This window comes from Spermophilus citellus, assembly GCF_964194105.1.
Source record: "Spermophilus citellus genome assembly, chromosome: 4".
NCBI classification, from domain to species: domain Eukaryota; kingdom Metazoa; phylum Chordata; class Mammalia; order Rodentia; family Sciuridae; genus Spermophilus; species Spermophilus citellus.
The window spans coordinates 60741767-60813855 of record NC_138185.1 but is presented as its reverse complement, the minus strand read 5'-3'; the positions used below and the strand labels follow the sequence as shown (position 1 = coordinate 60813855).

Below are 72089 nucleotides of genomic sequence, written 5' to 3'. Positions count from 1 at the left end.
CCCAGCAACCCGCTGGCATGGTATCACTTCACCCCAACTGCGGTGGGGGCTGAGCAGAGCTGCCGCCCGAGCCCGCAAGGTAGGCAGACCACCGGCTGATTGGCGGAACGGGCCCAGCGGCCTGCCAGTGTGGTAGACACGTCACACCAATGGGAGTAGGGGCAGAGCAGGGCAGCCACCCGCGCCCGGAACAGGCCTAGCGACCCGCAGGCGTGGTATCACTTCACCCCAACTACAGTAGGGGCCGAGCAGAGTCGCCGCCTGAGCCCGCAAGGTAGGCAGACCTGCGACCGACCAGTGGGACAGGCCCAGCGGCCTGCCGGCGTGGTAGACACGTCATACCAATTGGAGTAGGGGCAGAGCAGAGCCGCCGCCCGCGCCTGGAACAGGCCTAGCGACCTGCCGGCGTGCTAGACACATCCCACCAATTGGAGTAGGGGCAGAGCAGAGCCGCTGCCCGCGCCCGGAACAGGCCTAGTGACCCGCCGGCGTGGTATCGCTTCACCCCAACTGCAGTGGGGGCCGAGCAGAGCTGCCACCCGAGCCCGCAAGGTAGGCAGACCTGCGACCGACCGGCAGGACAGGCCCAGCGGCCTGCCGGTGTGGTAGACACGTCACACCAATTGGAGTAGGGGCAGAGTAGAGCCGCCGCCCGCATCCGGAACAGACCCAACGACCCGCGGGCGTGGTAGTCACGTCACCCCAATTGGAGAAGGGGCAGAGAAGAGCCGCCACCCACGCCCGCAAGGTAGGCAGACCTGCGACCGACTGGCACAACAGGCCCAGCGTTCCGCAGGCGTGGTAGACACGTCACACCAATTGGAGGAGGGGCAGAGGAGAGCCACCGCCCACGCCCGGGACAGTCCCAGAGGCCCGCCGGCGTGGTAGTCACGTCACCCCAATTGGAGTAGGGGCAGAGCAGAGCCACTGCCGGCACCCTGAACAGACCCAGTGGCCCGCCAGCATGGTAGTTATGTCACACCAATTGGAGTAGGGGTAGAGCAGAGCTGCCGCTCATGCCCGGAACAGGCCCAGCGACCCGCCGGAGTGGTAGACACGTCACACCGATTGGAGTAGGGGCAGAGCAGAGCCGCCTCCCGCGCCCGGAACAGGCCCAGCGACCCCCCAGCGTGGTAGACACGTCACCCCAATTGGTGTAAGGGCAAAGCAGAGCCGCCACCCGCGCCTGCAAGGTAGGCAGACCTGCGACCGACCGGCAGAACAGCTCCAGGGGTCCGCGGGCATGGTAGACACGTCACACCAACTGGAGGAGGAGCACAGCCGCTGCCCGCCCTGCAAGGGAGACTTTTCAACTATACAAGAGTAATATAAATATATAAGGGGAAAATTTCAAAAACACAACAGTTTAACCAAGCAGAAAGAAACACAAGCAGTATGAAAGGACAAGGAAAGAAAGGACCACAAGCAATGCAGGTCAACTCAACTTTAGAAGAGGTAATAGCTGCAGCAGATGGAATGTCAGATAAAGAATTCAGGATGTACACCCTTCAGATGATGTGGAGTCTCAAGGAAGACATTAGACAGCAAAATCAGTCAATGAAAGATCACTTTGACAATGAATTACATAAACAAATCCAAGAAGCAAAAGATCAACTATACAGGGAGATAGAGGTAATAAAAAAACAAACAAACAGAAATCCTAGAAATGCAGGAAGCAATAAACCAACTTAAAAACTCAATTGAGAATACTACCAGCAGAGTAGAACACTTAGAAGATAGAACATCAGACAATGAAGACAAAGTATTTCAACTTGAAAAGAACATAGACAGCTCAGCAAGACTGTTAAGGAACCATGAGCAGAACATTCAAGAAATATGGGACAACATAAAGAGACCAAACTTAAGAGTCATTGGGATACAGGAAGGTATACAGGTCCAAACCAAAGGAATGAGCAATCTATTCAATGAAATAATACGAGAAAACTTCCCAGACTTGAAGAATGAGACAGAATCCCAAATCCTAGAAGCCTACAGGACGCTGAATGTGCAAAATCATAAGAGATCCACACCTAGACACATTATAATGAAGATGCCCAACATACAGAATAAGGAGAGAATTTTAAAAGCTACAAGAGAAAGGAAGCAGATTACATTTAGGGGTAAACCAATCAGGATAACAGCTGATCTTCAACACCGACTCTGAAAGCTAGAAGATCCTGGAGTAACATATTTCAAACTCTGAAAGAAAACGGGTTCCAACCAAGAATCGTGTATCCAGCGAAATTAAGCGTCAGGATGGAAGATGAAATTAAAACCTTCCACGATAAACAAAAGTTAAAAGAATTTGCAGCTAGAAAACCATCTCTTCAAAACATCCTTGGCAAAACATTTCAGGAAGAGGAAATGGAAAACAACAATGAAAACCAACAGTGGGAGGTAGGACAGTAAAGGGGGGAAAATAATCAAAGAGGAAAACAAATCAGGTTCAGTAACATTAATAAACAAATATGGCTGAAAGAACAAACCATATCTCAATAATAACCCTAAATGTTAATGGCTTAAACTCACCAATTAAGAGACACAGGCTAGTTGAATGGATCACAAAACAAGACCCAACAATATGCTGCCTACAAAGAGACGCATTTGATAGGAAAAGATATACATAGACTGAAGGTGAAAGGTTGGGAAAAATCATTCCACTCATATGGACTGCGGAAACAAGCAGGAGTGTCCATACGCATATCAAATAAAATAGATTTCAAGCCAAAGTTAATCAAAAGGGATAAAGAGGGACACTGCATACTGCTCAAGGGAACCATACACCAACAAGACATAACAATCATAAATATATATGCCCCAAACAATGGTGCAGCTATGTTCATCAAGCAAACTCTTCTCAAGTTCAAGAGTCTAATAGACCACCATACAATAATCATGGGAGACTTCAACACACCTCTCTCACCACTGGACAGATCTTCCAAACAAAAGTTGAATAAGGAAACTATAGAACTCAATAACACAATTAATAACCTAGACTTAATTGACATATATAGAATATACCACCCAACATCAAGCAGATACACTTTTTTCTCAGCAGCACATGGATACTTCTCAAAATTAGATCATATATTATGTCACAGGGCAACTCTTAGACAATATAAAGGAGTAGAGATAATACCATGCATCTTATCTGATCATAATGGAATGAAACTGAAAATCAACGATAAAAGAAGGAAGGAAAAATCATGCATCACTTGGAGAATGAACAATAGGTTACTGAATGATCAATGTGTTATAGAAGACATCAAGGAGGAAATTAAAAAAATTCTTAGAGATAAATGAAAACACAGACACAACATATTGGAATCTATGGGACACATTGAAAGCAGTTCTAAGAGGAAAATTCATTGCTTGGAGCTCATTCCTTAAAAAAAAGAAAAAAACAACAAATAAATGATCTCATACTTCATCTCAAAATCCTAGAAAAAGAAGAGCAAAACAACAGCAAAAGAAGTAGAAGGCAAGAAATAATTAAAATCAGAGCTGAAATTAATGAAATCGAAACAAAAGAAACAATTGAAAAAATTGACAAAACTAAAAGTTGGTTCTTTGAAAAAATAAATAAGATCGACAGACCCTTAGCCATGCTAACAAAGAGAAGAAGAGAGAGAACTCAAATTACTAGCATACGGGATGAAAAAGGCAACATCACAACAGACACTTCAGAAATACAGAAGATAATCAGAAATTATTTTGAATCCTTATACTCCAATAAAATAGAAGATAGTGAAGGCATCGATAAATTTCTTAAGTCATATGATCTGCCCAGATTGAGTCAGGAAGATATAGACAACCTAAACAGACCAATATCAATTGAAGAAATAGAAGAAACCATCAAAAGACTACCAACTAAGAAAAGCCCAGGACCGGATGGGTATACAGCAGAGTTTTACAAAACCTTTAAAGAGGAACTAATACCAATACTTTTCAAGCTATTTCATGAAATAGAAAAAGAGGGAGAACTTCCAAATTCATTCTACGAGGCCAACATCACCCTGATTCCTAAACCAGACAAAGACACTTCAAAGAAAGAAAACTACAGACCAATATCTCTAATGAACCTAGATGCAAAAATCCTCAATAAAATTCTGGCGAATCGGATTCAAAAACATATCAAAAAAATTGTGCATCATGATCAAGTAGGATTCATCCCTGGGATGCAAGGCCAGTTCAATATACGGAAATCAATAAATGTTATTCACCACATCAATAGACTTGAAATTAAGAACCATATGATCATCTCGATAGATGCAGAAAAAGCATTCGACAAAGTACAGCATTCCTTTATGTTCAAAACTCTAGAAAAACTAGGGATAACAGGAACATACCTCAACATTGTAAAAGCAATCTATGCTAAGCCTCAGGCTAGCATCATTCTGAATGGAGAAAAATTGAAGGCATTCCCTCTAAAATCTGGAACAAGACAGGGATGCCCTCTATCACCACTTCTGTTCAACATAGTTCTCGAAACACTGGCCAGAGCAATTAGACAGACGAAAGAAATTAAAGGCATAAAAATAGGAAAAGAAGAACTTAAATTATCATTATTTGCAGATGACATGATTCTATACCTAGCAGACCCAAAAGGGTCTACAAAGAATCTATTAGAGCTAATAAATGAATTTAGGAAAGTGGCAGGATATAAAATCAACACGCATAAATCAAAGGCATTCCTATATATCAGCGACAAATCCTCTGAAATGGAAATGAGGAAAAACACTCCATTCACAATATCCTCAAAAAAAAATAAAATACTTGGGAATCAACCTAACAAAAGAGGTGAAAGACTTATACAATGAAAACTACAGAACCCTAAAGAGAGAAATAGAAGAAGATCTTAGAAGATGGAAAAATATACCCTGTTCATTGATAGGCAGAACTAACATCACCAAAATGGTGATATTACCAAAAGTTCTCTATAGGTTTAATGCAATGCCAATCAAAATCCCAATGGCATTTCTTGTAGAAATAGATAAAGCAATCATGAAATTCATATGGAAAAACAAAAGACCCAGAATAGCAAAAACAATGCTAAGTAGGAAGTGTGTATCAGACGGTATAGCAATACCAGACTTCAAACTATACTACAGAGCAATAGTAACAAAAACAGCATGGTACTGGTACCAAAACAGGCAGGTGGACCAATGGTACAGAATAGAGGACACAGTAACCAATCCACAAAACTACAACTATCTTATATTTGATAAAGGGGCTAAAAGCATGCAATGGAGGAAGGATAGCATCTTCAACAAATGGTGTTGGGAAAACTGGAAATCCATTTGCATCAAAATGAAACTGAATCCCTTTCTCTCGCCATGCACAAAACTTAACTCAAAATGGATCAAGGAGCTTGATATTAAATCAGAGACATAGCGTCTGATAGAAGAAAAAGTTGGCTATGATCTACATACTGTGGGGTCGGGCTCCAAATTCCTCAATAGAACACCCATAGCGCAAGAGTTAACAACTAGAATCAACAAATGGGACTTACTCAAACTAAAAAGTTTTTTATCAGCAAAAGAAACAATAAGAGAGATAAACAGGGAGCCTACATCCTGGGAACAAATCTTTACTCCACACACTTCAGATAGAGCCCTAATATCCAGAGTATACAAAGAACTCAAAAAATTAGACAATAAGATAACAAATAACCCAATCAACAGATGGGCCAAGGACCTGAACAGACAATTCTCAGAGGAGGACATACAATCAATCAACAAGTACATGAAAAAATGCTCAGCATCGCTAGCAGTCAGAGAAATGCAAATCAAAACCACTCTAAGATACCATCTCACTCCAGTAAGATTGGCAGCCATTAGGAAGTCAAGCAACAACAAGTGCTGGCGAGGATGTGGGGAAAAGGGTACACTTGCTCATTGTTGGTGGGACTGCAAATTGGTGCAGCCAATTTGGAAAGCAGTATGGAGATTTCTTGGAAAGCTGGGAATGGAACCACCATTTGACCCAGCTATTCCCCTTCTCGGTCTATTCCCTAAAGACCTAAAAAGAGCATGCTACAGGGACACTGCTACATCGATGTTCATAGCAGCACAATTCACAATAGCAAGACTGTGGAACCAAACTTGATGCCCTTCAATAGATGAATGGATAAAAAATGTGGCATCTATACACAATGGAGTATTACTCTGCATTAAAAAATGACAAAATCATAGAATTTGTAGGGAAATGGATAGCATTAGAGCAGATTATGCTAAGTGAAGCCAGCCTATCCCTAAAAAACAAATGCCAAATGTCTTCTTTGATATAAGGAGAGTAACTAAGAACAAAGTAGGGACGAAGAGCATGAGAAGAAGATTAACATTAAACAGGGATAAGAGGTGGGAGGGAAAGCGAGAGGGAAGGGAAATTGCATGGAAATGGAAGGAGACCCTCATGGTTATACAAAATTACATACAAGAGGAAGTGAAGGGAAAGGGAAAAATAATACAAGGGGGAGAAATGAATTACAGTAGAGGGGGTAGAGAGAGAAGAGGGGAGGGGAGGGCAGGGGAGGGGGGATAGTAGAGGATAGGAAAGGCAGCAGAATACAACAGATACTAGTATGGCAATATGTAAATCAATGGAAGTATAACTGATGTGATTCTGCAATCTGTATACGGGGTAAAAATGGGAGTTCATAACCCACTTGAATCAAAGTGTGAAATAGGATATGTCAAGAACTATGTAATGTTTTGAACAACCAACAATAAAAATAAATAAATAAATAAATAAATAAATAAATAAAGATCCAGCACGTGGTCTATTTTTTGTTGTTGTTCTACTTAGTTGTATATGACAGCAGAATGCATTTCAATTCATCGTACACAAATGGGGTGCAATATTTCAGTTCTCTGGTTGTACATGGTGTGAAGACTCATCCATCATTCATGCAATCATACACATACATACCTAGGGTAATGATGTCCCTCTCATTCCACCGTCCTTTCTATGCCCATGACCCCTTTCCACCCTCTCCTCTGCCCAATCCAAAGTTCCTTCATTCTTCCCATGGCCCCCCACATCATAGATCAGCGTCCACTAAACAGAGAAAACACATTCAGGCTTTAGGTTTTGGGGATTGGCTTACTTTGTTTAGCATGATATTCTCTAACTCCATACGTTCTCTGGGAACAGAGCGACCCTGGTCAGCCACACAGTAGGAGCAGAATAACATGTGGGCTTTTGTTCCTCCAATCTCTGAGAAAGGAGTGGTGGGTTGTGAGGTCACCTCTTTGCTGAATTGAAGATAATGTGTGGAATTGGATGCTTCTTCTGTGGACTGACTTGTATTCTCCCCAAACTCATGTATTAAAACTCTCACCAATGTGGCTGCCTTTGAAGATGGGGCTTTTAGAAGATAACTGAGGTTAAGTGAGGTCCTAAGAGTAGGATCTTAATCCAATAGGATTTGTGGCCTTGTATAAAGAGGAAGAGATATTTTTCCCTCTCCCTAATGTGCAAACACTCAGAAAGATCACGTGACGATGTCGCAAGTCAGGAAGAGAGACCTCACAAGAACCTGACCACTTTGAGCTTGAACTTTTCAGCTTCCCAAACTATGAGAAAATAAATTTCTGTTGTTTAAGCCACCCAGTCTATCATATTTTTATTATAACAGCCCAAGAAGATTAGTATGGATTTTGGTATCAGGAGTTGGAATGTGGTTGTTTACTTTGCTTAGAAGAAAAAATAACCAGATGTGTGATTTTATACTGCTTCATGGAATTTGGTCCATGGTTTGGCTAGATGGTTGGGACTTGGAAGAAACATGATTAGTAAAGAAGTGACAAAATTTTGGAGAAGCATGTGGATAGATCCCTCCAAAAGGGCAACATATCTGTTCTATGTGAATTCTCACCAAAGGATAACCTCTGCCGGCAAAAAATTTTAATCATCAAATGGATAGGATGACCTATTCTCTGGACAGCAGTCAACTTACTTCACTAACTACCACTGTCAGGGAGTCATGATTGCAGATTGGACGTGGATTTCGCCTCACCAAAGTTAACTTGACTGCAGTAACTGTAAGTGCCGAGGTGGCCACCAGCACAAACACTGAGTCTCTATTCTGGGACCATTTTCTGGGGTAATCAGCCAGCTACTTACCTAGTGGCATATTAATCATTATGACTTCCTCCATCATGAATGGAATAGTGTTTTGTTCTTATGGGAATAGACATTCTGGATATGAATTTAGCTTCCCTGCTTGCAGTGCTTCTGCCAAAAACATCATCTGGGGAATTATAGAATGCCTTATCTGTTACTATGTGTTATGGTTTGAATGTGAGGTATTCCCCCAAAAGCTCACATGTGAGACAATACAAGAATGTTCCGAGAAGAAATGACTGGGCCATGAAAGCCTTAATCTAATCAGTGAATTATTTACCTGATGGGATTAATTTAGTGGGAACTGAAGGCAGGTGAGGTGTGGCTGGAGGAGGTGGGGCATTGAGGGTGTAGCTTTGGGTATACATTTGTATATGGCAAGTGGAAACCCCTCTCTCTGCTTTCTGATCATCATGTGAATCACTTCGCTCTGCCACAAGCCAGTGCCATATTGTTCTGCATCACCTTGATCCCTGAGAAATTGAGCTTGCTGTCTATGCAATGAGACCTTTGAAACTGTGAGCCCCCAAATAAACTTTTTTTCCTCTGCAGTTGTTCTGGTCTAGTCTTTAAGTCACAGGAGCAAAAAAGAAGCTGACTAAAACATCATGTTATTCCCCTCAGCATTGCTTATGACCAAAGAACTCACTTCACAGTAAATAAAATGTGGTAATGGACCCATACTCAAGGAATTCACAGGTTTTACCATGTTCCTCACTATCCTGAAGCAGTTGACTTGCAAAAGGAGTGAAGTGACTTTCTGTAGACACAATTTAAGCACTAGCTAGGTGGTGATGCCTTGCAAGGTTAGTGCAAGCTTCTCCACAAAGCTATATACTCTTTATATAAGTGTCCAATGTATGATACTGTATCCTTTATAGTCAAAATTTATGGGACCAGGAGTCAAGGGGTGGAAATGAAAATAGTAGCATTCACTATTACCCCTACTGACCCACTAACAAAATTTCTGCTTCCTGTTCCTGTGACTTTATGCTCTGTTAGCTTATAGATCTGAGTTTCAAAGGGAGAAATTCTTCCACCAAGAGAGAACAATAAATCCATTGCACTACAGGTTAACACTGCCACCTAGCCACTTTGGGCTGCTCCTTTATCTGAATCAACAGGAAGGAAGGATGTTACTATGTTGGTTAGTATGATCAATCTTGAATTCCAATAGGAAATTGAATTACTACTTCTCGATAGAGGTGAGAAGAGTAAATATGGAATACAAGATATCCCTTAAACTGTCTTTCAATATTACCACACCCCATGATGAAGGCCAATTGAAAACTATAACCACCAAAGCCAAGCAGGGTACTACTAGCTTAGACTTTTCAGAAATGACAGTTTACCTACCAGGTAAAGAAATATGACCAGCAGAGGTGCTTGCTAAAGGCAAAGGAAATAAAAAATTATATGTAGTGAAAGAAGGTAGCTATAAAAACCAACTACAATCATTGACCAGTTACAGAAAGAATATCTGTAATTGCCAGGCCTATTTCTTCCTTACCTTGTTATGTATAGGCTTGTATATAGCAAACATTTTACTTCCCATTTTATTCTCTTATTATATTTAATGTGTTTATTCAGAGATTAAGTCTGAGTTAAGGAGATGCACATGGGTACCAAAATGCCAAAGAATAGAAAACAATGGTTAATTTTATGGGTCAATGTGATTGGGTCTCAAGGTACCTAGTGGCACCAAACAATGTTTAGCAAAATATTATTCAGAGTAAACCTGTGAAGTTACTAGGATATTTGAAGAGGAGATTAACATTTGATTGGGTATCCTGAGTAAAGTAGATTGCTTTCCCTAATGTATGTGGCTCTCACCCAGTCAGTTGAAAGCCTCAATAGGGCAAAAGAGTTGGCCTGCCCAGAGTAAGTGAAAATGCCTGCCACCTGAGCAGGAACATGTTTTTTTCCCCCCTCTGCCTTTAGACATAAACTAACACATCAGCATTTATTAGGTTTGGAGTCGGCTGGCTGTTGGACTGGAAATGATGCCATTGGCTCTCCTAGTTCTCAGGTCTTCAGACTCCAACTGCAACTACACCACTTGCTCTCCTGGGTCTGAAGCTTGCTGAGTATAGCTTAGGGAACATCTCAGCTTCCATATTTATGTGAAGCAATTTCTAAAAACATTAGTTGACATAACTCTCTCTTCTTTTTCACATAGAGAACACTGACTCATAGAACCCTGTTGTCACCATGGTATATATCATCCAGTGAGATTATCAGGGAAATCTGGGGAACAGGAGTCTATTCAATTAATCGATCATTGTCTGAACAATGTATCTTTCTATTATTTCTTTGATTTGTGGGTCAGGGTCATTTCAAGATTACAAAGGTCTGTTACAAAGGCCAAGAGGAATTGATACCTGTTCACTTAGATTGGTAGATTCCAGGGTTGGGTATGGTGGGTTTTTTTTGGGGGGGAGATGTTAAGAGCTTAGGAAAAACCACACTCTGCCTTGAACTGCTTAAATGGATACCTCTTAGAAGACTGAGACAGGGATGTAATAATGAAAAATATAGATAAATAATGGGAAACTCTAGGATAAGTGTAGGAGATGTCAATACCTGAATGGAGTATACACTGGAGTCCTGATGGGAATTCAGAGTATTGCAAGAATCAAGAAAAGCAAGTGCTGGTGTAATCCCAGTAGCTCTGGAGGCTGAGGCAGGAGGATTCTGAGTTCAAAGCCATCCTCAGCAACTTAGCAAGGTCCTAAAGCAACTCAGTGAGACCCTGACTCTAAATAAAATATAAAAAGACTGGGGTTTTAGCTCACTTGTTAAGCACACTGGGTTTAATCCCTGGTACAAAAAAAATTATTTTCCTTGTGCATGATTGATTGAAATTTTGTTTTTATTATTGATACTTTTAAAAAGTTTCAGCTCTGTAATGTTTTTAATTTTTTCATTTTATTTTAATAGACTATTATTTTTAGAGTAGTTTTAGGATTAAAAAAAACGCAGATGTGGATACAGAGATTTTCCTTATACATGTCCCCACACATGTGTGGCCCCCACTACACCAACACCAAAGTAGTATATTACAATTGAAGAATCTACACTGATATATCATTCATCCAAAATCTATAGTCTAGTTTAGGATTCAGTCTTGGTGTTGTATGTTCTATGGGTTTGAACAAATATATACTGACACACATTCACTATTATAGTGTCACATAGAATAGTTTTCTGCCCTAAAATCTCCTCTATATTCTACCTATTCGTCTCTGTCTGCCTTCTATGTCTGGCAACATGTTTTTACCCTTGCCATAGTTTTTTCTTTTCCAGAGAGTCATACAGTCAGAATCATAGAATGCATAGTCTTCTTAGATTGTCTTCTTTCACTTAGTCCTATGCACTTAAATTTCCTACACATCCTTTCATGGCTTTTCTTTTTAATTGTAATACTCCATTGTCTGAATGTACCAAGGTATATTGATCCACTTACCTGCTGAAGAATGTCTTGGTTACTTCCAAGTTTTAGCAATTATGAATAAAGCTGCCAAAAACCTGCAGGGGTATGCACAAACCTAAGTTTTCAATTCCTTTGGGTGAATACCAAGGAGCTATTATTGAATTTTGAGATAAGATTTTTGTTTTTTTCAAATTTTAGAAAACTAAGTCAGTACCTTTTCACAGATATAACAATTTCACATAAAATTGATGGTGCAGTTTCATATAGGAATGAGAATTCTTTTCAGTGAAAAGTTAAGATTTGACATTCTTATCTTAATGGAATCAATAGTCCAGCCTGCATAGAAGTATCCTTATCTTAATTATTGACATTGTATGCATTGTTTGAGATTTCCCCCCACCTCAAATTTTACACCCTTGCAAAGATCAATGTCATCCCCTTCTTTTCTTTCAACCTAGGGATATTGAGAAGGTGTTAAGACTCTGTGTGTGTGTGTGTGTGTGTGTGTGTGTGTGTGTGTGTCTCCTCCTTGTTCAGTTCTCCGTCTCTTCCTTCTCCTTTTCTTTCTTCTGTTAATTGTCATGTAGAACACAAGAGCATTGGAGAGTATGCGACTGCCTTAGGAGAACAGAAGGATTGTGTGCATGAGAGAGAAAGTAATAGTGAGAGAGAGACAAAAGAGACAAAAAGAAGTTGAAATATTCTTGGCAGTGTGCCACATATATTTGCTATGAATACACTGTTATTTGGCTGCTGTTTTTCTGAGGTCCTTGACCCTCCTGCCTCACCCTACTGAGACATCTGCTTGTCACATACATTTTACACTTCCCTATGAGATCATAATCATTGCCTATTTCTATTATTAGTTGCTGGTTAGAGAGATATTTTTGTTTGCCATGAGAAGTGTCAACTCTACATTTGTATAAGTAGTTTATTTGACATTTATATTTTGGTTCGTCTCCCATGTCAGATGTGGAAGGTATTTTAATAATGGAAGTGAAACTTAATCGACATGTTTTCTACAAAGAGAAGCTCATTTTTGAGCATGGTATTCTGCTATGAATTTATTTTGGCATTCATTGCCAGGCACCTTGTAGAAGGGAAATATTTGTTTACTTTACCATAGATTTATTATTCCTTTTGTATTTGTTTCAATTTATTTTTTAAATATGGTGTTCTGCTGATTCATTGCAAGGCAAACCATACAATACAAGGTGACTCTGGGTGATTGTGTTTTGCTTTAGGATCAAAAGTTGGCAAATAGTAAACAATTCATTAATTACTTTTTGATTCCTATGAGTTGGGTCATGGGTCACCTTTAAATGACAAGTCACCAAGACAGGACAGGCACAAGAGATAGAGCACCAGGTAACACTTGGAAATCCCTGCCTCTGAGGGACACATAGAAGTAAAAAATGCATAAAGAAAAATCATATTGAGAATATAATTAAGACTTTAAGATAGGTTATTTTAGAGGAAGAAAAACTAAATCCTAAGGAAAGATCAGGGAAGACCTCTCAAAGAAACAGACAAGGGAACAAAATGCCAAAGGATCCATGGGAATTGTTAAGGGAAAATCCTTGCAGAGACTGAAAGATTGTTGATGTCATGACAGCATGAACGGGCTCTTACAAAAGCTCCTGGGTCAGCTCCAGTCACATAGGAGGAACTGAGTGAAGGCTGGTTTTAATTTTTAGTTTTAATTACCTAAACGTGATCTTTATTGAATTGTTTTAATTTTCTAAACCATCTGGTATTTTGTGGAAGTAAATGTTCCAGGTGGGTCCACTGAGTAAGTTTTGGTGGACTTTTGATAGAAATGTAGTAGTGATCCCAAAGAGGAAGCAGAAGTAGAAAGGTGATCTCAACCAGTCATTAAGCAATGGAGACCCTGATGCTGTCCCTGCAGAAATGCTTTGTGAGGCAGGTACTGAGAATGTGTAACAGGACAGCGGAGGAAGGGCAACCCCAAGGGGGCTAATGATTACCAAGAAAATGTGGCCAAGGAGAACTAGAAAACAATAAGGGTTTGGGTGAATGAATCTAAAGAAGGTGAAGCACATATTTAATCTAGTAAATACTGGTGCCCTTGCTATATCAGAAGGTTGAAAATAGATCTGTTTTCTTATTTCAAGAACTTCTTTCTCATTTGGTAACATATTTATGTGACTCAAATATCAAAGATTAAAGAATATATGGTATGAATGTTCTTTATACACCTCTCAGTACTCAAAGTAGTATTCTAGTCTGTGATACCTTTGAGAGTTTTGTTGTACAGTTATAAGTAATCGCATATATATCTATGTACATAAATATATACGTATGTATACACACACGCATTCTTATCTTTGTATTCATGCATTCATTCATTGAACAAATGGTTTTTGAGTGTTTATTCTTCACTGAGCAATATTGTAGCCAGCAGAGTCAAGGTAGTGAACAAAATAGATAGAAGTTTCTGCCTTCTTTGATATTTCATCCTGGCAGGTGGACAGGTGATGAAAAGTACATCCTTCAGTTGTGCCCCAACTACTACACTTTTTACCAGCTCCTAGTAGTTCATCAATTAATGAAGTTCTCATGATCCAATCACTTCCCCAGAGCCCCACCTCTGAATGTTGCTGCTTTGGGGATCAAATTTTTAACACATAAGCCTTTTCAGAACATTCCAGGTCCAATTTGTAATAGGGGTTCCATGTGAAGTATTCCATTTCTAGATATTTTCATTTTGACTCATCTTTTAATCATTTCTATCTTGAATATTTTACAATATTTATGCTAGATTAGCATAACTGTGCCTGTCTATGATTTTTAAATAAGAAAATTTAATGATTTGGGATCACTTGCTTACAATTTGCTATTAGGGTGATTAATTTAAGACTTTTGGAGAGGTCAAATTTCAGAGGTCAAATTTCAGTTCTAACATTTGCTTGCAATATTCTCAGACAAGTCACGTTGAACTTGGTCAACATTAGTTTATTTCTTAGAAAAAGAATACCTTATTCACACACTTTGGATAAGGTTCAAATTTAATAATAAACATCAAGCATATCTCTAGATATTTACAAAGATTGATTTCAGGTCCTTCCCTACATTACAAATGAAATAAAATGTGGAATTAAGCCATTTTTCCATTGCTACAAATGCCTATCAACTGTAGTAAATTCTCAAAATGAAATAATCAAAATAAAGTGACTTTTAAAAATTCATATTTATGTGTTGTTGGGTTCAGCATGGTAAGTGATCTGGTATATCTACCCACATAAAGTACATATCAATAAACAAGTGTAAATGTGTATGTTCATATGCATTAATTTACCTCAAAACGTTCTGAACTGTCCACTTAAAATGTTTTGAACTTTTGTGCTTTTTGCATCATTAAAAATTTCTAAAGCCTTGCTTCTAATGGATGTTTCAATTTATTAAACAGATGTATGATAATGAGCTTGTTAATCCCATAAGACTGTTCATTATTAGCTTCTAGTTTAATTTAAATTGTCCTAAACAAATCCTTAGACACATCCATAATTATTTCCTTAGGACAAATTCCATTAAGTAAAAATTGCTTGGTTACAAACCATGTAAATCTTTAAGGTTTCTTGTATATATTCTTAAATTGCCCTCCAGAAATATATTTAAAAACTCCCAGTTTACCCTCCTAATATTGGATATCAATGTCATCCCTACTAATTGATTACTACTTGCTTTTTCAATCCTTTCAAGGCTTATGTGTATTGCATGCATATTTTAAAGCCTCAATACATTTTTCTTTTCTATTGAATAAATAGAAAATCTCAATGTATTTAAAATGTGGGAGTTTTATTTAAACTCCTTAATGAATGGTTGTAAATGGTACTTTGTATACAAGAAATTTTAACCTTCCAGAAAGAATATCACTAGGAATAATACACTAATAGGCTACTAGTGATCAATTGTTTTAATGATAGTTTTACATCTGGATTTAACAAAAGGAAGACAAAATTAAAATAAATAATGGTATAGAACTCCTGTTAGTAATACAGTTACTCAGAATACAACTATCATCTCTAACAATAAAAACAGAATTTTTTAGCATAAATTTTCCCTAAAATGGGATACCTCAACTTTTTTTGTTCTTTTTTTATGTACATTCATCATATTCCACTGATAGGCATATTATTATACTAAATTTCTTCTCTAAGACTTAAGAAATAAATTTAATTTATTAAATTCTATATTTGCAAGTCAGTTACTATATTGGGGAAGGATTACTTCTTCATCCATCAATTTTTTGGAAGGAAAGTAGATTTCTGGGAAGATCCAGGATTTTCCAGACAGAATATTGTGTTCTCATCGAGGCCCTGTTTATCTTCCACTTGTTGGTTGAAAAGGCCAAGAGTGTCTGTTAATTTACAATGCTGAATTTCCTTTTACTCCCTCCTGGGTCTCATTCCTCCCAAACAATTCCTTCAGCTGCACATCATTGACGAAGAGAGACACCATGGATACTGGAAAGATCTACGCAAGCCTGGCTGCCTGCCTCATGAAGGAGGCCACCCTGGACCATCCTGCTCAGCTCCACCAGATATCTCCCACTAATACATTTATCAACTGTGGCCTCGAGAGCTTCTATAAGAAAATTATCTAGAGCCTGTTTAGTCAGAAGGAACAAATACTTGACCCTTTGGTTTTTCTGTTTTATAGAAACACAAATCCAAACATTCTTAAATTCACAATATCTCCCCTACTCTCTTATGGATATATTTCTTTTCTGAATCTTAGGCATATTCCTTATAAATTGCAAGATCTAACTTGAAGTTTTCACAGGGCTTTTGTTTTCCATTCTCGTTGGAGCTGAAGTGAAAATGGCAATCTGTGAGGGGGTCAGAATCAAGAGCCTTGTACAAACATTATAATATGCTTTCTCTCCTGTTCCTTCCTTCCTCCAGTCAAAGCCAGAAGAGTAAACTGTCCTTAAATCTATTAAAGGAAAATTCTTTAGCGATGGTATAATTGTGACTCTTTTGAAAGAGATTTGAAAGAGATCAGTTTGAAAGAGATTTCAAACAGCAGAGCCAAACGTAGGGAATTAGGAATCCTGAATTCAAAAGTTGATGCAAAATGGGCCTACCCAGAGGGCATTAGTTGGTTACATTCCACTGAAATCAAATGGTAAGCATTTCTATGAATAAGATCTATTTGCAGTGTCATTAATTTTCTATAATTTACAGGTATAGTGTAGTTTAAATACAATAAAAGGCAGAGATAACCTGGATGAATGAATTAGATAGTAAATTCACTCATTTTTTATTTTAGGCTCATTTCAGTTTTAATTTTTTTTCTTACTAATCTCTCCATTCCTAATATCTCTCTCATGGGAATATATATATATATATATATATATATATATATATATATATACTATTTATATATATATAAACTAAAAATATATATAACTAAAAATCATATATATATATATATATATATATATATATATATATATAAATTCCCAGTGAAATCCTTTCTGGAAGACTTTCTGCAGCAAATCTTTCACAAAAAAGGAACAAATTGTGTTAGAATTTTACTTATGGGGTGATTAGATTTTCTGACATGTTGAGATTTGGTGGGTTATGTATACCCATCATAATTTTCATACACAATGAAAAAGCAAGACATTCCTGAATAATGCAAAATCTCTCTATTCACAAAATGTACATTTATAATCATCTCAGTTATAAGAAATGAATCATTTAGGTTGTACTTATTTGTAAAAGGGGACTTCAGGCTAAGACCCTTCTTAAAAAGTCAAACCGATTAAATATTAAGAGAAATGATGAGGAAAAACAGCAATGTTTACTGAGCACTGAGCATCAGCTAAGCTCTAAACATAGCACATGGGGCTCGGGACCTGACTCAAGTGGTAGCGCGCTGGCCTGGCATGCGTGAGGCACTGGGTTTGATCCTCAGCCCCACATAAAAATAAAATAAAGATATGTGTATACCTAAAACATATCATACACTATTAAGTCTTCCAAAAATGTAAGGTTTCTTTTTAATTTCACAGGCTGAAAACCATTAAATGATTTCACCAAAGTAAAACTGGAATTTAAACCCAGATAGATTCTGAGTCCATAAAAAATCATGTTTCTGTCAACTTAAAGAGTGGATGATGAAATAGTAGCTTAGGATTCACTAAGCTTCTCATGGGCAAAATCATCATCATCATCATCATCATCATCATCATCATCATCATCTTCATCACATAAAATATTCTCTTAGATAACATCTTCCTGAGAAGTACAATGGTTAAAGTTAAGAAAGGCAGAGAAGCTCTTGGTAAGTGGAGAGGCAATTCCATCTGCTGTCTGTTCAGGCTTCCCTTTTCCCTCAAATTATTTCCTTAGACCTCTACTGATCCCCTAAAACTGGTTCAATTCCCTGAGTTCATCTAGTTTCATCAAAGGCACATTTCAGCATCAGAGCCATATTTCTTATTTCAAATCCAGTGCTTGTCCATGCTACCTATCCTAAAAAGAGGTGAGCTTGAAGTAGTATTTAAATTTCAAATCCATGGCCATGTCATTGGCTCTGATTTAGGGGAGATCTACCCTCCTGTGGTTCTCTGAGTTCATCTCCCTGGGGTTAAGAAAATATATTCCAGTTTTATCTGTGGAGAATCACCATGAAGTCACTTTATGCCTTTCCGTATCACAAAATAGTCTGAATTTCTTCTCATTTTTTAGTAAACCAATATTGAGAGTTTGTATGTTAATTTATCCAAAACTTAACATCATCTCTTGAAAACACATCTATTTTCATCCCCCTAGAACCTATAAAGAATTCTATGAAAGAAAGGAAGCGTGAAATCATAATCCAAAAACTAAAGAGAATCTTTAATCCAGAATAAAGATATGATTGTCAACACAAAGTATCTCCCTTTGTCTCTTATATGAAATCTGCTACTGAGGGCATAATGTTTGCTCTTAGTCACATACTGCTTAGAAAGTCTTCTAGAGCCTTCCAAATATCTCCAGACACAGGGCAGTTGCCAGAATATCACTTGTCCAGGAGAATTAGAACCTTTTACCAAGAGACTCAATGATCACTGTACCAGGATACAACCCAGCACAGTAGAACTTTGAATTTTCAGGGTAGACAAATACATGCTTTTCTAAAGGGATTATACCTTATATTGTATAATTATCTTATGCATTTATTTATGCAAATATAATTTCCTATCTTTCTCAGTGTCTCCATTGTATCACAGACTCCTCACCTATGGTTCTGTCCCATCTAACTCCCCAGTTAGTCCTGAAGAGAACTATATTATATTAAAATTGCTCAAATGGTGCTGCCTGAACAAGGGACCATTGCTCAGGATAGGAGCTTCCTGCTGCTCTGACCCACCCATCCACTGAGACCCATTTGATTATCGGCACTAAAGTCATTCAGCCTGTCTTTGTACAACTCTTCGTACACGGACATCTGGATTGTTCTTTAACTAAGGAGAGAGGTCATGCAGATCCTCAGATGCCTAACTTTCTCCATTTCACAACTGGTTAGTATTCTATGAGGCCTTCTTTAGTTATAACCATCTTCAGCTTCTCTTTGGTCTGGTAAATTATACAGTCTTTTACACAAAATAGCAAATGCAGTGCACTTGCTTGTTGGGAGAGGTGGGGTAAGTGTTTGAGTAATAACTCAGCATGTTTTTCTTTCCTTCTATTTGTTTCTTTACCCTGCTCTCCTCTATAGTGTACAAGTCACATAGCAAAATCCATCAACTGGTGGGAAAGCCACAGAGACAAGACAAATGTAAGCTTCCTCGTTGTAGATGACTCCTTTTAAGTTGTTCTACCTTTTCCATTAAATTTTCCAAAATCCATTGGAAGAACGTGTGAAGAGTTAAAAATCATCACTTTTTCATTTCCCTATGTTTGCTCAATGCTATTGAGCCACCTTCAGGAGACAACTTTTTGAAACACATTAGGCACAAAAATTGGCCTCTATGTGAAAACATGTTTTCTCTTAATTTGTCCCTCTGGGGCAGAAATTTGTGTCCCAATAGCCTGTGGCCTAAGGCCCATCTTGACATCCAAAATGAGAAGACCACAGAGGAGAAGGAGGCATCCAAAAGTCTTAACCTCTGAGAGAATCTGGGAACAGTGTGAATTAATTTGAGAGTTTGCTGGAGACCTACTCTCTACCCCTCCTCTCAAGCATTTGCCTTTTTCTCTATAGAAATTTCTCTCTCTGTCTCTGTAGAATGTCCTGCATGGGAAGACATTGTATATACAAAATACTCTTGGGTCTAATCTTGATTCAATCACTTACCTTTTATGCAAAAATGTGATAAACACTGAAATTCTCTGGATATCAGCTTTTAATCTGTTAAATTGGGACAGTGTCCCTGGCCTTGTTCATCTAAGCAGGGAGATTGCTTGCTAACATTTAGAATTAAAATATCCAGCATTTGCTTAGTACTATGTTAAGATTAGTTAACTATTTTGTTGACTGTACTCAACAATACTATGAGATCATTATGATGATTGGTCCCTTTTTAGAAAAGCAAGCTGCAACTCAATGTGGTTAAGTGATTCATACCTTTGCAGCATTGGTAAGTGGTTGAGTTGGTAAAAGCCATACATTAAAACTCTGAATCTGAAACTCTTAACTGTTACCGACTTCAGCTCAATTAACAGAGGGCAGCCCAGCAAATGTGGGAGATTGCTGCACTCCCTAGTGTACCCCTATCTCAGAAGAAGGGAACTTGGCTAGCTGGATGGTGGAATCAGGGGCTGGATGAAACTGGGGGATGTCACAGGCATCTAACTTCAGTGGATCCATTTGCATTCTCTTCTGTCTGATACTAATTGTTAAACCATGATTTTTGTCATTCTGGACTGGTTGTTTGAACTGAGAATACGCACTGTGGCAGTGTTATGCCAATATGTTGTAGTAAACTGGTCTGGAAAGGGAGGGAGAATAAGGTGGAGAAACACAGATGAGACTACGTAAAGGAGAAGATAAAGAAGGTTGCAGATGGCTTCTGACATCTATGCACACCCTTTGAAAGGTTGTAGTCACTTTATGCCTCTCAATACCACAAACTAGTGTGAATTTCTCCTCGTTTCTTACTAGAGCAACATTGAGAGTTTGTGTTAATTTATCCAGTACTTAACATCCTCTCCTGAAAACACATCTATTTTCATCCCCAAACTCAAGGGACTCTGCTATTCAGATATTCTCCTTAGGAAAGCATTGGTCATTTCAGTTATTACAGAAACGAGTAAAACATCGTAATTTTATTACAAAGTAGATTCAACTTTGGATTCAGACAGACCTGGATGTGACTCAGAAGCTCCACGTCTGACCATCTGGATAACATTGAACAAACTATGTTCTGAGCTTCAGCTTCTTAATGTGCTCAAAGGAAAAAAAAAAAAAAAAAAACACTACTCTTGGTAAGGTTATAGGGAAGATAAAAGGAAAATGTATGGTATGAATGTACAGCATTTGATGCACAGAAGGCCCTTGATAGATAGTGGCTATTGGTATTGAAGCCCCCTCCCCCCGTTTTTATTTTACTTTAAAACGATCTTTCTGGATTTTGCTTTTGCAAATTTCACTCCCTTTCCCCATTCACACTTATCCAATTTCTTCTATTCAAAATCAGATCAGAATTCAGTCACTTTAATATAAAAATCCCTGATTACTCTTTGTTCTTCTTTAAATGCTATCACCCTTCTTGGATAAAGGCCAACCTGACTTCTCTGCACTGTAAGAGCTGATTTTTGCTCATAAAAGGCAACAGCTGCCAGGAGCTCCTCAGATGCTGTCTTTACTGCAGAGAACAGTAAACCTCTGCAAGGAATGTGTTAATTAGTGTCTTGATCCTTGTCATCTTCTGCCTCAGTAATGAGGCAATGCCAGGTGGACAATGTTAGCAAACAGACATCAGTGCAGGACATCCTGATGCAGGATGACAAGGAGCTGTGGCCTTGGCTTTCTGTATTCCTGCTCACTCCCATAGATGGACTAAAGACCCCCAAGCATTTCAAGTGTTATATGAATACACGTATGAACATTGCTTCACTGATCTTTTTTATCATCCTGCTTAAAAGATGGAAAATGATTTACTGCTTTCAAGAGGTTTACTTAAAAACCACTTCCCAGAGCTGGACATATCTGCTCTTTGGTCCAATACCCTGGTCAGATCTCTAAATATTGGCCTGTGTGCCAGCTCCTCCAAATGTACAGATCTCTCCCTTGCTGAGTTCAGATGCTAGAAACATGTTCCACAAATGTATTATCAACGGATGAGGACCAGAAGGCAAGAAGATGGTGCTGTGGGCACCTTTACCACTACTAACTAGCTGTGTGATATGGAAGAGTTTACCAAAACTTTCTGAGCTTCCATGTCTCATCCCTAAAATCGTGGAGATGAAAAATAGTGTCTACTTGCGGATTAGTGGGATTTCAGGTTATGTGTAGCAATCAATATTGACTAAGCATAGTGAGTATTGATAATGGTAGAGTTATTATGATGCAGATTTTGGCAGTGATGCTGGTGAAGTCAAGGGGCTTGGACTCTTGTTATACATGGGGTTGGGGAGACATTTAGCAGATCTTTGGTCCTTTTAACCCATGGATGTGATAGCTATTCCATGGCCACTCTCTCTTCTTGCTCACAGCTGCCCTATACTCTGCACAACTGTATCTTAACTCTTCTAATATGAAGCCTGCCAATCAAAGTTGCACCTTTGACTTGGTCACATAAGTAGATCTTGATGCTTGAATCAGAGGTTTGTTTCCTTCTGAATTGTCAGACATTATTAGTCCTTGGATCCTGACCTGAAGCATCCTACCTGACCCCATGGTCTTCCAGAGCCACTCATGCAGCCTTCTGTCGGAGCTGGGAAGGGAGATGATGGCTAGAAAAGCCCATATTGAATTCCTGGTGGCTCTCCAGAGACCATTGCCACCCTTGCTAGCCTGTACTTGTTTTATGAAGATGCTCCCAGATTCATCTGGTTCACCTTGTGTCTAAGCTGGTTCAGGAGTGAGAACACATCAATTATCCTCAGAGGCACATGAGATTGGAATGGTGGCAATGTCCTTTCTCTGGAAGTATTTGAGTTACTACTATAAGGTAATAATCTTAGCTTTTCTAATTTCAAACTACAAACATATTGCTTTTAATCATTTTTGGAATTTACCCAAAACAATATTCACATGATCATTTTCAGAAGGCCAATAAGGAACTCCAAAATACAGCAGCTACACCCACGGGTATCTATTTTTCTAAGCTGAAAACTGATCTCCCTATTTAATTTCAGATGATTATGAATAGTTTTCGATGTCCAGCCACATATTGCTAACCTCAGCCTTTCTTTCTTAAGCTCATTATTTGCTAATGATTTTCTTGGCTACAAAACTCATAAAATTCCCTTGAGTTACTTTTTTTTTTTTCTTTCAACTCTTAGGAAGTTTGTTCCATTTGTTCAGCATCTGCACTGGACAACATCTGGAGTCTGAGGAAATTCCAGTGCTCAGAGTATGATGCGTAAATGAAATTACTTTTTCATGCACTTCAGAAGAGATGCAAGAACATCTTTCTGACCAAACCAGCCCTTTTGTTCTCCTCCAGCAAGTGTTTCTCATTAAAAATGTCATCTTCCTAATAAATTGCCTTGTTGCTCTCTCAGCTGGGCTATTGTTTTCATCCTTTTGTGCTTACGTTCATTCTCCCAGGGAATGGAAAGCAAGAGAAAAAAGTGGGACTTTCCCCTCCATTCTGTCTGATTTAAATACCTTTCTTTTACCCTTTGTATTTGAATGAAAACTTGTCCTCTGTTAAAACCTTTTATTCTTCCGATATTCACTACTTTTGGCAAACTCAAATACATCCTGTCTGATGTGCTTTTCCCACCCAAATATTGGATGGCAGCAGTTTATATCTCAGGATTCCAGCTCAGAATGAAAGGTGGCATTTTGTTGGATTATATCAAAGTGATTATTTAAAAAAATTGTTGTTTGTTTTATGTTGTGGGAAAAATATATACATATGTGTGTATATATATGTGTGTGTGTGTGTGTATGTATGTATATGTGTGTGTGTGTGTGTGTATATATATATATATATATATATATATATCTCCAAAGTGATCAGTCTGCAGTCTCTGATGTAAGAATATACACACCAGTTTTAAAGAAGGAAAGGAATAAAGAGATTAACTAAAGACAAGAATGAGGGGTAGGTAGGAGATTTGCATTTTGGTATGTACATGTGGGTTCATGGATTTCCCTGGAAGCCATCTGAAAGAGTTAGGGCAATCCCTCCAAATGCTCATTACAAGCTAAGTCCCAAGAGCTGAGGTATGAAAATTGTTTTGTTGTTGTTTTGTTTTGATGGTTGTATTCCATATCTCTTGTTAGAATTAAGCTCAAATATAAGAAGTTTGTGTTTTATCATTTTTTGCCACGTCCCTTGACTTGCTCCTCTCTACTCTATACCCATTATTTAACTACTAAGTCAGCTGGGGTTCTGTTTATCCAAACTCATTTTCCCCAGTTATTCAACCCGCTTTCTACACATGACATAAAAGGAAAAATAAGAACTACCTAACTAGAAAAGAGAACAGACATTTATGGAAGAAAAATTGCTTTTCACTGAGAATTTCTTTTGCAATTTTCAGGCTCCCCTCTAACTTTTTCAAAACAAAAGGTACTGGAGGCTGGCAGAAGGAATTCTCAGGCTGTTGCAAGCTGGGTGCCTGAACTGATTTTGCATACAAGTTTCCAGAATTTTCTTCACCAAATGCAAACAGCCATCATTAACATCTGCCTTCTGTGATCCTTCTGCAGCAAAGCAGTGGACCCCTGAGACCAAAGCCGATGAGCAATGTGGGCAGCTGATTCTGTCTTATTGCCTGCAGGTTCTGGATTTCTGGTTGAAGACATCATACACAATCATCCCCACTTCCTGCTATGTCAGCTATTTTTTTTATTTATTTATTTTTTTCAGTGCTTGGGATAGAACCCAGCAACTTACCAGGCAAGTGCTCTACTCTGGTCGCTTATCAGTCATATTTGAAACACTATTCAGAACCTCTGGGAGGCACATGGTTCAATCAAGTAGTCATCTGTGGAAGATCCATAGATTTATAGGCTTGAAGAGGACTTTGAAGGGCTCCATCAAAATTCCATCTCGGCCCTGAAGGCCTTAGGGTCTATAGGTGGGACAACTTTTAAATGCATACATACATCATGATCATTCTAAATCCAAGTTGCAAAGGCATCCGAGGCAGAAAGTTTCACTGAAAATCAAGGGAGGCATCATAGTAGAGATGGTGATGAAGATAGGCTTTGATGCATGAATCAGTGTTCCCAGGAAGACAAGCTGGGGAAAAGCTTTGATATCAGAAAACTCTTGGCCGTGAAAAAGCACACAGGTATGAGACCTTGTTGTATTTGCTTCTTCCTTTTCCTTTTATCCACAAACATTCAACACATGCTTTTAAGCACCATTGTAGGTGCCAGGGACACATTGTTGAGAATGACAAAGGGTCTACCCAGTATTCTCCCCAGCAGGGCATGCAGAACAACAATAAATAGATAAGTAATAACACACATGCTGCAAAGAAAACAAATCATAGTAAGGTAAGGGGGAGTGAGAGTGAGAATGAAAAAAAAAAAAAAGGAGACCTGAATATGGTGGTCTGGGATGATCTCTTTAAGGGAGGGGCATTTCTGATGAGGCATCAATTTGAACAGGTACAATGAGATGTGTTCCAGGGCCTAAAGTACTTGGTCCTTGTTGAAACAGTAAGTGGAAGGAAGAATACAAAGCATGAAACGCCTGAAGCCATATAATGAGGGGCACAGGGCTATAATGAGAAGTATGTGGTAAGTAAAATAGGCAGGTTTAGAAGTATAGTCATTAAGAGTTTGTATTGCCAGGGTGAAGTTGGGTAAAGAAAAAGCAAGTGATCTAGAAATATCACCCAGGCATCAATGTGAGCATTGCTTTAGAGAGAGGAGACTGGAGTCACTGGTATTGGTTGCAAGCTGTTGTTCCTGGTGTCATCATCATCAGTAGCAGCAGCATTTATGAACTCTTCTTATGTATGAAGGACTGTTTTAAACAGCTTACTAGTACTAATTACTCAATAGGACTATGAGCCTTTCCCAGGGTGTGGTAGCTACAACCAGGCAGAGCAGGAATACCACCCCAAACCATCTGATGAGCTTAGAAACAGAGCCATGACCACTATACTATACTGATGACCAGCCACCATAAGAGACCATGTGGGCTGGGCATGAAGTTAGGTCTGCAAGGCCTGAAGAAGAGCAAATGTCTTTAAGTTGCTATAATTGGCAATTGATTAATGGGTGTCAGTGTGGAGATTAAAGAGAATAAACAGTAGCTAATGCCTCGTGGGTGTCTCACCTGGAAAGCGGTATGTACTGAGATGTCCCCAACAGATTCATGCACGGGTTAACAGAGGTCCACTCTTGGAGCCCAAAGGGCTACACAGGAAGCAGCTAGAAATTTCTACAGAAAGTCACTCAATACACCCAACTGTTTCTTGATTAGAGAAAAGATTTTACCTAACATGGCAGAAAAAAACAGTGTTTCTCTACTATTCAAGCTTTTTAAATAACTCCTTCATGTGTTCCAAATTTAGAATAGATTCATTTTCCTGGGATTAAATAAGAAAAAAATCTTCTATCATATACTTCAAGTAACCCCATTCCTCCTAATTTCTCTTTGTTTTCTTACCAAGGCCCAGTCTCCAATCAGCTGTGAATGGGACCAGCCACTGGCAGGTACTAGTCATTCAGACATTGGAAATGGTATGGATTTTAGCATCAGAAAGAGTCGGGTTTGAATCTGGGCCACTTAGTAAATTGAGATGAGTCATTTGATATCTCCTTCAGTTTTTTTGCCAGTTTTAGGATGACCTCTGACCCCTCAACTTGTGAAGAAGACCAAATTATAATTAAAGACTAACATTTATTGTGATTTTTTAGGTTCCTTAAAATTTTCTAAGGCCTTGATCAATAACCAAGGCACACAGTACCATTGTACAGCTGGGAAAGCTGAGGTACAGAGCGGTTGTATCATTTCCCCAAAATTCACCCTTGATAAGTTACCACTGGTTAAAACCCAGGTGTATTTAATCCTATTGATCACAATGTTAATCATAACCTTAGGTTAACCAAGTGGGATCACTTATATAAAGCCCCTGGCCCTTTAAGGTCCCTCTACAAATGGGAATTCCTGAGCTTCAATAAAATTTTATGTATAAAAACAGGTGGTGGGCCAAGCTTAATCAGTGGGCTGTGGTTTGCTGACTGCTGGCTTATAATACAGTAAAATGTAGACAGTAATTATAAAGCAATGAGTTTCAAAAATTTACCTTTGGTTTAATATAATTAACTAAGCTTATGAAATTTAGTTTTAATAATAGCTATGAAAACTGCTCATGGAATTTCTGAAAATTAGAAGTCTACTCTCCTAGGTCCATGCAAACCTACTTCCTGTTTTCCAATTCAGTGTCAGCTATGTCTCAGCTGTGGCCTGGGGCAAATGATCTCAGGCCTTTCACTGGGGAACCAGGAATGGCATCTACTTAACTATACTCTGAAAGGATCAGAAATAATGCACAGAAGGAGCCTAGCATCTAGGGTTCAGTAAGGAAGGATGATAGCCAAGCAGAAGGAGCTCTATCAATAATTCATCTCTGTCCTTGGTTATGGTCTTCAGCACAGTCCAGAAAGGAAATAAATTAGAAGGAGAGAAGAGAGTCCAGGAGATACAAGGAGCTCATTTTAAGTGCTCCACATGTGCCAATAACTGTGAAATGATTTGAATCCTTTATTTGTTTAATCTTCACAGCAACCCTGTGAATTTATTGTTCTCCCCATTTCACTGCTATAAAGAATGGGATTCTAAGAAGTAGAAAGAATTGAAGGTCACTTGATTGGCCACAGCTAAATTCAATCCAGGTCTGCCTGAATCAAACACCCACCCCATTAGGGGAACTGATCCCCTTGGGAGAAACAAGGGGCAATCAGCTTAGCGAGTAATCAGCAGTTTCTTTTAGTTGTATCTTTAGTTTCAAAATCCAGTTGAAGATTCATGTTATTGAATTGCGGGATTTATTGGTGCCACTCATACAGTGTCTTTGCAATGACAATACATACAGCTGAAGCTAAATCCACAGGCATAGGCTGAATCTACAAGGTACCGAACTTGTTTTCTGGATGCTCAGGTAAGTGATACAGCCCTGTCTTCCAGGGACTCAGAGCCTAGTAAGGCGGGTACATACAGATCAAGTAATGACTATGGTGAAGCATTTAATAGTGTGGCAAGAGGTTCAGGAGCAATCATATAAAGAAGAATTAAATGATGAAGAATGTCAAGATGAGTTCCTCAGAGATCTGAAAATTCCTGGAGACTTTGTTCCCCACCTGTCCTACTTTCTGTGGATGATGAGCACTTTCTGTTCATTCTCCTTCTCCTATTATTATTTCCCCTTCTCTGTCATCTTCATTCTTCAGGGCACACTCCTGGAAGAGCTTTCAATGGAAGCCCTTTACAGAGGTTTATAGATTGACCTCAACACATTCTGATCTGTGATTCTGTAGGGCTCTGGGCTTGTGTATCCTTCTGCTAGGGTCATTACAACATGTTGCAACAATCTAATTTTGCATTTGTGTCTCCCATTAAGTGAGGAAGTCAGAGAGTCTGTATAGGTATCACCAAACATAGTGTGTGGTTTGCACTCATGCACAAAAAAAGGCTCAGAGAATGAACAAATGAGCAAAACCTGAGCCAATTTCTCCAACACTAAGGATAAAACACTGTAAAGGGGAAGGGAAAGGTGAGGAAGAAACATATGACTTTACCAAAATATCTACAGACGTTTTCCTTAGTAGAAATTCTTTGTCTTTCCTTTTCATTTCATCCAAAATAATACCACCTTTCATTCAGAGTATTTTCCCTCCAAGAATTATTTTTTTACCTCTTTAGTCAATAACAGGTGCTTCCTAAGGGTAAATTGAGAATCACTCAACTCCATTTGGGAAGATTCTGGCAGCCTCTGAGAGTGATTGACATTTAGTTGTTTCCAGCTTCATTCCCCTAGCTCTTCCTTCCTCACCAATCCGGCCATTCAAAGCAATCTCATGAGTCAACTGTAGAATAAGAGCTTTGCAATTCCATGCCAAAAACTATTCATTTATCTCCCATCTGTTTAAAAATGTAGATATTATTTGCTCTCTCGGACCCTTGGCTTCTGCTCCAGGTTCCTGATTATTTATTCATATCCACTGGCTGGTGTTCTTTGGGGTAAGATGATTATGATGGGGTCTGTTATTTCCCTTTTCATGGCTCAAGCTACATCTCTCTTGAACCCTTCAGGCAGCCCTCCATCAACATGAAAGCATTTCCATGTTCTTTCTTACAGCAAAGAAAGTTCTGGGATGAGCAACTCCCTCTCTCTCAAGGCCATTTCTTGATTGTTTCTAGCTTCTCTGCTCTGGCTCTTGGATGACAGAAAGAATTAATAACAATTTTCAAGTGAGTCAGAAACTTAAACAGAGTATGGCGGGGATGTCCTGATCCTGCCCCCACAGTGTCTTGGGCCTCAGCTGATAAGACAATAATGGCTTAGGTGGGGAGCTGCCAGGAGATGAAGGAGTCTTCTGAAGGCTTTCTCACTCACAGATGGGAGACCTGGGCTGGGATGACTTGAAAGCAGACTCAAGCTGGGATTTTCAAATATAGCACCTGTAAGTGGCCCCTCTTAATCCTTCATGAAGGGATTAATAGTGATGTCAGGGGATGAATGAAATGTCGAAGTATAAGAGTGGGCTATTGTAAAAAGAGGGAGCTTGGCCCCCTACCCAGGTCTTAGTTGTTCTGTCATGTAACCTCTTTCTCTTGCACATACTCCTGCTATGTGATACAATCCACCATATTGTGATGCAGCAGAAGGTCCTTACAGAGTCATGAAAGATGAGGCCATCCGATCTTTGACATTCATCTCCAAAATGGTGAGTAAAACAAACCTCTTTTCTTTGAAAATTATCCAGCTTCAGGTATTTTATTATAGCGATGGAAAACACTAAATGTATGCGGCCTCCCTAAAACCACAATTTCTTTATATATACTCTACTATAATACAAGTACTGTAAAAGAGGTACTCGATAATTCTTGCAGCCTTTTGTTTAAAAAATATTGATTATGATAATAAACTAGGGATATAATTTGGTTGTTTTGGTTAAAAAAGTAATTGAGATGATAACATTGTAGGGGGAAAATTGCTTTTCATTCCCAGCGTGAACTAGGTACAAAATCATAAGAAACTGGTTCACTTTTAGACCTTTATTTACACTTGAAATATGATAATCATACACATAAAGGTTAAACAACTCTTTCTCCCAGTTATATTGCTAGTAATATGTTAAGTGGGATTTGGTATTTTGAATCACAGTAGTGGACATACATCAAATAAGTGGATGCAAATAATCAAACTTCTTGGATGCAAATTTCTAAAATATGCTCTGAATAGTTTAACTGTCCATTCACATGACAACCTGGTTAACAAATTCTATAATTGGACAGAATCCATTTTGCACAACAAAGTTAGGGCAGGAATAGAGCAATGCTGTGTCCCTTGTCAACCTTACATGGAAACAGAATTCAACTTGGATCCACCTTTGTTCACTTCACTATATACTCAAAAACCTTTCAGAATTTCAAGAAGAAAAAAATTATCTTCAATACATCAGTTTTCAATATGACAGTTAAATTTTACTTTTGCCCCAATTATCTCCTTACTCCAGAAGCTTGCATCTTAAGGGTCTTTAGAATTGTCCCTCAGAGGATATTCAGGTATGTTTTAGGTAGAACTGTAGAAAGTAGTTCATATTTGTTCTTTTGTGTTTTACAGAAACAATTGCATGTGATTGAAGCTATGTGTTGATGGCATTTCCTGAATAAAAATAATTAATAATCAATAGTAAAAAGAATACTGCTCCAGGTTTTAATAAGGATTCCTCAAATCCAGTGTCTCAAAATTAAGTCTGAGAATAAGTCTTTGTTTTAGATAAATACTACATGTAAATTGAGGCAACTTTTACTGTTTTTGTGAAATAATGGTAATGGTCTCTAGAGAGCATGGGTTGATCTCACTTCCCATAACTAGTGATCCTGAAACCTCAGAATACCATGTTTCCCTCTTGCAATTGATTGTACATTTATAAAAGAAAAGGCACATGATGAAAGGGAATTATTTAAAGGAAGAACAAGTTTAAAATGATTAGCTTTTCCTATTCTGTAAGGCATGTCATGTGAAGTTTTATGATTTCATTAATTGTCACTTCTTTCAAGAATCATTAACTCTTCTAGTAATATTTATTATTTTTATAACACTGAAAAATAAACTAGAACCTAGATTAAATGTTGTCCAAGACTTGGTCATGAATGCCTGGACACAGGAGGTGTTCATAGGGTTGTCATATTTATCGGAGCCCCCCAATATGTAAATATATATCTTATGTTGTTGCTTCTATGCTACCTGGATCCTTTTTTTTTTTACTGAAAGGGGTTCTTATTCTACAGGATGCAAGTTTCCAATAAAAAGGGTGGGCTAGTTTATTGTAAAAAAAGAACCACACAGTGTGGTGTGGGTATCTAGAACAGTGTTTCTTAAAGAACATTGGTTGGCCACCACTAGCTCAGAGACTTGCTCAAAATAAAAATTTCAAAAAGAAATTTGGAAGCACAGTTCAACAACTTAATTTTCTTTTTACAGAGTGTGTCATGAATGTAAATAAGTTAATATGTATTTGGTTCTCCATAAATGCACAAAAGAACAGACAAGATATACACATTTAGTTAGCAACAACAAATTTGGGGGAAATAGAGTGCAAGATTAGCATTTCATAGAACACATTTTTTAAGGTAATGGATTAAGAAAAACTGGAAGGAAAGAGCCCAGATTCAGCTTAAAACTTCATCTCACACTCACCAGTTGTGTTCACTTGGGTAGATGCTTTAATGAGACCAAGTCTAAGTTATCTCATCTGCAAAAAAAGTGGTTAACAATTTCAAAAGCAGAATGATTGATGATAACTGAGCAAAATGGAAATCATTTGGTATAGTACTTGGCAGACTGTTGGCATTTGGTTGATAATAATTAGTTTTCTTTCTCTTAAAATTCTACGTGACTCTTTCTTCCTACCCCTAACTACTGAGGACAATTTCTGAAGACAACACTTGTCAATGGCCCTCATCCAGAGGAACTCCCATTTCCATTTGCTTTATGGAACTTTCTCAGCCTGCAGCGTCTGACCTCTCCTTGATGCCTCTTTATTCTTTCACCTGCTCTCCTGAGCCCATCTGGCCACATGTTATAACCCTTTCCTCCTGAACCTGAAAGCTAATGAAGCAAGACTGTAAAATAAGCTTTATTTCATCACTCTGCATCCTGGGAACTATTGGTTGAAAGAGTGTCTAGTGGAACCAAAACAATACTTTTCCTATGGGAATATTTAGTAGGTCTTTTGTAGAACCATTTTGTTCCCCTCTTGACCTCTACCTTGACATCTGGGTCAAAGGATAGTTGGTATTTCAAACTGTATCCATGACAAACTACTTTGATTCTTCAGCATCATTACAAAGATTATCATAGAAGAAACCTACTTTCTTACAACGCTGCTTCCCCAACTGATGTGTTGATTTTATTAAAATGTGAAACTCGGTTGGCATTTTCTATAATCAAATTCTTCCTATTTATTTATTTAGTCGGGGAGAGGTTGAGAAGAAAGTGAGAGGACAGAAAAGCAACTGAAGAAGTTACCCATGGATGCAAAACTACAGATTCTCCTCCATTTATTATGGGTTTATTATTTCCCAGTAAACTCATTGCAAATATAAAATATCCTAAGTTAAAAATGTGCCTATCCTATCAAACATCATAGCTCAGGCACACAGTACACAGAACAGTCTTGGTTGTTTTCTTTGTGACTGTGGGCCTGATTGCAAGGCACAGCCCTCTGCTGCTGTCCAGCATTGTGAGAGAGTATCTGGCTGCATAATGCTAGCCCTGGGAAAATATCAAAACTCAAGTATAATTTCTAATAAATGTGTATGGTTTTCACACCACAGTAAATTAAAAAAAATGTAAGAAAAATCATTGTAAGCCAGGGACCACCTATAATGTCTAATTCTGGGCTGGAAGAAAATAAGAACTGTCACTCAAACTTGGTCTTCCTTCTTTGGCAATGAGGGGACACAAGCATCTTCATAAGAAATGCCAAGGTCGACATATTTAACCTCCATCTGGCTCAGGGGCCAAATTGCAGATGAACAAGCCATTACTTAATGAGTCCAGGTGGAAATGAACTTTCTGATCTGTTTATCTTGCTTTAGCTAAGGTAATCAGAATCTGCCATTATGTAAGAATAATGTGACTATGTGCAGATATTTTAAGCAGGTGACAGACTGGGAGCCTTCCCAAGGTAAGCTGAAAGAAACCAAAAAAAGACAACAAACATGTATTGAGAGCCTGCAACCATGGTGTGGGCCTGGGTACTCCCAGAGGCATTGCAATAAGGTTGTATTTAGCTTAATCCTTGTCCCAGTCCCATAAAATAAATAACACTTGCCTACAGGTGAGGAAAAGGAGGCAGAAAGGCTAAGTAATTTTCTCAGGGTCACAGAACAAGTGATTGGCAGAGATAGGCTGCAGATCTGGTTCCCTTTGCCTAGACTTCAGGGCTCTGGGTACTAAATAGCTCTGATTTCCACTCACATTGCAGCTTTTGGCTGCCAATGGCTATTTTTCCCCCTGGACACCTCTAATTCAGCTCTTCAAATTCCACTTTAATTTTTTTTAATGAGAAATCATTTATTTTTTGACTGTCTTTCCAAGTACCTGGATAATCCCTAAAAGTAGTTTTTATAAGTCCATGGAGAAGTTACAAAATCTGATCTCCTCATAGAAGATGAAGTGCTTGCTGTGAATGGCAGCATGAAGGCTTATTTCCAATGACTTTCTCTCCCCTCTCTCTCTCTCTCTCTCTCTCTCTCTCTCTCTCTCTCTCTCTCTCTCTCTCTCTCTTTCTCTCTCTCTCTCTCACACACACACACATACACACAAACACGTATGCACACACAAATACACAGATACATTCAGGTTCTCAATCTCACATGCACATATGGTATACTCGCCTAAAATACCATGAAAGACATTTAACATTACCTAATTCATTTTTTTTTTAAAGAGAAAAAGAGACTGTATCCCTACTGGTGATTAGCAGGACTACAAATACATGTGAGGCATAAGCAATGGCTAATTTCCTTGGCCTACAATTCAACTTATACCATAATTTCCAAGATAGATCTTTTCTCTCAATGTTAACAAGAACCAGATGCCTCTTTTAATAATAATGTATGCTCAGGAGAGTGAGTGGGGTGCGGGGAGAGACTTTAAAGTTTTGTTTTTCAAAAATAATTGTGCTATCGAGATTTGCATAATTTCAAAATAAATCTATATTGAAAATCCAGCATAATTTATGTGAAATCAAGTATATTATTTACATCCTTTCAAAAATAATATACAACATGATTTTTTTATTCATGTACTTTATTCCTTTTGTATTGATATTCCCTTTGTCTACAATATGGAATACATGCTAATGTTAATATTATGTACTATTTTTCAATAGTTTTAATTTAATTTGTGATGCTAACAAATGAGAATGTAAGCCAGGCACAGTGGTGCACATTGATAATCCCAGGAGGATCATGAGTTCAAAGCCAGTCTCAGCAAAAGCAAAGCGCTGAGCAACTTAGTGAGACCCTGTCTCTAAATAAATATAAAATAGGGCTGGGGATGTGGCTCAGTGGTTGAGTGCCCCCAAATTCAATCCCTGGTATAAGAAAAAAAAAAAACAACCAAGAGAGAAGATATATATACATTGTAACTATGCAAACAATTTAATTTCTATAAGCCTGTATATAGGCATGGTTATATAAAATAGGGCCTATTCTGACATTGTTTTCCTTTTGGATATTTGAGCTTGATTATTCATTTGGTTAAGTTTTTCTTCACTTTTCCCCCCCTGCATTGTTATATGCAGTTTTTCAATTCTTTTTTTTTCATCTTTTATTTTTATTTTTATTTTTATTTTTTATTGTTGGTCGTTCAAAACATTACATAGTTCTTAATATATCATATTTCACAGTTTGATTCAAGTGGGTTATGAACTCCCATTTTTACCCCGTATACAGATTGCTGTATCACATCAGTTACACTTCCATTGATTTACATATTGCCATTCTAGTGTCTGATGTATTCTGCTGTCTATCCTATTCTCTATTATCCCCCTTCCCCTCCCCTCCCCTCCCCTTCCCTTCTCTCTCTCTACCCCCTCTACTGTAAATCATTTCTTCCACTTGTATTATTCTTCTCTTACCCCTCCTTTCCTCTTATATGTAATTTTGTATAACCCTGAGGATCACCTTCCATTTCCATGCAATTTCCCTTCTCACTTCCTTTCCCTCCCACCTCTCATCCCTGTTTAATGTTAATCTTCTTCTCAAGCTCTTCGTCCCTACCCTGACCTTGGTTACTCCCCTTATATCAAAGAAGTCATTTGGCATTTGTTTTTTAAGGATTGGCTAGCTTCACTTAGCATAATCTGCTCTAATGCCATCCATTTCCCTCCAAATTCTATGATTTTGTCATTTTTTAATGCAGAGTAATACTCCATTGTGTATAAATGCCACAATTTTTTTATCCATTAATCTATTGAAGGGCATCTAGGTTGGTTCCACAATCTTGCTATCGTGAATTGTGCTGCTATGAACATCAATGTAGCAGTGTCCCTGTAGCATGCTTTTATTAGGTCTTTAGGGAATAGACCGAGAAGGGGAATAGCTGGGTCAAATGGTGGTTCCATTCTCAGCTTTCCAAGAAATCTCCATACTGCTTTCCAAATTGGCTGCACCAATTTGCAGTCCCACCAACAATGAACAAGTGTACCCTTTTCCCCGCATCCTCTTCAGCACTTGTTGTTGTTGGACTTCATAATGGCTGCCAATCTTACTGGAGTGAGATGGTATCTTAGGGTGGTTTTGATTTGCATTTCTCTGACTGCTAGCGATGGTGAGCATTTTTTCATGTACTTGTTGATTGATTGTATGTCCTCCTCTGAGATGTGTCTGTTCAGGTCCTTGGCCCATTTGTTGATTGGGTTATTTGTTATCTTATTGTCTAATTTTTTGAGTTCTTTGTATACTCTGGATATTAGGGCTCTATCTGAAGTGTGTGGAGTAAAGATTAGTTCCCAGGATGTAGGCTCCCTGTTTATCTCTCTTATTGTTTCTTTTGCTGAGAGAAAACTTTTTAGTTTGAGTAAGTCCCATTTGTTGATTCTAGTTGTTAACTCTTGCGCTATGGGTGTCCTATTGAGGAATTTGAAGCCCGACCCCACAGTATGTAGATCGGAGCCAAGTTTTTCTTCTGTCAGACGCCGTGTCTCTGATTTAATATCAAGTTCCTTGATCCATTTTGAGTTAACTTTTGTGCATGGTGAGAGAAAGGGATTCAGTTTCATTTTGATGCAAATGGATTTCCAGTTTTCCCAGCACCATTTGTTGAAGATGCTATCCTTCCTCCATTGCGTGCTTTTAGCCCCTTTATCAAATATAAGATAGTTGTAGTTTTGTGGATTGGTTACTGTGTCCTCTATTCTGTACCATTGGTCCACCCGCCTGTTTTGGTACCAATACCATGCTGTTTTTGTTACTATTGCTCTGTAGTATAGTTTGAAGTCTGGTATCGCTATACCGCCTGATTCACACTTCCTGCTTAGCATTGTTTTTGCTATTCTGGGTCTTTTATTATTCCATATGAATTTCATGATTGTTTTATCTATTTCTACAAGAAATGCCGTTGGGATTTTGATTGGCATTGCATTGAACTTATAGAGAACTTTTGGTAATATCGCCATTTTGATGATGTTAGTTCTGCCTATCCATGAACAGTGTATATTTTTCCATCTTCTGAGGTCTTCTTCTATATCTCTCTTTAGGGTTCTGTAGTTTTCATTGTATAAGTCTTTTACCTCTTTTGTTAGGTTGATTCCCAAGTATTTTATTTTGGGGGGGGATATTGTGAATGGAGTAGTTGTCCTCATTTTCATTTCAGAGTCTTTGTCGCTGATATACAGGAATGCATTTGATTTATGCGTGTTGATTTTATATCCTGCCACTTTGCTGAATTCATTTATTAGCTCTAATAGTTTCTTTGTAGACCCTTTTGGGTTTTGAAATAAACTAAACATTACCTGCTGTGTGCATGTGTTTTTCAGAGCCATGCATTTGTGAATAAGACATATAATAAGATTTAGGGTTAAAGCACATCAGCCAAAAAGCCCAAGCACTAATAGTCTTAGTATATCCATTTATATGCTCTAAACTGCCAAAGTAGAGGGAAAATCACACTCTGGGTCATTAGGCAAGTCCCTTGACATTAATATGCCTCAGTATCCTCTTCTCTAGATACAGTAGAATTGGTTTAGTCAATTCTTGTACAGGTTAGGTGAGAAAATTCATCAAATGTCTTAGGCATCTCTTGGCATGCAGTGAAACCTTATTGTGCTTGGGGTGTAGTAATTTTGATTATTATTCCCTGCTTGAGCTGAATTTGTTCTCTATGTTACATCTGATGGATGTAAAATTTCAATAAATGGGATGAAGCAAGTTGCAACTAGGTGTTATATTTTGGCCATCACTAGAGGGAGCCAGAGGTAACTGAGCAGCCATCAGCCATCAGCCATCATCTCCTGAACAGTTTCATTGTGCATGAATGATACTCGCCAAATATTGATAACACATCTACACTACATACATTGGTTCTAAAGATGAGTACAATATGATCACAGGTTTCACAAAACTTATAATCTAATTGAAGAAAGAAATAACATGTATTAAAAAAATTAAATTATTATGTTAAAAATGGTATATTGCAAAGCAGCAGGGAATTAAATATTTCAATAAGGATTGTAATGCAAAAAATAAATAAATAAATAAGATACTTCAGGTAGGCTCAGACAATTGATACTATAAAATGCCTGAAAGGACAGTAGTTTTTTTCCTTCAGGGAAAAATGCATCTCTGGCAACTGTCCCAGGTGCGTATATGGGCCTTGAAGGGTGAGACTGATTTGGAATATTGGAATCAGTATTCCAGACAAGTAAAAAAAGGGATCTGGGAGAGATGTCTGCATGTTCATCTCCTTCACGGAGGGCTTATGCTCACCACTTCATTGCTTTCTTCCCAAGTCAAGACTCTTACGTAGCTCCACCCAATATCAAATGTAAAATCTCCCCAGCTGCTTACCAGACTAAACCAAATGCCAGACCCTGGCTTTTCACACCTTTATCCTTTTATCTAGAAGATAGGAAGATATAGGACACAAAGAGCTCACAAGTCACATGTGGGCTAGATGTTAGGGACAGCCAGAGAGCCACAGAAGGTTCTGGAGCTGTTGAGTGACATGCTTTAATATCAGTATTAAAATAAAATCATATGCACAATGTCAATTCATCCAAGGTTGAAGATTCTTATTCAATTCACTACCTTAAAAAATAGATCAATCCCACTCTACTGATTGATAGGAATTAAAATAACCAGTAATGTTTGTTTTTAAACTTCTTCAAAATCAGAGCAAAATTAAGGGAACTAAAAACATCACAAACTTCTAGTTGTCTTTCCTTTATTTTCTCCTTTTGGGAACTGAGGGAAGATGCCCAAGCATTAGTGGAAATTGTTTATCCTTCTAGGTTTATTCAGTTTGGGCATGCCAGTTATAAAAGCAAGTTGTGACAAGTTTCTGAGCAATGAAGGCTTGAGAAAAAAATAATAGATGAAGGGGAGTTTTCTTCTGACCTTTTCAGAAAAGACAAAGTCAACTAACGTGAGGCCTTTAGCAAACTGGGCGGCAGACGGTGGGTGCAGGGGCACTTTTGAACAGTATTCTCAGTTGCTATAGAAGGTGATCCAGCAAACCCTAGTTAAGGTATTGATCCTTGCAAAGTAGCCACTTGGAATACAGTTTCCATCACAGAGTCCACTTATCTTGCAGGAAACTCATAATCTCTTCCTAGATTCTGAGATTTCTAAAAGCATATAATATGTCTCATTGTTTGGAATAATGCATCGTGCAAACTGGAGCATCTAATGTGACTTTACCTTCATCATTTGTGAATGAAAGCCCTTTTAAAACTCTTTAAGTATTAAAGCATTGGAATACTTAAGGAACCTACTGAATTACTCAGTCATGCTTTCCTATTTTTATGGTATTTTAATATCTTCCTGAGGCATGGGGTAAAAGGAGAAATTCAAGGATAAGCAGACTCTGCTTATAAACAACTGATTCCACTGCAAAGGCGATATAAGAATGCTAGTAACTATTCATGTCTGCTATGGTTCAAATGTGGTTCATCCCAGCAAACCCCGTGTTGAACATGCATTCTTCATGGTAATGAGTAGTATTGAGGTGTTGGGGCCTCCAAGAGAGGATCAGACAGATTAATGTTCTCTCGTGTAAGTTTTAAACTCTCTAGGCAGTAGACTGGTAGAGTGGGCCATTAGCATGCTTAGAATCTGACTTGAATTTCTCTTTGCACATGCCTATTTCTCTTTCTAGTTCTCCATCATTCTGTGACTCACCCAGGGATTCCTTCCCAGAAGGTGAAACCATGTTGTTTGGACCTTCCAGCCATCGTAATTGTAAGCCAAATAAACCTTTCTTTTCTTCATAAATTACCCATGCTCAAGTATTTTGTTATAGCAACACAAAGCCAAGTAAGACACTTCCTGAAGGATCAAATAAAAGTATAGTGGAAATTTACCAGCAAAAGGCTTCTTATCTCTTTCAAATTAAAATAATAAAGAACAATTAAAGGTAGAGAAGATAGTGAAGGCATGGGAGTAGGAGATGAACAAGAACAGTATCTTGGACAAGGAATAATAGGAGCAAATATTTATAGTAGAAACAATGTGGAGCCCAATAATGCTCCAATTCAGAGAAACTGAAAGAGAATTGGGAGAGAGGAGAATTGGGAGAGAATATGACAACATTACTGGACAGCTGAGTTGGATAATGGTATCCAGGCATTCAATGCCAGATTATGTTTGAGCATATTCCAGTAAAGCAGTCAGGAGTCATTTATAACATATGATATAGGGAGTAGCTGAGTCAGAGTCATAACTTAGAAAAATTAATTAGTCATAAAATAGCAAATGAATGAGAAATGGGAAAAACCCAGCCAGTAAGGAGACCAGGAATTTTTTTTTTTGCATTTAGAGAAGAATATGAAGCCCAGATTTTATTTGTGGAAATAGAAATCTGGGATATTATAGAGAACTGCAATGATTTTCATGTGTTATGGACAGCTCAGATATGTTAAGCCTGGAGGAAAAAAAGAATTGGCAGTACTTTTAGCAGAAATAGGAAAGTTGGGGGAAAAGTTGGAAATTGAACTCTGGAATAAAACTATACTATTTAAGGTAGATGTATTCTGCACCAGGAGAGAAATATACACCTAGAATCAAAGTTGGAATTCAGCAAGGATTACTTGAATGCATTGGCTATAACTTTTGTATCTGTGAAATAAAAATTTTATGAAATAAAAGTTATTTTCAATTTTTACTACTTTTTCTTTACTTTGCCCAATTTCTTTTAAGTCAACTATCTTCTGGTATTCATGTCATTATATTAAGGATTTTAGGTTATAGTTAACATTAATAATTTTATTTTTTAATCCAAGACAATGGCACTGATCACTATTGATAATGCTGAACAGCACTTGACTGGTAGTAAAGCAAACATCTTCAAGGCCCTGCCAATCATTGATCCTGTAGATAATATTCAAATAGCATCAAAGCTTTAGCTGTTTCATCTGCTACTACTACTACTACAAACATACATTGGTACATATTTTATGAATATGAATAAAATGATTTAAAAAGTGTTCATATCTTATGACATTGAAAAATACTCTTCTAAGAAATGTATCCCAGTTAAATACACAAATGGTAAAAAAAAAAAAAAAAACATGTGGAAGCTCTAAGATGTTCATGTCGACAAAGTACATAAAAAGAAAAAATTGAGTATCTTTCAAAATGTCATTTATTGGAGGTAAGTTATGGCATGTTAATATAACTGGCTACCTCATAGTCATTAACAGTGATGAAGTATACATGTATTTACTGAAAAGGAAATCCAGTTCATTTGTGGCAAGTTAAAAAAGTAGTTTGTAGCTGAGTGTGATGGCACATGCCTGTAATTCCAGCAACTTTGGAGACTGAGGCAGGAGGATCACAAATTTGAGAATAGTCTCAGCAACTTAGCAAGGCCCCAGCAAATTAGTGAGACCTCGTCTAAAACTAAATAAATAAATAAATAAATAAATAAATAAATAAGGCTGAAGATGTAGCTCAGTGGTAAAATGCCTGGGTTCAATCCCCAGTACCAAAAAAAAAGTTTTATGCATAGTACAATACAATTAATTATATACTATGTTGGAATATATATCCATATTATAGTATTTAAAAATATTTAACAGATAAATATATACAGCTATATATAGATATATCTATCAGATACATGTATACAGGCATATATATATATATATATATATAGTAATGTGTGCTTAGAAAAATATTTACAGATGAATCCAGAAATATATACATCAAATATTAGTAGCAGTTACATTTGCAGTGTGGAATTGGGAAAAACTTTTACCTTTATTAGCTTTTTTATGACAATGAGCATGCATTAAGAACTTTTGAAAAAGAAACCTCAGTTTATACCTATTTTAAGTTTTTCTAAATTATTGTTATAAAAGATGGAGGAGTATGAGAGGTACAAACTGAAGGGTTGCTTCCAATTAATGCCAGGATGTTTCTCAATGCTGGCGGAGTAAATAAGACAGCAAAATAGCCCAGTGAAGAGAATAAGCCAGACAGGAGTGATGGGGCTGGGAGTGTGCACAGAGGCAGAGACACAGTTCAACAGCTTTGGAGAAGAGGTGTTAAAGATCACTTCTTCCAAGATCATGTCAGGAACAAGACCTTGTTCAGAGTCTTCTCTTTCAAAAGCCTTCAGCTTCAAATTCCTCAGGAATCAAGCCACCTGTCTTAATATGGCCACATCTTTAAGCTGACAGCTGACAAAATGTTTCATCTTGAAAAGAAAAACACATTCTGGAAGTGGACACTGAACAATTTAATATAGGATAGCAAATAAAAACAAGAGCATTTCTAATACCATGATCACAATTCAGATAAAGGCTTAGATGTTTTCTTTTTTTTTTTCTGGGTGAACAATGTGTTGTTCTCTAAAGGAAATTTCCTCAGCAGAAAAGTGCTCAGAACAGTGAGATTTTGATGATGGAGATTGACCCCAGGTCATTGCAAAAATGTACTCTCTGGCTTTAGGGGAAAAAAAATCCTGGTAGGTACTAGAATTTTTCTGTTTGCTATCAACATTTGGGAGTTTCCATGTCATCATCATGCTTATTGAAAACACATGTCAGAAAAATACAGCTAATATACATCATCAGCCAGGGTTCTTTAACAGGAAAGGGCTGGATTTGAACTGTTCAGATGTTTCTGATAATTGTCAAAAAATACATCTGGCTAATCCTCTTCACCTATTCCCTCCTATTTTTTTTTCCTTTCTACTCCAGAGGGAAATTGCATGATTATTTGGACAATATATAAAAGGACCGTGAAGTGTGGGAGCACGAAGGAACAAGAGACACATGTTGGAAGTGGAGCTTGTTACGTCTTCTCTGGTGAAGTGATTGAGAGATAGCCAGGAACCAGAATGGTCCTGGGAGGAGAAATACACACAGACTACCAGGCCAAGCAAATGTGTTACTGACACACTTTCCCCTACTCTAATGTCACCTCTTGCTAAGATTCAATGAAGATGGCCCAGATTGTAAAAGAGAAAATAAAAACAGTTTAAATGAGCTGAAATATGAAAGAAGGTTTTTTTTTCCTTATGCAACTCTGAGGTCTAGAGATTGGTTCAGTTTCAGGTACAATTTTGTATCAGGGTTCTGGCTCCACTTCTCTTTGTCTCTCTCAACTCTGTTCACCCCAGTTTCACTTTCATCCGTGTATTACACCAAGGGTGGGAGAGAGATGCCACAGGCACACTACAATCCTTAGCAGTGTTCCTGTGTTTTAAATTGACTAGACTACTATATAGCCAGTCATATCCTGGGCTTTATTTCTGAACCCACCCTTCATCAGGAAGGATGGCATTGCTTCAATTGACTTAGGAAATTTATGAATTCTACTCAGCTCATTCAAACCATCTATCAGCTCCATGCTAGGAAAAGGGAGGGTGAACATTGGGGAACCAATCAATGTCCATGATAGTGAACTAATGTCCTCATTTTCCCAACTAGTGACATGTACATATGGTTTAAAACAATTAAGTTGAGAAATTTCTTGAGTTCTTCTTGCCCATCCCCACACCCATTTCTCAAAAGATTTGTGTAGTCAAATCTTCAGCATATGGACATTATGCACAGGATAGCTGAGCTCCAGGAAACCTATGTCAAGACAAAATAGATCAGAGTTACTTCAGACCTTGAAGAATAGATAAGTTAGTAGGCTTCTTGTAAGACACACCGAGGTTTGTTCTACAGTATCATCAGTAAGGAGGACAAAGAATGCCCAAAGAAATTGAATCTTGAGACTAAAATAGAGAGCCTTCCAAAGTGGTCCAATCAATATCCTGGCCATTGATCTATTTCTACCTTCCTTCTCCCCCGCATGGAGAGGGAGAGGGAATGGAAGACCTCAAAATTCTCCACTAAAAGACCATAGATACACAGACTACCATAGCAAAAACATTTAAAAAGTTATAATTGCCTTAAAACCTAAAATTGAGTGGGGACATAGATTACTTCAGAATTTTGACTTTTCAAATACAATTTTACAATTTTTCTCCCTCTGCTTGTCTTCTTCTGTCTTATGATTTACAGAATATACACATATAAAACACCTCATTTGAGAATAAACTTCTCAAGAGTAATTCTTTGATGATTCTCAAGGGCCTAGAATGACACATAGCATGCAGAATACACACAATGAACCCTTAGTGCTGAATGATGGATGGAGGTTCCAGGGACTGCATATTTGAATGACAGAAAACAAACCATACAGTGCTCTCCATCCTTCCTCTGCTGCCTGCTACCCTCCAAACTATTCTGCATGCAGACCCACTCATCCACAGCCAAATTTCTTATAGTCACCTTCGACCACTAAGTGAATCAACTGATGTGAACATACACCTGCCTGAACCCCTAGGAATTATACTTTAATCAATTTGCTCTATAGGCAAAGCCACTGATAGGTAGATAGAGATTTTCTTCAAAGATATTCTCCAATTTGCTTCAAATATTTTTGGTCAGGGGCTAACTGGGGATTGAACTCAAGGGCATTCAATGACTGAGCCCCATCCCCAGCTCTATTTTGTATTTTATTTAGAGACAGGGTCTCATTGAGTTGTTTAGTGCCTCACCCTTGCTGAGGCTAGCTTTGAATTCACGATCCTCCTGTATCCCCCAAGCCACGGGTCCCTGCTATTTCAAACATTTTTATAGATATCTTATCAATAGCATGAGTCCAAAATGGATGCAAGGTTGGCAGTGCCACTGTAAAACAGTAAGCCAATAAAGCTCATTCGTACCTAAGTGCATTGTGTAGTACACCTGCATAAGGAGATAGGGTGTTGGATTTGGATCATGTTAGTTTAAACAAGGAAATCTTGTTTCCATATTTCTGTAGACTTCTATGTATATGAATGAGAGTGCTATTGTTTGGATCTTGGAATGTCTCTCAAAGGCCCGTGTGTTAAAGACTTGGACCCAGGTTGACTTTTTTAGGAGGTGTTAGAAATTTTAAGAGTCCAGGCCTAGTGGGAGGCATTTGGGTTATTTGGGATGTGATTTCAAAGGTATTATGGGATTCTGGTCACTTCCTCTCTCTTTTCCTTCCTGGTCATGAGATAGACAGGTTTTGCTCTGCTATTTACTCCTGTCATGATGTGCTGCTTCAGCACAGGCCCCAAAGCAATGAAGCCAATCAATCATGAACTGCAACCTCCAAAACTGTGAGCTAAAACAAATGTCTTCCTCTTTATTTATCCCAAGTAATTGTTATAGTGATGGAGCATTGACCAAGTGTGTGTGTGTGTGTGTGTGTGTGTGTAGGTAGGAGGTAGTAACTGCATATTGTTTAATATAGATCCTTGCCTGAGTCAGTTTGAGAGAGACATTTTCCCATTTTTAACACTGGTGGAATGGCTATTTTCACACAGGTTACTGAGAGTGGAAGACGGTCAAGCTGATAGCCTCTCCTTGACTCAAAACACCTTAGAGTTAGGGCAGATAGAGGACTGTAGGTGAATAGCATCCTCAGGGAAGGAGGCCCTGCAAGCTAGCACCTGGGATCATCTTGGAGAGATATTGAGGCTGTGAGTGAATAAACCACCTGTAAGAATCATCAGGATTGGGTCTGGGACATGATGCTTTCATCTTCAGAGTTCTGGACTCTCATCCTAGAGAGGGAGTGCTGGTCAGGACCTCTCATATTCCCTCCATGGTTTGCTTTTCAGCAACAGTGCTTTATCATTTCAGTTCATTCCCAGAAAGTGAGTGTGAGTGACTGTGTTGTGGTAAAGAGAGAGAAACGCTCCCTCTCCTCACCTCTCTCACATATAGAATAGCTACAAATTTATAAGCTACAAATACTTCTGACTCTTATTTCTAAGCCTACTAATAAAATCATTACCCAGCATTTAAAAAAATGCTGCATTCCTTCTAACATCCCACTGGCTGTAACATTCACCAACTTGTATCATACTATTGCCATCAGGCACACAGAGACCCTGAACGGGGCTTATTGAACCAACTGCTGCCTGGTCTTAAGGCACAGTCAACTATGGCTTTAGGTTTTTTTCTCTTTAGTCTTTCCATTAAGGTTCCCAGCCAGACTCCACCATTTTCCACTGGGAAAAATGAAATGATCCTCTTTTTTCTCTCCTCTCTCTGCTCTCTTTCTCTTTCTCTCTGCCCTCCTCCTCTCCTCTCTCTGCTCTCTGACTCCTTTTCTTCCCCTTTGGGCAGCTCCCCAATAAATCTCTTGGTTGAAAAAAAAAGAAAGAAAATGAAATGACATGCTAATAAATATTTAATAAACAAGTCTCTGGGGAAAATGCAGGTCTACATGCATATACATAAGTTTATTATGAATTTTACCCATGCAAAAGATATATGGTGAAAAATGATGATCCTTAAAAACACAGTATTCTTTACTTTAAATTTCATATTGCCAATTGGTTTTCACAGAATGTTTTTATTAGCTCTGAACTTTTGTATCTAAAAATACAATTGCTGAACAAGCATAGTTTCAACATAATTGTTGATGTTTTCTTTCACTTCAGTTAACAGAAGTGAAATAATAAAATATAGTGTCAAAGTTCTGCTTGCTCATTCTTTTGATGAATCAGAAAATAGTTGCCTAATACCTGATGAAAAATTTCCCTGATGTTTTTTATAATTCTCAAGGTAATAGGTACAGACTTGATATATTTTAATTTTAATTTGCATTAAAAATATTTTCTCCATACTTATTTTTTTCAGGTCTAGCCAATTGACAAACAGTAAACCAAACTTGTGTTTTTAGATTTGCTAGTTTTCATTGTGTATATAGTATCACCCTGGTTGATTTTAGGTCACTGACCTGATGTCACTGGAAGTAGAGATAAGAGTAGAGTGAGTTACAGATGAAACAACATGAACACCCTCTAAGACACAGATACAGTAGGATGAGAATGAGTTTTGAATATTTATTAATTTGTTTTTGGCTGGTACCCTTTTTTTTTCCAATTGATTTTATTTTTTAAATACATGACAGTGGAATGCATTACAATTCTTATTACATATATAGAGCACAATTTTTCATATCTTTGTTTGTATATAAAGTATGTTCACACCAATTCATGTCTCCATATATGTACTTTGGATATTGATATCCATCACATTCCACCATCATTGCTAACCCCCTGCAACCTCCCTTCCCCTATCACCCCTCTTCTCTATCTAGAGTTTGTCTGTTCCTCCCATGCTCCCCCTCCCTACCCCACTATGAGTCAGACTCCTTATATCTGAGAAAACATTCAGCATTTGTTTTTTGGGGATTGGCTAATTTCACTTAGCATTATATTCTCCAACCCCATCCATTTACCTGCAAATGCCATGATTTTATTCCCCTTTATAGCTGAGTAATATTCCATTGTGTGTGTGTGTGTGTGTGTGTGTATCACATTTTTAAAATCCATTAATCTACTGAAGGACATCTAGGTTGATTCCACAGTTTAGCTAATGTGAATTGTGTTGCTATAAACATTGATATGGCTGTGTCCCTGTAATATGCAGATTTTAAGTCCTTTGGGTATAGACCGAGGAGAGGGATAGCTGGATCAAATGGTGGTTCCATTCCCAGTTTTTCATATTGGCTGCACTAATTTGCAGACCCACCAGCAATGTATGAGTGTGCCTTTTTCCCCACATCCTCACCAACACTTATTGTTATTTGTCTTCATAACAGCTGCCATTCTGACTGGAGTGAGATGATATCTTGAGTTGTTTTGATTTGCATTTTTCGAATTGCTAGAGATGATGAACATTTTTTCATATATTTGTTGATTGATTGTACATCCTCTTCTGAGAAGTATCTGTTCAGGTCCTTGGCCCATTTATTGATTGGGTTATTTGTTTTTTTGGTGCTTAGCTTTTTGAGTTCTTTATATACCTTAGAGATTAGTGCTCTATCTGATTTGTGAGGGGTAAAAATTTGCTCCTAAGACGTAGGCTCTTTATTCACCTCGCAGATTGTTTCTTTTGTTTAGAAGAAGCTTTTTAGTTTGAGTCCATCCCATTTATTGATTCCTGGTTTTAATTATTGTGCTATAGGAGTCTTATTAAGGAAGTTGGGGCCTAATGCCACATGATGAAGATTAGGGGCTACTTTTTCTTCTATTAGATGGAAAATCTATGGTTTAATTCCTAGGTCATTGATCCACTTTGAGTTGAGTTTTGTGCACGGTGAGAGATAGGGGTTTAATCTCATTTTGTTGCATATGGATTTCCAGTTTTCCCAGCACCATTTGTTGAAGAAGCTATCTTTTCTCCAACGCATGTTTTTGGTACCTTTGTCTAACATAAGATAATTGTAATTTTGTGGGTTTGTCTCTGTGTCATCTCTTCTGTACCTTTGGTCTACCAGTCTGTTTTGGTGCCAATACCATGCTGTTTTTGTTACTATTGCTCTATAGTATAGATTAAGTTCTGGTATAGTGATGCCACCTGCTTCACTCTTCCTACTAAAGGATTGCTTTAGCTATTCTGGGTCTTTTATTTTTCAGATAAATTTCATAATTGCTTTTTCTATTTCTATGAGGAATGCCATTGGGATTTTAATTAGAATTGTATCAACTGTATAGAGCTTTTGGTAGTATGATCATTTTGATAATATTAATTCTTCCTATCTAAGATCGAGGTAGATCTTTCCATATTCTAAGGTCTTCTTTGATTTCTTTCTTTAAGATTCTGTAGTTTTTATGTATAGATCTTTCACCTCTTTCATTAAGTTGATTCCCAAGTTTTTATTTTAAGGCTATTGTAAATGGGGTAGTTTTTCTCACTTCCCTCTCAGAGGATTTGACACTGATACACAGAAATGCCTTTGATTTATGGGTGTTGATTTTATATCCTGCTACTTCGCTGAATTCATTTACTAGTTCTAGAAGTTTTCTGGTGGAGTTTTTTGGATCTTCTAGGTATAGAATCATATCATCAGCAAATAGTGCTAATTAAAGTTTTTATTTTCCTATATGTATCCCTTTAATTTCTTTCATCTGTCTAATTGCTCTGGACAGTGTTTCAAGAACTATATTATTTAGAAGGGGTGAAAGATGGCATCCCTGTCTTGTTCCAGTTTTTAGAGGGAATGCTTTCAGTTTTTTTTTTTTTCCATTTAGAATGATATTGGCCTGGGGCTTAGCATAGATAACCTTTATGATGTTGAGATATGTTACTGTTATCCCTAATTTTTCTAATGTTTTGAACATGAAAGGATGCTATATTTTTTCAAATGCTTTTTCTACATCTATTGAGATGATCATATGATTCTTATATTTGAGTCTATTGATGTGATGAATTACATTTATTGATTTCTGTATGTTGAACCAAACTTGCATCGCTGGGATGAATCCTATTTGATCATGCTGCATAAACTTTTTGATATGTTTTTGTATTGCATTTGCCAGAATTTTATTGAGAATTTTTGCATCTATATTCATTAGAGATATTGGTCTAAAGTTTTCTTTCTTTGATGTGTCTTTGCCTGGTTTTGGAATCAGGGTGATATTGGCCTCATAGAATGAGATTGGAAGTGCTCCGTCTTTTATTTCCTGAAATAAATTGAAGAGTATTGATATTAGTTTTTCTTTAAAGGTCTCGTAGAACTTGGCTTTGTATCCTGTTGGTCCTGGTCTTTTCTTGGTTGGTAGGCTTCTGATGGTGTCTTCTATTTCATCATTTGATATTGTCTGTTTAAACTATGTATATCTTCCTGATTTAATCTGGGCAAATTGTATGACTTAAGAAATTTGTCAATGCCTTCAATATCTTCTATTTTATTGGAGTATAATTTTTCAAAATAATTTCTAATTATCCTGTATTTCTGTAGTGTCTGTTGTGATATTACCTTTTTCATCACATAGGCTGGTAATTTGATTTTTTCTCCTTTTTATTAGCATAGCTAAGGGTCTGTCAATTTCATCTATTTTTTCAAAGAATCAACTTTTTGTTTTGCCAATTTTTTCAATTGTTTCTTTTGTTTCGATTTCATTGATTTCAGCTCTAATTTTAATTATTTCTTGCCTTCTTCTACTTTTTCTCTTGATTTGTTCTTCTTTTTCTAAGGCTCTGGAATGTAATGTGAGGTCATTTATTTGTTGAGTTTTTCTTCTTTTAAGAAATGAACTCCATGCAATGATTTTTCCTCTTAGAACTGCTTTCATCATGTCCCATAGATTTCAATAGGTTGTGTCTATGTTCTCATTTACCTCTAAGAATTTTTTAATCTCCTCCTTGATGTCTTCTGTGAACCGTTGTTCATTCAGTAGCATACTGTGTAGTCTCCAGGTGTTGGAGTAATTTTTATTTTTTATTTTGTCATTGACTTCCAATTTTATTCCATTATGATCTGATAAAGTGCATGGTAGTATCTCTACTGTTTTGTATTTGATAAGAGTTGCTTTGTGGAATAACATATGGTCTATTTTAGAAAAGAATCCATTTGTTGCTGAGAAGAAAGTGTATTCTCTCATTGAAGATTGGAATATTGTAAATATGTCAGTTAAGTCTAAGTTATTGATTGTATTATTGAGTTCTATAATTTCTTTACTCGACTTTTGTTTGGAAGATTTATCCAGTAGTGAGAGAAGTATGTTAAAGTCACCCAAGATTATTGTGTTGTGGTCAATTTGACTCTTGAACTTGAGAAGAATTTGTTTAGTGAAGATAGCTGCACCATTGTTTGGGGCATCTGTATTTATGATTGTTATGTCTTGTTAGTATGGTTCCCTTGAGCAGTATGTAATATCCATCTTTATCCCTTTTGATTAACTTTTTCTTGAAGTCTACTTTATTTGATACAAGGGTGGAAACCCTGCTTGCTTCTGCAGTCCCAGTGAGTGGTATGATTTTTCCCAACCTTTCACCTTCAGTCTGTGTATGTCTTTTCCTATCAGATGAGTCTCTGGGAAGCAGCATATTGTTTGGTCTTTGTTTTTTTAATCCCTAGCCTATGTCTTTTGATTAATGAGTTTAAGCCATTGACTTTTAGGGTTATTATTGAGACACGGTTTCTATTCCCAATCATATTTGTTTATTTTTGCTATTTAACTTGACTTGATTTTCTTCTTTGATTAGTTTTTCCTTTAGGGTACTACCTCCCTCTGCTGATTTTTATTGTTGTTTTTCATTTCCTATTCCTGGAGTATTTTTTCAAGGATGTTTTGTAGTTCTGTCTTTCTAGCTATAAATTCTCTTAATTTTTGTTTATCATGGAAGGTCTGTATTTCATCTTCAAATCTAAAGCTTAATTTTGCTGGATACAAGATTCTCGGTTGGCACCCATTTTCTTTCAGAGCTTTATATATGTTGTTCCAGGACCTTCTAGCTTTCAGGGTCTGTGTTGAAAAATCTGCCATTATCTTAATTGGTTTTCCCCCATATGTAATCTGATTACTTTCTCTCATGGCTTTTAAAATTTTTTCCTTATTCTGTATGTTGGTCATTTTCATTATAATGTGCTTTGGTGTGGATCATTCAGCGTCTTGTAGGCTTCTTGAATTTGGATTTCCAATTCATTCTTCATGTTTGGAAAGTTTTCTGATATTATTTCATTGAATAGATTGTTCATTCTTTTGGTTTGGACCTCTCTTTCTTCCTCTATCCCAATAACTCTTAAATTTCATCTTTTTATGCTATCCCATATTTCTTGAATGTTCTGCTCTTGATTTCTTATCATTATCACTGTGTGGTCTATGTTCTTTTCAAGATTATATATTTGTCTTCATTGTCTGATGTCCTATATTCCAAGTGATCTACTCTGTGGTGATGCTTTCATTTGAGCTTTTAATTTGGTTTATTGTTTCTTTCATTTCAAGGATTTCTGTTTGTTTTCTTAGAAACTCTACCTCCCTGTTGAGATGATTTTTTGCTTCCTGTATTTGTTTATGTAGCTCCTGATCGAACTGATCTTTCACTGCCTGTATTTCCTCTCTTATATCTTCCTTGAGTTCACAGATCATTTTAACCATGTACATCCTGAACTCCTTCTCTGTAATTTCTTCTGCTTTGTCTGCCAATGAATCTAATGATGCGGTGTCTTCTTTTGTTTGGAGCACTTTCTTCCCTTGTCTTTTCATGTTGCTCATGTGTCTTCCTTTCCAGTTCTGTGAGTCTGGATTGTTATTGTTTTTACACCATAGGTTTGTAGTGCTCTTGTAGGGTTCTAAGACCTCTCCTTTGTGGGGAAGGACAATGTTAACAGATTCCAATATCAACGATATGCCACTTATGAATAATTTATTATTATTAAGATGTGTACAGTTTAGTCTTAATGTACAGAAAAGTTGGATTCAATTATTATCTAAAATACATTCAGTAGTTTTTTAAAAAAGTTTACAGTTTTTGACAGTGGACAATGAACTGGGTTTAGGGTGTAGGATGATATGCTGAGTAGGTAGGATGTGAGGATATAGAGTTAATATATCTTAGGAAGTATGAAGAAGAAATGTAGTGAAGAGGGTTAGTAGCAAGAGAATAGACAGGAAGTTATTTAGTGTAGGCAAGTACTTGCGAAGACAGTAGAGTAAATAAAACAAATGTACATAAGTATTTAGAAAAATACAGATGTTAAAACAGTAAAATTTGGAGGGGGAAAGAAAAATGAAAGAAGAAAAAGGAAAACAAAAGGGCATATACAATACCTCTATATTAAATTATTCAGATGACTCAGTCCTCAATATCCTATTTCATGCAAAGTTCTTGGTTTCACATATGTTGGGAATGTGAGGGCTGGAGGATGGAGGGGTAGAAGAGAAAAAAAAAATAAATAAATAAAACTTGAAGGAAAAAAACAGGTTGTTGCTAGTTTTAGAGATCCGTATTCTTCCTATTGTTCTTCTCATCCAATAGGTGGGGTTGTCTGTTGTAAGCTGGTGTCTCTGCCCTCAGGAGGGTGGAGGTAGCCAGGGTGCGAAGACTGGTCCTGGTGCAGGGCATCTGGAAGCAGGGAATGGCACTCGCCCATCCCTGCAGGGAGACTGCACATCACTAGTTTCTTTTCGTATGACTTGAGCACCTAGTACTATCTCCCTCTCTTGCCTGGAGATTTCCCAGTTCCTGGTCCCTCTGTTAGGCTCCAAAATTTAGCCCCGTCTCCCTCTTCCTTAGCAGTTCCCAGTTGAGGAAACTCTCACACCTTGACTCCCGTGGGGGACTCCCTGGTCTCACTGCACACCTGTGTTGGGCAGCTACTGGGTTGGGTTACTGTTTCTGGGGAGGGTGGAAGGTTGGGAATCTGGTACCTGGCTGCTGGAGATCCAAACTGGGAGCTGCCCCATGGTGAGAATGTTGAACCAAGATGGAGGCAATCTGCCTTCAGCACCAGGATGTCTGGTGAGGTGGAGAGTTCCTGGTGAGCTGGGGGGACCCTGGTAAGGTAGGGGGAGCCTGGTGAGGTGGGGAAGCCTGGTGAGGCTCCCTGTGGATAGGTAGTAGCTGAGTGAGTTTCATTAGAGCAGAGGGAAGTCTTGGCGATCTGCAGATGTGTTGAGAGGTGATTCTGCTAAGGTGCTCGGAGCCCTGCGTTGGATAGAACTTCAGGCTTTAGGTCCTGCTCGAACGCTGAGGTCCAGAGCCCTGTGAGGGGTCACAGCACTGGTGACTTCTGGGGATAGCAGCTGTATAGGGGTCTTCTAACTCTCTCAGAGATGCAGTATTCCAACTAGGTTAAGATATGGATCACGAAGCAACACAGGATGCTGCCTCTCTCTGGCCCGCCATCTTCCTTCCTCCCCTTTTTGTTTCTAACTGAAATATAATTTTCTTACCATACATTTGCCCTTTTGAAGCATACAATTCACTGATTTTCAGTATATTTACAAAGTTGAACAGCCATCATCAGTCTGTAATGTCATATCATTTTCACCAAAAAGAAACCCTGTACCCATTTGTAATCATTTCCCATCCTGCCTTCCTCCAGCCCCTGGGAATCACTAACATACTTTTTCCTTCCACTGACATCATTTTTACATTTTTATTTTAGTTATAATACAACACTAGGATACACCTTGACATAGGCACATAAGCATCGAACCCAACCTGTTGAGATTTAGTCCCCAGCACTTCCTGACCCTGCCCCTCTCTCCCCTTTCTCCACTCCACCAATCCCTCTTCAATCTGTTTAAAGTCTCTTTATTTATTTAAAGTTTTAAATTAGTGTCTAGTGGATACAACTGATATTGGGACCTACCCTGCCACATCCATGCCCACACATATGAAAGTTTGGTCACATTCATTCCACTGTTTTTCCTTTTTCCTGTCCCTTCTACTTCCTCCTCAATGTCCTTTGCCTACTGATCTTTCCTCTATTTTGGTGAAATTCTATGTATTACTGTTAAATTTACTTAATTGTTAAGTTATCATATTTTAATGTTTAATGATGACCGCATTTAAAAACCAGCTCACAATATTCTTGAAAATTCAGCACTCCAGCACACCATTAAAGTCTACTTCTGTCTGTAACAGGGTCCTCTAATGTATTAGCCTGGAAGACATTAAAGTTCCTCTGCCACTGCTTTTCTTCACCAAGGGGCCATTTTGGTCTATTGGTTTTTGTTGTTATTGCAGTCCATGACTTATTTCTTAATATTTATCTCTTTTTAATCCCAAAGGTTTAAATTTTAGCAATCTTTTCTTTATGTTTTCAGCATTTCCAATAATTATTAAACATGAGAAGGGCCTGCAGGTTGGTAAATATTAATTTATACATTCTGACCAAATTAAGCCTATAATGTTCATAATATTGATAAAGAAATAAAGAGTTAGAGGCAGTCAGGGTCATAGAGAAGTCCCAGCCCACATGTTGGCTCCAGTTTCCCCTTGACCCGCAAACTAATTAGACTTAGGATTTCTATGGGCAGAGTTGGAGGCTCATTTCTCCCCTCATGCACACTACCTGGCATAGTGCTTGGTCCATTCTGGGCATTTAACACATACTGTTGGGTAAGTTTGCACCAAGAGGGCAGTTTCCAGCCTATCCTATCTAAACTCTCCTATTGGTTTTGACTGGCTCTGCTAGATCCTTCTTTACTTGCACAGATGTGTTTGGGGAACTATTTGAATCGCTTGTCAGACTCTGCCTGCCAGATTTCAGTTGCCTAAGGTTGAGGGGACTGTTCCAGGACTCCTGTTTATGACTCCCAATTCTGCTGACTTTGGCTTGCTGGTGTGGAATCTACACCCAGCTGGAAAGTCTATTGGACAGGGCAGGCCTCTCCCATTCTGTCAACTTTGACCTCAAAGAGTGTGTCCTGGCACCATGAATTAATTTCCATTTTAAACCTCAAATTTAAGACATGCTGCAGTTCTGCTAGAGAATTTAGGGAGTTTATATGCTAAGATCAGGTATTACAGTACAGTACCTAATAAATCTAGGAAATATAAATTAACCAGGAATGTAACATGTTTAACTCCAATGAGGGCTAACCCAGTTTTTTCTGATCCAAGGAGAAGTGCAATGAGCCATTCAGAGGCAACAAGGAGATATCCCTGATGGGCTTCATAAGCACATGCTGTCACCCTCAATGCTAACGTCTGGATATAGCCCACAGATTTGAAGAGAATTGCTATTGTTGTTTAAATGCCATTAGCCTACTGTGAGATACACTCAAACCGTAATACTTAAGAATAATGTTCTTGGAGCTGGGGGTGTAGCTCAGTAGTAGAGAGCTTGCCTAGCATGTGTGAAAGCACTTGGTTCGATGCTCAACACCACATAAGAGTAGAAAAATATTCTTTTAGGCACTGGGTTCTTGGCCTAGTGATTAGTCATTTGCAAGGCCAGAAAAGGGAATAGAGAAAGAGTAACAGTGACCAGGGTCATGGAACATTTATAAGAGATCCAGTTTAGGCACCATGATAGACATAAAAGTGTAAACCAGATGTTTTAGTCACCTTTTTGTCACTGTGACAAAAAACCTGACAACAACCCAGAAGGATAATGTTTATTTTGGCTCATGGTTTCAGAGTTTCAGTCCATGGTCAGCTGACTCCATATCTCTGGGCCTTAGGCAAGGCAGAACACCATGATGGAAGGGCATCATGGAGGAGAGTAGCTCAGGATATGACCAACAGTAAGCGGAGAGCTCCACTCCCCAAGGACAAAACATGAACCCCTCAGTCACACCCCCAGTGACTGACTTCCTCCAGTACACCCTACCTGCATACACTTATTGCCCAGTTAATATACATCAATAAATTAATCCACACATTAGGTTAAGGCTCTAATAATTCAATTATTTCACTCTGAAAATTCCTGCATTATCTCACACATGAGTTTTGGGGGAGACATATCATATCTAAACCCTAACAATAGGCTTAAGGGGGAAATGACACAAATACACATGTACACACACAGGCAAATTGTGTACACAGATGAAATTGTGCAGTATTTTTGCTCAATGCTAGAACCTCAAACTGATGAAAATTTAGATAGCACCAATCAAATGGAAAGACATTTTGCTCACAACCATTGGTGACAATCATTTTATTTATTTTATTTTTTTAAAATTTTTTAGGTATTGGGGATTGAACCTAGAGTCTCATGTATGTGAGGCAAGTGTTCTAACACCTAAGTACATCCTGATCAATAATTATTTTTAAATAAAAATGCAAATGATATTAGATTTAACCCATTACCATTTAAACTAAGCTATGAACATTGCCATGAATGAATGTTATAGGTGTTGTGGTGTAAATTATTCAAAGTTCTGAACTCCATTATCAAAGAGCCATGGGAAAAAATAGTGGGAATAAATTTCTTAGGACCTAGAGAATGATAACTACTCTATAAAAAAATTGTGATATGTGGCCTCCTTTTTTATATGGAGAATATTAAATGATATAAAAGGATGGACACTGATATTGTGATACCATTGGTGTAGCTTTGAAGTTTCAGAGACGCAGAGCTATTTCCTTGGATGCACAATCCTACCCAGCAACTTTAAACCAAGTATGTGAACAAAGGAGCTCTAAGATCTCTCTGGGTCTGCCAGTAGGCACAGTGCCAAGGATGGTAGAGTGCCCTTGGTCGGCTGCCTTAGGCATATGGAAGCTCAGCTGTTCCACAGAGGATGGGAGTGGTGCAGATTAATCAAAGGGTCTCCAGCTGCCTGAGCTGTGGGACTTGGCAACATTCTAAACTTTCATTTGTTAGAGATGAGATGCTTCCTGTTCTGATTGAATGAAGAGACTCAGGCCTTTGCACTGGACACATAATTGTCACAGACAGAGCCTCACTGGTAGCTTGGCAAACAAACCTGAAAATAAAGTAAGGCATTCTGTCCTACTCCCTCAAGATGTCAACATTTCTTTTGTAGGTATTAAACTGTATGGTTTTGTTTAGTCTTCTAAACTACCTAAATCTCTTTCTGGAAGCAGAGTGTTATAAGCTCTGTGAACAAACTCAGAGTTAGTCAGATTAGGGCCACTATAAACAGACATGCAAATATAACTACAGAAATAATCCAGAAATGATAACTTGATCTTTAGTTTATTCAGATAAAACTTGTCCCAGAAAAAAAAATCAATTTGAATGCAGAATAGATGGATATAAGAAAGGAAGCTGAATAAAAAAAAATAATGTCAATGATCCATCAGGTTTCAGGTGTGTTCTATAATTTGATTACTGAAAGAGAATCATGTCTCAGCTCACTAGACAAATTAAAAATACCTATCATTCCAAGAAAAGTGCTGTGTCTCAACTCCCTTTTCCAGTTAATGTGTCTAATTACCTAATTGTTCCCAACTGTGTGGTTTGAATTGCTTTTTATTTAAAGGAGATATTTTTACCATCACCACCATAACTCAATTCTTCCAAAAATATCAACATTTTCATAAGCAATAATAGCACATATTGGCTTCAGAAATAACGGTTTTTAGAGAGTAAAATATAACCAACCAGAAACTATCACCAACATCTATAAAATATTTGACTATGGAAAAGTAAGAAAATTATGTAACTAGTGATGAACAGCTGTGTTTTTGAGATGATCAGCTCTTACTATCCTGTTAGCAGAACTCACAAAACGATGACAGAAGACCCATTGTAAGCTGATTCATCTCCAGTTTTTCATCTAGCTAGATGAAAATGTCTGCTTTCTATGGTTTGGTCATTATCTCAGAAAAGTGATATAGCTAATCTACCACAGGCTTTTATAATGTATGCACTGAGTTTATATGCTTGTGTTTATTCTATAATGCTTTGTAGTCATCCTGATTTTCCCTCTTGAAAGCAGGTGGCATGAACCTCTCCTTACCTACCACTTTCTTAGCTTCTATGCTAGTGACAAGCCCATATCAGAACCTCGGCTCCAAGTAGACTCCCCAGGTTCTCTCTAGGAACAGCATAAAACTGCGGTTGGAATACATTCATTCATTCATGCTACTAACCCAATTTTTACAATAGAATATGATGTATTTACCTAATAATGTAGAAAATATCATTTTAGGAAATTTTAAGTGCCAAAAATTATTTACTAAAAAATTGTGATAAATATTTTCAAGCATAACTTTTTACATTTTTGATTGCTTTTTATGGTACTGTTCCTAACAGGCAAAGTATCAGATCAAAAAGTGAATGTTTTGATCATTCCTGATACATATTACTAAATTACAATCTGCAGAAGTCATATCATTTGTACTCTGAACAGCAGTGTTTGGCATGTATTTATCATTGCACCATTAATTATAAGTCTATAATTTGTTAATGAACATGACATATCACTGCTATTTTTAAATCTGCATTTCTTTGATATTTACTGAGTTGGGCTTTTGTTTTCATATTTATTATTTATATTTCCACTTCTGTCAATTAGTCACAAGTTTACTCAGACATTATTGTATCACTGATTTTCATTAGCACCTTCCATTTTTCAATCCTTTAACCTTAAGAAGCCAGTTTGTGTGTGGAAGTTTTTCCCTACAGATTCTCAAGCCCATTGATCATTCTGTTGTCTCCTTCTTTGATGTGATGGATAGAAATGCCCCCACCCTCCAAGATCAGGTGCACCTTCATGCACATGTTCTTTCATTTCTCATATAGTTTCACTTTTCCCATCAAACTGTTCAGTCTGTCTGGTGGATTCTAGTTGAGATGGTAAGGAAGGATGATGTCTTGATTGTTTTCAAGAGTAAATCAGTTGCCCTAGTGGAGTCTATGAGATGATCTTGCCTCTTCTCAAAATTATTTGTGATAGTATGTTTATTGTATGTTAAAGTAATGTTTACAAATGTACATATTGAAATAGCCTAATTCTACACCATAAATTTAATATCATTTTGCTTTATGGTTGCTCATTTATTAGTTATTAGTTATAGTTTGTTAAATTCCATAAGTTAATTGTTCCCAGTTTTAATAGAGCAGCTTTACAAGATAATTTTATACCTGACTGGCATTTCTATTTTCCTTATCTTTTTCATGATTTTTTTTGCGGGGAGGGTCATTCTCTAGTTTTTATTTTGTCAGGTGTACTTTAGAGACATAGTATCAAGTCTTTTCTTTTCCAGGCTTACCCTCACATAAATAGCATTCTGATTTTCATTAAATTAAACCTAAAATTAATTTTGAAGATTAACATCTGTGTACCATGCCTATCCAGGAGTATACTCTTGGGTTATTCCTCCAGTTCCTATTCTAAGTCTCTTGGCAAAGTTATAGTCTTTTTATTATTGTTTCCAGTTTTTGCTGAAGTTGTGTTTAAGTATTATTTTGTTATTTTGAGGATTAGGAAAAGAGGGTGTTTCTATAGTGTACATAAATTTTAGCTGATTCTCTTAATTTTCCAAGAGGACAAATAAGTCATTCGTAACAATTGTTAAATTATCATCATCTTTTACAATATTCATAACCCTTTGACTATTCATGGCACATGGCCTTGGTGGAATTTTTCAGAACAAAGGTAAATTCATATTATAGAATTCAGAATGAAAATCATGGTCACGAGAGAATGAGTCTCAAAAGCATGCTTGTGGGGAGAAGAAGAGGATAATGGTGGAACTGTGCATGTGTAGCCTGTGGAAATTCACATGCATATTAGCATATAAAAGCCTCTAGATAAGCTCAGCAAATCAGAAATAGTTTTTAATCTTTTGATGTGTTTTTAATATGCTTTAAATAGTATTACTCAAATTCAATTTGCATAGAATCTTTGTTGCTTATTTACATCTCAAGGATTGTGCTTTCTAATCATGTTAGAATAGTTATAAACTGTACTTTTGAAAAGACAGGGACATTTGAGAATTTTCTAAATGTTTATTTTTATTTGGCATAGTATTTTATATATTTATAAATTATTAGAGATAAACACATGTAAAAAGTATTTAAATTTATGGACTAAGTTATTATTGCCCATAGAATATTTTTTTTTATTTGCTGAGCATGACACACTCACATTTTATTTAATAGTTTTTCACTTGTACTCATTTGTAAAATTAGCCATGATATTTCATTGGAGGGGTATTTAGTTTTGATAGAATTTTGCAATTTTTATAAGTTTATAGAGAAATTGGCCATATCTATTAAACAGAGAAACAGTGTATGTGAATGAGAATCAGACATATGTCTCTGAATGTATGCATGTGCATACTCTCATATTCTGGAGAATCACATTGATCTCCACATGGTTCATTCTTGAAATGGATCCATGATATTTGATTAGTGTAGTGAGTCCCCTACTTAAACTGAAGGGCATATTGGGAGATATTCACTTTAAGTTTTGATCTGACTAGCAGATATTTATCCAATATTTTCTGCGGGTCTACAGAATCCGAATTGTGAATTACTATGACCTAGCCCTCTTACACTGATTGCTTCATGCACTTTTTAAACATTTCATTCTATTATTATCCTTATGCAGAAGGGTGTATAAAAATCAGCCACACCTGAAAAGGAGCCTTCTTCCAGCCTTAACCGCTTTCTTACTTTGCACCCAAAGATTAATCCTACTTTCTTCCCATTCAAACTGCTCTACATATCTGGAAACTTTGGCCTACATGTGGATGTCAACATAGAGTAAAATTGTGGTGAAAAAAGGAGAAAACCTTGACTATCTACACTGCTCTGGAAAACCCATCAGGGGCCAATGGCTAGGTTTTGGATATTTGGCAGCTGACTGAGCAAAGCACAGGTAGCCTAGCCTCAGTGTATTTAAGAGGGTTACCAAAATGAAGAAAGCATGTTTGTGCCATAAAACCATGGAGATATTCTGAATTTGAGGTACTAGGTGCCTCTAAAGGAAGAGGTGGGGTTGGTCTGATACAGGGGAAATGATGGGAAGATGTATAGAGAGAGTAATACTTTCTGCTTCCCTCCACAACCCGTGGGGTTGGACATATATTACTTGCATAAGATATGACTTTATTTTTTGAAGAGGTATAACCAGAGAAGCTCCAGGCCTAGATGTATCAAGAACATGTGAAGGTGGGTGGCAGGACAAATGGGGGAGTGAAGGGGAGGTATGTTTAGGGTTTCAGGAGAGAAAAGGGAGGATTAGTGAAACTTTGGCTGCTGATCTAACTCCTACCCTTTTTCCCTTTGGTCTCCTACATACCAGCAGACCCAGCTATATTGAAAAAAAAGTCAAGTCTGAGGACTACACTTTAAATTCAAAATCTTTAGATAACTAACATTCAACATCTTTTAGCACAAAACAATTCATGATTCGGGCAGCACACAAAAGCAGAAGAGGTACCGACAGCCTGCTATACAATGTGCCTAGTTAGTGTACTGAAGGAAAGCACAGTGAAGTATAGAAATTGCTTAACTAGTTACAACTAGGCATCTGCCTTATTTGAACATGGTCTGATCTGTTGACAGCCTGTGGTTGGTTAAAACTTGACAGTTTGTGATTGGCTGGCTCTTGGCTGTCTGTTACAAAAAGTGTACAGATGGGGGCTGGGGATGTGGCTCAAGCGGTAGCGCGCTCGCCTGGCATGTGTGCGGCCTGGGTTCGATCCTCAGCACCACATACCAACAAAGATGTTGTGTCGGCCGAGAACTAAAAAATAAATATTAAAAAATTCTCTCTCTCTCCTCTCTCACTCTCTCTTAAAAAAAAAAAAAAGTGTACAGATGCTCCTCAGAATTCCAAAGGAAAAATATGATCACTTGAAAGTGCAATTAATACCTAACCTAGTGAAGGTCACAGTCAACAACACAGTGGCTGAGTATCAGTTGTTTTCTGGGTGATTGTGTGCTTTTTGAGCTGCAGCTCACTGCTGCATGCCTAGCACCATGAGAGAGTATCATTTTGCATATACCTAGCCTGGGTAAAGATCAAAATTCAAAATTTGTTGAATGGTTTCCAAGGAATGTGTATAGCTTTTGCACAAGTGTGAAGTCAAAATATCCTAGGTTAGGGACACTTACGTCTCTCCTAAGTTAGGTTTCTGTGTATTTTTTTTAATTTAAACATTTTTTCTTTTTTATTTTTCTTTTACTTTTTTTTAATTTTTTAACTACAGGAGAGCAGTGGAAAGCCTTACAATTCTTATTACACATATAGAGCACAATTTTTCATATCTCTGTATATAAAGTATGTTCATACCAATTTATATCTTTATACATGTACTTTGTTGGTTTTTTTGCAGTACAATTATTAATACACATATATACCATAATTTTTGTATTTCTGTTTGTATATAAAGTATCTTGACACCCAATTCAAGTCTTCATACCTGTACTTCGTATAGGCTATAATTCTTTATAAAGGAGCACAAAATGTGAGACAGCCTCAGACCAATGTTCTTGTGCTTATTTATTTTAACACTTTTCTAGAGAGATCTACTACACCAAGGAAAAGGTTTATTGATAAATAAAGGATCTCTTAATGAAAATGGTTGAAAATGAAATTATTGCATAAATAATAAAGAACAGATTTTAGAACTAAAGAACACCACCATCCAGATGGAAAGGGCCTGCTGAGCATTAAAACATTAAACATTACAAATGTTCTTCAGGACACGTCTTTATACAATTACAGAGCAATGATGATTTCTATCTATCTGTGAACATATTTATATTTGGGGCAGAAGGAGTAATATATAAAGTATGGGAAAGTAAAGGTCTATTAATATAAAAAAGCAGTACTATAATCTTTTTTTTAGAGAGAGAGAGAGAGAGAGAGAGAGAGAGAGAGAGAGAGAGAATTTTAAATATTTATTTTTTAGTTCTCAGTGGACACAACATCTTTGTTTGTATGTGGTGCTGAGGATCGAACCTGGGCCGCACGCATGCCAGGCGAGCGCGCTACCGCTTGAGCCACATCCCCAGCCCCAGTACTATAATCTTGAAAAGCATAGAGCATATTTTCAAAATCCTGGAGGAAAGTGTTTACCCCCAAAATTATAGTGTGTTAAAAAATTAATCAAATATTAGAATAAAATAAGGACATATTCAGACATATCACCTTTCAGGAAAATATGTAATCATGTGCCATTTCTTGGGAACACACTTTATGTTCCACTAAAGTAAAAGAGTAACCCAAACAAGTCAAAGATGAGGGGCGAAGGAGATAGTGAGTTTATCACAGGAGAACTAGGTGGAGAAATCTTCTAGATGAGCCCATGCGAAGGAAGTTTCTGTGATAATGGAAATACTATGCACCTGCAGTTTCCAGTACAGCAGCCAATAGCCGCAGTAGTTACTGAAAACTTGACATGTTCACAACCAAGTCTTTAGTTTCACTTAGCTCTAATTTAAATTTAAATAGCCACATGTAGTTGGTTTCTACTATATTGGACAGAGTGTTCAAGATTATGGTAAAAGAAACTTATCACTATGCTGGGCAAGAGAGGTTTTAGGAATTAAAAAATACACAGCTATAGAAAATCATGTTTCCAAACAAAACATGGCCAAAGATTATTTCCCATCCTATTTTTTTTTTTTTTTTTTTTTTTTTTTTTTGCAATGTGAACTTGCCATGATTTTGTTGAGAGGTGAGTTTTGTTTGTCCTCTTAGGTCTGAACTGGCCTCATGATTCCTTTGGCCATAGACTGAACAGAAATTATATTTGGAAATTTCTGACACAGAAATTAAGAAGTCCTTGTATCTTTGACTTCTGATGCTGGAGAAAGCCAAATACCATATTAAAAAGTCCAGTGACTCAGCCTGCTGTTCTGATAGAAAACCCAAGCCAACCACTTAGAGACACAAGAGACTGCATGAGAAAGAGGGAGTTCCAGAGTCTTGATATCCTAGTCAGAATTGCCCAACTGAGCAACCCATAGCATTACAAGAGATGAAAAAATGGTTGTTGCTTTAAATCACTGAGTTTAGTGCTGTTACAGGGTGATAGATAACCAAGCAGCTGCATTTCTAGAAAGCCATATTGGAAATAAAGGAGGTAGATTCTGAAGGAAGCATATGCAAGAAGGGACTTGTAGATGGCCTGGTGTTTCTGACTTCTTGAGGAAGTGTTTCACACACCTGACAGAGTGTTTGTTAGAAGAGCTTGTAACAGATATATTGTAAACTATGTAAACAGAAAATAAGACTGCAGAAAAGCAAAATTTCATACAAGAAAGGAAGCATAATCAAAGCCCACTGCAGGACTTCATTCAGGAACATTGAATAATATATATAATCATGATAGCATAATTAAAACATTCTTCTTTTGAGAATCTAGCAGTGAAGGAAAAAAAGGAGATATGTCTGGTGGTAAGGTAGATTTAAGGGCACTTAAAGATGCATCTTTTTAAACAGAAAATGACAGATAACATCTAAATGTGAAAATATTAACGTTTTAATCAGATTCCAGAGAAAAATCTGAAGAGTTTACTATGTTTCTTCCTAAGGAACATGAATTTAGTGTGCAGGTGAGTGGAATCAATCTTACATTTTTCCATACAGAATTATTTGATATTTTGAAAGATGAAAATGTGTTTTTATAGATCATTTTTTCAAAAAAGATCTAATGAATTTAGGTAATTTGTAATTGTCAGACCAGGATAGCAACCTTCCCGGTTAGGCCATCCTGCCATGTCATCTTGGCAGAAATTAGAGAGTGTCCTCCCATAGAGCCATAGCTCACAGTCAATTGTGTCAGGTCTGGTGGCCATTTCTGGCCCTCTTCTTGGTGTTAATAAAAATTTTAATAGGGAAACAGAGAGGGTGAGTCTATAAGCTGATAACTGCCACCACCCAGAGCTCCCAAGCTTTTCATGTTACCCATACCCTCTGACCCAGATCATGTTTAAATTTTGAACATTGAATTAAGCTGTCATAGCTTACATAATGTTACCCACAAATTTTCCTGCTAGGACCTCAATGTCATGAGCCTCTTGGAAAGATGCTGAAATGGAGAATTTATGGAGCAGGTCATGAGGTCTTAGTAGATGCAGATTATGATTTTAAGAGACCTGATAGCCTTTCTATTTATTAAAGAGCACTGATTTCCACAATATTCTATTGAGGTGGTTGGAGAAATAAAACAGACTCCTCTGGACCATTCAAGTTCAAAAAGGTGTTAAAGCAGTGAAATTTCCTTCACTAGAGTAGAATTATAAACGAAGGCTGGTAATTTACCCTCCTTTGAGAGTGAGGGATACATGGTAGCAATTGTGATCCAGAATGATGCTTCATCAAGAAAACTTTGGCTCAGGGCCCTTCACTGTTATGAGCAAGAAAAGTAAAATTCTGAGCTGAAATTGAAGAGGAATCCAACAGTAATTAGTTCCAGTACCATATAGAGGTCAGGGTGGAAAGATCTGCTGGGCAGCTCTTCAAAGAACTAATGGAGCAAAACATGGCCCAGTGGGGACTGCTGATCAAAATAGACTGGGCAGCGGACATGGACACATGGACTTTGACCCCACTGCCTTCTTCCTTTTTCCTTGAACACATGAGGCAAATACCATTCTCAGGAATTTTCTCCTTGAAATGGTCTCCCAGAAAGCCATGTGGTTGGCTAGATCCCTCACCTCCATGTGCTGTTCAGATGTCTTCTTAACCAACAGGCCTCCTATACTTTTTCTTTGTAGGTGCTGTTTCCTGTGATTAGAAGAGTTTCTTTTTTATCTTTTCATTACATTGACTCCCATGCTTCTCCAGATATTTCTGGAAAGTCTTTTGATTTATTTGGCACCTCCCACCAAGATGGAATAAGATGCCATCCTGTACACCCCAGCAGGGCCCTGTGCTTGTCCCTCTTCTAGAGCTCAACCTGCCCTTCATAGTGGCTACTTGCTTGACTAAACCTCTCACAAAATTTTAAGATCTTGGAGAGAACAGTTCATTGGTTTTGTTTTGTTTTTTTCTCAGAAACCAGGACATAGAAATCTCTCAAAACTATTTGTTAAACAAAGGCAGTAAAATATGCACGTGTATTTATTCTTAGACAATGTATGCCCTTTTTATTTATGGATCATCACATTCCCAAGTCATGGGGTATATCCATGTGGTTCCCAAATGTCACCATGCCATTTCTAGCTTGGGTTGTGGAATCCACAAGTCTGTTGCCATTATGAGATATTCTTAGGTCTCCTCTATTTTAAAATAGACAATAAAATTAAAAACCAGTCCTCGTGTTCTGAAGCTAAGTCTTCTTGCAACCTTATACTCTGCCCTTACTTATTACCTCAACTATCTGGAAGGAGTGACCCTGAAAAATTCCCTGTACTCTTTTACAATCCTTTTATTCTCCCTGCTCCTGGATCAATCTGGAAACTTCCTTTCTTGAAGGAAAATGGGCATATCATCAAATTAATTTTTTTTCTTTGCCATTCCCATCACATCTAGTTTTTATTACTTCATAGAAGATAAATTCCTGAGGCCCTTTCCCAAATCAGGGCAACTTTAAGAGCTGACCCCCTTTCTGTACACTGCCCCTGTAGTGGTTCTGCAAGATCACACTCACAACACCGTGTGTATTGTGGAGTTGGCATAAATGTTTTGAAACTAGGCAGACCTTCTGCAGTGTTTAGTTTTTGGCAGAATTTATGTTTTTGGCTGACTGCCATTGTGAAATGTGTTTAGTTTGAACTGACGGGGCTGGTCAACACCACAGGTCAAAGGTAAGTCTGGCTAATTCTGACTAGGTAAGGCAAATCATCCCCTTTTCCAATTTTCTTTTTGCTTTCCTTACCTCCTTGGAGCAGGTTAATCCCATAAAAACATTTCTGGCCTCCTACCTGATTCTTTTTGATGAACACAGTTCTGTGATGTGACTCTTCTTCTGTAACCACACATACAGAGGATGGGAGAAGCCACTCAGGAGAGAAGGGGTCAGGTCTAACACTAGGAAACAAAATGCTGTGGCATGGTGTGAAGAAGAGGGTTTCTGTGAGGAATACTGAGGGTGCAATATGGCATATGGGTTCTAACACCCAGGCATTGCTCAGGAGCAATCTAGCAAGATGCTGAAGAGCCCACAGAGGAGAACAGGAGAACTGCTAAATTTGAAATAAGATTCTGATGCTGACTCTCTCATGTCACTGCATCACAAGGAGTTTTTGTTCATTTTTCCCCCAAGAAGAATTTGCAACAAGTCATCTTATGACTGCCCATTTTATTCAGTTCAGTAAAATGACTGCGCTTTTCCTACTATCTCAACCAAAATCTGTATGTATGCCAGCCTGAGAAAGTATATACTTCCTGAATGAGAAGTGTGACCCAGCAATTATGAGCCCCAAGAGTCCTGTGGGATTGGTCACTGAGGTGTAGATGGCATGGAAATAGGGTGAATGCAGTTTCCCCTGTGGGATGGGAATGCCACTACAGGAACCATCAAGGTCAAGTTCAGCCATAAAGTTTACGAATATGATTTAAAAGCAAAGAGATATCAGGATCATATGACAATTAGCTAACAGTAATGACTTGATAACTGAGCGTATTTGAGATGCATTCATTTTTTTGTATTTTTGAAAGAAAATAGGTGGGAGGTAAATATTAACATGAAAATGTTTCATGAAGGAGCTTTGTCTGTGTATTTCATTGTAGATTTAGCCTGATACACAGTAGGCACTCAATACATGCACCAACTAAGGGAATTAATTCATTAAAGGTATGTTTTAGATAGCACTTAAAATGAGAAAAATTAGCAATTGCCACTAGTCTAGTAAAACCTAAATTGAATTTTACCAAACACAAACACAATCCCTGTTAATATGGGAATTTTTCCAGATGAGTATTTTATTTTGGGGATTATGAGTTAAGCCTTTGTATTATGTTGAAGTGCAAAATAAAGGAGCACACTGGATTTAGATGCATTATTTCAAATTCAAATTCAAATCACAGAGATAGATGCATATAAGTATAAATTCCCTCTGTCTATGTTACAAAGATATTATTTTCTCCTCTTTATAGTTAAGAAGAGGAAAAGAATACTGCTAAATATAATTTTGGATTTAAAAAATCTCTACACTATCTAATAGGGAAGCAAGAGTAAAACTGAGCTGCAGTCTCAAAGGGCTTGGCTCTGTATTTTAAGGGCAAATGATGCTGTCTATTGAGAAGGAACTGTACCTGTATTAGTGTTTTTCTTTTCTGCTGGCCCTTGCTGAATTTTGGCCATGACTTCTGCTAACATGTGCTGGGCCAATGATATTTTTGATTGCAGAACACATCCCCAAGATTGTGGGGAGTTTGCATCTCATGAACTAATCGCCCTTTGGTTTCTGCAGAGACAGGGGCAGAATGTGGAATTCAGCAGTCCTTCCATAATAGGCCTGTGGTTCGGGCATGGCTTGGAAAGGGCCCTGGTGCTGGCAGGCACTCCAGGCAAATTTTCCAGCAGCAGCGTGGCTCCATTTGCCTCCTTCAACAGGTCTTCAGTTGGCTATATTAGTTCATCGGCTTCAGACTTTGAATTGGCACAAATGCATTGTGCAGATGGGGCAGTCACATCGACAGGCCTGGAACTAATTAAAAACTGGAATATTTTAGATCAGTAGGAGGAAGTGTGGCCAGATTTGCAGGGATAGTGCAAGAGAGCTGAAAGAGCAAATTGACCCAGCCCTATGAGAAAAAGCTGCTGCTGCCTGACCTTAGGTAGCCCCAGCTGGGCTTGGGCATGTCCTCATGAGTGATAGCCATGCAAATCTGACAGGTACTGAACCATCTCAGTGTTTAGGAAATATTTTACTTAAAAAAAAAAAATCTTCCTAGTGGCCCAATGTTTTATTAAGAAGAGCAAGTTTGCCAAGCTTGTTAGCTTCAGAGAAGAGACACATCCAAGTGAGCAAAGGCCCGTAAAAAGGCATTTATAATGAGGGAAAATTACTGCCTGGTTGGGTGTTAGGGGCTATGTCCAGAGGACCCATCTTTAGGCTGGCTGGAGGCACACCCAGCGACCTCCCGCCATATTGGGACACCATCCATAGGGCTTTCTTGTCGCCCTCCTTCCCAGGTATGCCCTAAAACACTGTGCCTCCTTTCTTTGTCGCCTCCTGCTGGCTGTTTGCATCTGTCTTGGACTATGAGTCATAAACTCACCTTGGCTCAGATTGAGTGTCTTGTCTTGCAAAGGACCTCACCACTGTTTGTCCCCAACTGATTTTATTCCAGGTATAGGTAATTCCAAGCCTGTTCTTAGCCTTATCAAAGAGGCTAAGTGAGTTAGAGCTGACAGTTGTGAATTAAAGTCCATTGCTGGGTTTTGGTGTTTTTTGGTTGTTTGTTTTATTTAAAAACTACACATTTTTTTAGTTTTTTGTTTGTTGCTTGTTTTGGCTCATACGTATGTATCCAGCACTAGACTAAATCATAAGACATTATCCCATTTTATCCATACAAAAACAACAAAAAAAAAGTAAAGAAATTATGGCAACTACCTCTCTACTTTTTTGTTTCTGTGAGTTTGAGTACTCTATCTACCTCGTACAAATGGAATCATACAATAATTGTTGTTTTTTGACTGGCTTATTGAACCTAGCATAATGTCTATATGCTTTATCTGTGTTGTAGCATGTCAGAATTTTCTTTCAAAGACTGAATAATAGTCTATGGTACACGTATGCCACATTTTATTTATCTATTCATCTTTCCATAGACATATGAGTTGCTTCCATCTTTTGGCTATTATGAATAATGATACTATGAACATGGGGGTACAAATCATTCTTGCACTGTTACTGTGTTTTATAGGTGAGGAATCTGAGATACAGAGACAGGAAACCATTTACCTTAGGTAATATAATATTTAACTTATAGAACCAGGATTTAAATTCAAGAATGTGTCCTTTTGCATCTCTCTTCTTCAGTCTGTCCAAAGGACAGCTGTCTGTCCCAAAGGAATGAGCTATACATTGTGGAGATAAAGCACGAAGTAAGAGATCATCAAGATTTGCAATAATTCAATCTTCATAATTCTAGTAATGAACTTTTCAATCTGAATTCACAGTAAATTATACACCATTCCTAAAACATCAGGATGTGATGCTTTCTATTATATTGACCACATTAACTTATCACTTCTGATCAAAAGCAATACAAAGCTTTGATCATATTATTCCACTGCGGATTAACTTCGGTCACTATGAAAAATTTTTCCCATCATCAGCACTACAATATATCCTTCATAAAATAGCTTATACTGCAAAATACATGTTGATGTTCCCACTTTTTAGAAGAGAAATCTGAAGCTCAAAATGGTATCTATAGTTCAATCTTACACCTTTCTTGACCAAGCACCCTAGTTCTTTCTGCTACCTCTTACGTCCTGGGCATTGCTTATGTTGGGTCATGCAGTTGAACTTCAGTGAATCAGATGCAAGCAAAATATTTGTACATAGCTGCTGTGAATATTTGATAAATGCCTTTGGGGATCATAATGATCCCTAAAAATGAACAATTTATAAAAGTCCTTGAAGGACAAAGGCTTATGAAAATGGATTAATGAGTGAACTTTTGATGAAGATAATTAATATTTAATGTCTAGGAAGATATCATCCATAATATTACATGCCATAATATCCTGCAGGTACCAGCAGCTACTTCTAATAACATAGTTTTCATTGAAGGTTCTGGTCTGGGGAGTTTGTTCAGCAATACTCTGCTCAGGGCCACCTGGATCCTTTTCAAAATGTTTCCTATGTCTCAGCCTCCAACTCAACTCTAGATCCTGGAAAAGTCTGTGTCTCATTCCAGCTCACTGCTGTGATTTATTTTTGGTGGTAAAGGGAAGAATTAGTCATACCTACTCTTCTGTTTGAGTCTAATGGGAGCATTGTGACTGGTGGTAAAGATGGCAGTTTATCAGGCTGGTGACTTGTGGGGTTTATGGCATAGGCCTCCTTGCTTGTCTGAATTTTGTTTCCCCTGTGAGTCACTCTACAATAATAATGAAGAGGTGAGGTCCAGTGTCCAACAGTGAACCTCCTTGTACTCAGCTTTCAGCATTGCCATAATTCCATATTGTAAAAGGAAAGATGATGTCATTCTCTTGGCAGTTGAAAACAAAGGGGGCAAATAAAAATGACCAGGACCACCCAAAGAACTGCCAATCAATACTATTGACAATGAAGGGGAAAGTGTTCTTTCCCTTAGTCATAAAGTATGACTGAGCTAAGCAGTATTGACCTTGGGGTAAGGGATTTCTTAAGATTTAATGAGTGGCTAGGAAGCTGATGGACCTTTAGTCAAACTGGTTATTAGCTGCCTAAAAGTGTCTGACCCTGGAAACCATAATTGCTGCTACAAATACAAAGCACATAGAAAGCCCAAGTCTGACTTAGACAATGTGCTTTTGTAAGCAAGCCTCAATGGTAGACCATTGCACTGACCTTATCGAGCAGCCTGAGAGTCCTCTGCCACAGAGCTACATACCATTCTTAATGGACATAATTTCATGAAGCCCCAGTGCTAGGAATAAATTCCAGAAATAATAAAGGATGGTATATGCTAGTCTTACAGACCTTAAGATACCATATATTCAACTTTGCAGTTCAAAGTTGAGGGGTTGAGTTGATATCTCTATGATTATAATGGCCAGTGCTGTCCATTGGAAATACAATGTGGGCCACATGTGTAACTTATAATTTACTTCTAGACACATTAGAAAGGTGAATGAATTTCAATAATATTTTTTCTTTAGTACATATAAAATGTTATTTTATATGTACTCAATGAAAACTTCATGATATATTTTTAATTCATTTTTATACACAGTTTTGACAATCCAGTATGCATTTTACTCTACAATAATAATGAAGACAAGTCACATTTCCAGTGCTCAAAAGTCACTATCATTTTGGATAGTGCAAGCTTAGGAAATTATTTAGGTTTATATAATGCATTAGAATGCTCAAACAGGTTAAGTGGCCAAATCAGTGAGGTCCATTTTCTCATGATGATCAGCAAAGAACCAACTTATGCATAAAGGTTAAATAAGACCAAGTGGAGAAGTGATGAGTGCAGGATCCAGGATCAGGTAGATTCCTCGTTAGGAATAAGCAGGCTGTCAGTAGAAGGTGGAACAGAATCACAAAGGCAAAAGCAGTCTCTGGAGCAGCAAGTCATGAAGAAAAACTGGGGAGTCCAGTAACGAGGGTTGGCCCATGGTCAGAGAATCAAACTTGAAAAAC

The 72089-nt window shown here is 37.8% G+C and overlaps 1 long non-coding RNA gene across 1 annotated transcript; it reads left to right on the top strand.

Moving 5' to 3' along the window:
* The first annotated feature begins 28974 nt into the window (after nucleotides 1-28974).
* Nucleotides 28975-42488, top strand: LOC308648111. The gene is made up of 3 exons (XR_014021785.1): nucleotides 28975-29605; nucleotides 39274-39356; nucleotides 42320-42488. It is a non-coding gene; the product is annotated as an uncharacterized lncRNA (long non-coding RNA).
* Nucleotides 42489-72089: the final 29601 nt, after the last annotated feature.